This window comes from Humulus lupulus, chromosome 8 (assembly GCF_963169125.1).
Source record: "Humulus lupulus chromosome 8, drHumLupu1.1, whole genome shotgun sequence".
NCBI lineage: Eukaryota > Viridiplantae > Streptophyta > Magnoliopsida > Rosales > Cannabaceae > Humulus > Humulus lupulus.
In genome coordinates this window covers 60837962-60910050 of record NC_084800.1, presented here as the reverse complement: position 1 = coordinate 60910050, position 72089 = coordinate 60837962, and the positions used below count along the sequence as shown (strand labels likewise).

General features: G+C 35.7%; 1 long non-coding RNA gene and 1 other non-coding gene across 2 annotated transcripts; one reads left to right on the top strand and one right to left on the bottom strand.

Moving 5' to 3' along the window:
* Positions 1-12494: 12494 nt before the first annotated feature.
* LOC133798904 (small nucleolar RNA R71) lies at positions 12495-12601 on the bottom strand. Its single transcript, XR_009876120.1, has one exon. It is a non-coding gene; the product is annotated as a small nucleolar RNA R71 (small nucleolar RNA).
* Positions 12602-49932: 37331 nt separating this feature from the next.
* On the top strand, positions 49933-52468 carry LOC133797442 (uncharacterized). The gene is made up of 2 exons (XR_009875649.1): positions 49933-50523; positions 51039-52468. It is a non-coding gene; the product is annotated as an uncharacterized LOC133797442 (long non-coding RNA).
* Positions 52469-72089: the final 19621 nt, after the last annotated feature.

The following is a 72089-nucleotide window of genomic DNA, read 5'->3' as shown; positions in this document are numbered from 1 at the left end:
ATTGGCTTATCCCTTCCCTTTAAAAGGAGTGAGATTTTTTATACAAACTTTGGCGAGACCATAGTAGAGGGTCCAACTTTTAAAAGATATTCTATATTCACACTCGAGATAGTATAGATGTAATGAAATGACGATGTAGGAAACAAAGATAAAGTTGTGTAATATATGTTATTGGAGTAATATTTACAATAAACTACTTAGATAATTCAATCCTAACTAATAATTCAATTTAGTATACCAAACAAGCCCTAAGATATCCTAATAGGCCAAAACATAATAGGTTAACTAAGTGTCTTGGCTAAAGAGAATATGATCATTACTTTTACTTTTATTTGGTATGAATGCTAATCAGAATTAGACTAGTTAATTTTTATATAATTAAAGCAATGAAAAAGAATAATGATGATTGTTTTATTCTAACGTTGATTCTATGCTTTACAAAATTTATCTACTCATTCACATTGAAACTTTTTCAACTAGAAGAAATATATAAAGTTGGGACAAAGTGATTTAAATTTTAAAAACAAAGATTACAAAGTTTAAATATGCTTTACAATATCCGGGCACCGCCGGGTTTGGGTTTTGCTCCGAACTATCAATGAGGATTTTTCATTTGTTTCATCAACTTATTTAAATATCGTTTGTAAAAAATATTTTTGTCAAAATTTAGAATTATAGAATAGAACGAAATCATATCTACGATTAATTATTAAGTCATAAACAAATTGTGTTTCCTTCTATCCATCTCACGCACGTGTAAACTTCAAATTTTGAACATCTTACATAATGTTGTGTTGCTTTAATTTGAGACTGTCAACAAGTGTTTATGTACACATACTATTCAGTTCAAAATTATTCAATCAATTTAACTTAAGAAGTTAGAAAAACAAGTTATGCTTGATACATGGATTTAAAATAATGATATTTTTTATATATATTTCACTGTTCATTTACCACCATTGGCGCACGCTTAATTTTCGTGTTCTTCTTGCAACTGTGAGCCTAATTCCTCATATCTCACTTATCATAACCTCGCCGTGGTTGCTGGTGGAGCTTTTCTCTTTCGATCAAGTTGCTTCATCTAATCATTGACGACCATGATGTCTCTTGCAAAAACTAAGCACATAGATGAGTTCCTACAATCGACAAGAGTATGATCCATTATTGGATCAACTTTGAAGGCTATCGAAGAGAAAAGAGATGGAAACGGGTAGGGTATGGGTAGGGTGTGCCTATTCCACAACCCTACTATAAAAATAAAAAATAAAAAAAACTATCTACTCATATCCTATCATTTTACCCTATTATTTTTTGCGGTTAGGGTACGGGTGTTACCGTAACAGATATAGGGTACCCATAGGTGACGCTACCTTATTTATTTATTTTTTAAAAAATACAACATAAATATAATTCTCAAAATCTAAACCTCTATTGTTAAAAATCAAAATTTATGCTTAAATACATAATTATCAAAGTATTTTTTTATGGAAATTAGAACATCAATTTTGTAAATTTAAATATCAAGATTGAAAGTCATATCCAATAACACAATTATGAAAGTCTTAAATCCAAACTAAAAGAAGCAGTTTGTAACAAAAAATAAATAAATATCAAAAGAATGATCACTTTAGTTCATCAATGATTCTTTCCATTTCTTCAATCATCTATTAACGTATACCTGATTCAATTTAGACACTGCTGAAATCTCCACATTTTAATAAACACATAACAACGCCTTATTTATCCAATTATAAAGAAAAACTATAAATTGAAGTTGGAATTATACATTTCATTTTTATAAGTTTATATTTAACATTTAGTATAAAAGTTATAATTTAAAAAAATATATTAATATTTTTTTTTTATCAAACATATATTAGTATTTTGTTAAATATATGTTGTATGGCATGTATAACACCCAACATTTTCATAATACATTTTATCATAAATAAGAGTTTTAATACATAAAATGTACAAGGTTATAAAAAATAAGAAATAGTAATGAAAAAAAAGTGTTTAAAACATGATTTTATGTTATTAACGAGATTAAAGAGAGAGAGAAACTTGAGTAGTCAAGTAGTGGACCCAAATGTCATATAATTTTAATTGAGGATTTTTATAAAATTAAGAAAGTTTGTTAAAGGGTTTATTTGAACAGAATTTTAATATTTTGTGGTCCAAATGTAATTTTGAAAAAAAAAAAGGGAAAAGGTCCCAGCCTTAATTTCGCAGATCTCCTCGGATGCGTAGATCTCCTCGGATGCGCGCCTGCTGCAGCTCCTCGAATGCGCCAGCCTTCAGACGCGCTGCACAGCCGCTCGTGAACATGCCGCATCCGCTCAGGTAGACAGCATGGCCACTCGGACATGCCCTAATTCGCTCGGAAGCACGCCAACACCCGCTCGGACACCAGAGTCTAACCGCTTGGTTTCACATACTCTTAAGTCCTCGGTCAATGGTTCATGCATTTTAAGCACCAAAAATTTCTGATTATTATTGGTGCTCTCATACATTTTTATCTGGGTAGTAAAATATGTTTACTGCTCAAAGAAAATATTTTACTGGGTAGTATACATTTTTTCTTTGCATTCATTTACTCGTGTTTGTTTGGTTCACTCCAGGGACTCATCACTGTTTGTCATGCTCAACATCGAGCAGTAGACTATCAGAAGCTGGTCAAGGTTTTGAATGTCAACGATGGGGTTAACCAGTCAGGGACTAATTTACCCGACCAGTAGACACTCTTAGCCGACCTGAGAGCTTCCTATCCATCAACAGAGTTTCCTACTCAACCAGTGAAACATGCTCAGCCGATCAGGGAAGTTGTATCTGCTCTCCTGACCAGGAAAACTTTGCACCTGACTAGTTGAACTTTTTACCTGACAGTAGTTTACTCTTTTTTCTTATACTTTTGTGAAGGCAATTGTTGCTTAGCAGCTTTGATATTTTTCTCGTACAGCCGAGCAGTTGACATTTATACTTTACTTTTCTTTGCTAACATGAAACATTCTAAGTCTTTTTAGACTTAAAACATTATATGTTTTTTGTGAATAGTAAAGTCACTCGGATGTATGCCTTATATTTTCGCATGAGTACTTAGTTTTCTAACTTAGAAATTCTAGACATTTCATAAGTCCATACTAAGTATACTTTCTCACACTCTTATTGCCCTAAAATTTTATGAGCATAATGTTTATTGTCACACGAATATCTGCTTCTAACTTGAAATTTTAAAAAATTCCAAGTTACTTAAGCTTTGTCAAACAAGTTAGCTTAATGACTTCGAAAATTTACAAGTCAGCCTAAAAACAGATATCTAAACTCGTGCTCTTATTGCCTGTGTTAAATTATATACCAGTGTAATGCCCCAAATTTCCTAATAAGGTTTAGGACCTTGATTAGGAGGCCGGGAGGGCCATAATTGATTTATTATGATATTTAATGATTATATGCATGTTTATGTGAATTATATTATAATATGATGTTATATGCATGCATGTGGGTCCACATTTGATTATTAGGGTGTTTTGGTAATTTGGCCCATTGAGAGCATATTTGTATATTTGGGTGCATATTGTAATTTGTGAATGATATTCCATTATTATGGAGATATATTCGAGCTATTCGACATGAGACGATCTTATATTATGAGTTAGCGGTTTTGTCATAACGAGGTTAATTATTGGGTAATAAGAATGTTTATTTGATGATAAATTGGGAGTATTTGAGGTTAGGAGGAAATTCTTGAAGTTTTGACTATAATGCCCTCGGGGGTGTTTTCGGGACTCCGAGCACTAGGTTTTATTTGAGGTTACTTAAGCTTGAAGTAGCTTGTCAGATAAAACGTACGTTAGAAAACATTTCATCTCTCCTTTGTAAGCTCATTTTACCGTTCGAAGCCTTTTTGAAGAAATCTCGAGTTCTAGGAGTCGGAATCAAGGTAGGATCGAGGCATATCGATCATAGGAAAGATTAGAAGCTTCTTAACCGAAGGATTTGTCGGAAAACAACTCAATCGAAGGTAATCTAAGTTTAAGTTTTGAGTTTTTTAGAGTTTCTAAGCTTTGAATTGGATTTTGTGAATCGTTGAGTTTTTGGTTCGATTAAGCCTTGGGTTTTGAAGGTTTTGGACCATTGGGAAGCTTAGGAACTTTAATTTGATGATTTGGAAGTGTTTAGGTATGTTTTTGGAGGGTTTGACATGAAGAAAAACGAGTTTCGGCATGTTCTGGGTTGGGGGTCGCGGCCCTGTTCTTGGAGTGCCGCGGGCCGCGGCCCTAGCTCGAAGAAGTAGGTGGCTGAGATTGTGCTTGCTAGGCGCCGTGGCCCTTGCTTCAGGAATGGCTGGGGGCCGCGGCCCTTAGGCATGTTTGAGCCCGTTTGTGTGTTTTGACCCCGGGAACATAGTTTTAGGCCTCGGGATTGTTCTTACTACTTGGTTTAGTTTGGATTGATATCTCGGAGGCTAGATATTGGTTTGGAAACCTATGTTGATCATTTTTATTGATGATGTCCCATATTTGTTTATGACTAGGTGACCGCTAAAGGACTAAAAGTTGATCGTTATCAAGGGTCGTTCTTTTATTCATTCTAGCTCGAATCTGAGGTAAGAAAACTGCACCCTGTGTATATGTGACATGCATGGTTATTCTTGATGCATGTTGGATGCTTAAATGTGACATGCATGGTTATTGTTGAGGCATGTCAAGTGATTAAATGTGATGCATGTGTTGCACGAGAAACATGTGACTAGGGCATGCTTTGAGTATGGAATATGAGATTGTTCAGAGCTTGAGCCTCTGTATTTATGCATGGCCCTAATTATGCTGGTAGTTGTTAAGTAAGCATGCTGAATACCCTATATTTGGATATTTGATATATGATATATGTTTGGTGGCATCGCTTGCTTGTGTGTGGCACCAGCTGTTCAAAATCGGTACTGGCCGCGTATCACTGACCTGAGAGTCAGAAATGGCATAAGCGTCAAGGACGCAGGGCCGAATGAAGATTAGATCTAATCAATATCAGCGTTGAATGACTCATATGGGGTATTAATGCTGGACCGACCCGAAGGTCGATGAAAATTATAAGCGCTTGGCTAGTCTAGGACTAGTTACTCAGAGCCAGGGCCTAAGGCCTAGGTGACTGCTTGTCACATGGCTAGGGAACAGTGTTCCATAGTTATGACTCTAGGGTCATGAGGAAGGTTATGTTGGTGACTAATCATCATGCACCTATCATGTTTAAGCTAGTGAAAGAATCACTTATTTATAAAGGGAACGGAATCCACCTTAGTGACTTATACTACTGTCACTCTTTTATTCAGGACTATCAGCCCTGTATGGTTACCGGAACCACCAGTGATAAATCACTTATCTGATTGAGATTGACTTAATAGTCATCCACTAAGGAGGGCTGGATTCTTTATCCTGGATACCCATCATTACATGAATTCATTTGCCTGCTTGACTAAGGCTATATTTGCTAGGTGTGTGCCTTATGATTTGATGACATGTTATTACTGTTCATGAGCATATTGAGTTTTCTTGCTGGGCTTCGGCTCACGGGTGCTATGTGGTGCAGGTAAAGGCAAAAGAAAGTTGGACCATCCTTGAGTTAGAGAGCTTAGATGATGATGTGTACATATGTAGCTGCTCGACCACCACGGCTGAGGTTTGAAGAGGAACTAGGGTTAAACCCTGTTTTTCCGCCTAGATCGGTTGGTTGTAAATATTTTCTTGTAATAGACCTTTAAATTATATTTTTGGGATCTCAATGTATATAATAAACATTCTAATGAAACGTTATATCTTAACCAAAATTTTAATCCCTAAACCGCTAATCATACTTAGTACATAATTTTGGCCAAATGACTCGATTAGCGAGTTTAGCACTGTTTACTAGGTACACTGTAACGGTCCCTAGAGTTTAGGGCGTTACAACCAGTATACCCCATGTGCCCCCCAAGTGATCGAGGGTTGAAAATCCTTGGTCACTTGCTACTTGACCAAATCTGTTCGAGCAGTTAATTGCTCGTGAAACACATAGAATATATTGAAAATATTCGAGCAGTTGAACACTGCTTGAATGTATCAGCCAGTTGAACACTGTCCGATTTTACCGACCAGTTGAACACTGTTCGGATAATTAACACACATGCACATCTATAGCAAGAATCGACCACGCTGCGTGTAATCTCTTTTATTACTCGTAAATTAAAAAAAGACAAAACGTGTCTAATAACGAGTCTTAAACAACAAAAATTGTTCAAAAATAGATGACTGGTCAGCAAATAACCAGCTCATAAACCTAATTCAAATAACAAATTAAACAACTTGAAATTAAAGTACCACTCTGAAAGTGGTATTTAGTGAGAATATATCCTCTGATGCTCGCCATTCCAGTGGTTCTTAATCAAGCTTCGTTCACCCAATCTGATCCTAGCACTCCAGCTCATGTCAAAGTATCTGGGCATACCTCTCCCTTGCTTTGTTATTATCCTCAGCCAAGCAGTGTGGACCTCCACATATGGTGTCTAAGGTAAAGTCCACAGGTCCAGGTTGTAAGGGTGGAAATCTCTGTCGTTTGAACCCAGAATTGTTGCTGCCTCCTTCTCCTTGGGGTGTCTCTGCTCGGTACTTTCTCAACTTGCCCGACCGGAGAAGAAATTCTCTCTTGTCTTTGAGGTGATTGCATTCATTCATGTCGTGACCATAATCTCCATGGAAACGACAAAACTTATTCATGTCTTTCTTACTCATCTCTTTCTTGATGGGTGGAGGTTTCTTATAGGGAACCTCTTCATGACTAGCAAGATATATTTCCGCTCGGCTAGTCGAGAGAGTGGTGTAATTGGTGAACTGAGGCTCATACTTGGTGGGCTTTTCGTTTGAACTCGACTTAGCCTTCTTTTCTTCATGGTGATCAGACCCGTTATTCCCACGTTTCTTTCGACCATTCTTAGGAGGGTTAGTTGATCCGCCTGGATTGTTTATGTCATTCTCCTCTTTCTTGATTGCATCATCCATTTTCATATACTTGTCTGCTCGGTCAAGAAATTGTTGAAGTATTGAAATTGGATTTCTACGTATACTATTCCACAAAGGGCTCCGATAAGTGATTCCAGAGGATATGGCAACCATCTTCCCCTCGTCTCCTACAGCAGTTGCTCTATTAGCTTCTCTCATGAATCTCTGTATATAATTCTTTAGAGACTCATCCTTTCCTTGTTTGATATCTGCCAAGTGGTTGGCATAAACTGGCGGAGTCCGAGCAACACTAAATTGTCTACAAAACTCCTTCCTGAATGCTTCCCAAGAGGTAATGGAGTTCGGCTTAAACTTCCAATACCTTTCTTGGGCAACATCCGATAATGTAGTCGGAAATACCCTACACCGGTAATCGTCACTTACTCCAAGCAGCTCCATTTGGTCTTCAAATTTCCCAACATGTCTAATGGGATCTACCTTTTCTATATATACTGGCAGCACCGGTGCTTTATATTTTGCCGGCGGTTGGGTTGCTCTAATCCAAGCACAAAATGGGCTGCCACTCCGGTGGTCTATCGCATCCATCCCGGAAGGTCGTTTTGACGAACCTTGCACTGCAGCCGTTAGCACGTCAAGCTGGGCTTGGATGGCTGGTGCAACTGATGAAGTTCTAAGGTCTTGACCGCCTGGTCGGGCATTACCATCTGGTGCACTGTTGTCAAGTATTTCTACTTGACTGGCAGGGCGGTTCAGATTTTGCCCTTCGACCGAGACGGTCCTCCTCTTGTTGGTGATAACGTTCCATAGATCCTTCCGGGAAGCATGTTCTCCTACCCGATCAAACATCGTACTTTTCGATTTTTCAAAGGGCTTACTACGCGGAACCTGCTCTCTCCCACTACGCTGCTGCCCGGGAAGTAGTTGTTGTTTTTCGGTACGTCTCGAGCAGTCTTTTCCTCCTTGTTGGTCGTTGCCCTCTTTATCCTTTGACTGGTCGGTGTGATGACTATCAGCCTCATCACGACCATGCCCATCTTTGAATTGTGAAGTCCTCCTATCTCGAGGAGTACTGGTCTGATCTTGTCTGGGTGGAGTCTTTTTACTGCCCGATCAGTGACTCTCTGATATAGAAGTTTCTGATCGGTGTCTCCTAGAGGGGGTTCTAGAGTTCTCCCTTTGCGTCGAGGCAGTTTCAGATCGGACCCCATCATATTCCTGACCAGGGGGGTTACTAAGACTCCGGTCATGTCCCCGAGAGTCTGTCCTTCCAGAAGGGGACTTTCGACTAGTGTTGTCCTTTCGTGCTTTTTGGGCGGCTGCTTGTGCGGCAGCTTCAACATTGGCTTGGGCCAATTGGGTAGCTGCTTCTAGAGCAAGTGCTGCTTAATGATGTTTCCGGTTGACTTCCTCCTGCCGTTGTCTGATCTCTTCGCTTCTGGCCTCCATATCGCGCCTTTGCTGCTCTAACGCAGCTCTCTGCCTGGCCATCACTTCAGCGAAAGACTCCTGCCGATCATTGAATTGCACCATCTCCTCTTGGAAAACGCCTATTGCATCCTGGAGTTGTTCAACTTCTGGAGTGGTCTCCTCGAGAAAGACCCTGGGCTCAATTTCAGGGTCCTGAGGTTCAGGACCTTCTGATCTAGTAGGCTCCTTGGACGTGCCTGACTTTTTGGATGCCACATTGGTATTCTTGGGCACCATCTTGATATGATAGTCGTGTGTTTCTTCTCTTCAGGCTCTGAATAAAAGCACCAAAATGTTGACCACGATTTTGGCCAACAACGAGTAGACGTCAAAACTACAATAAAACTTCAAGAGAAAATACGACACTGATAATTTTATAGTGGTTCAGCCCCAAATGATTGGTAATAGCCTATTCCACTTGGAGTTGTGATATATAGATTCTACACTTAAGATCAGATGAACTTGAGCCAACTGAGTTTCTTAAGTGTAAGTAGAAAAATACAGAGTTTCTCTCTCTAGATAATACAAGCTTTCTCTCTCTAAGCTCTCTCAGAAAATGCCCCCAGAATGCCCCAAGTAAAAGTCCCAAAGTCTAAAAACTAGAGAGTTCTTTCAGTCTCCCAAAAAAATCAGATCCCCTTAAATGATGCCATGAGCCATTTATTTATAGGCTTATGGATCGTACATTAGAAATATCCCTTTGACCGGGTCCTTGGTTCTTCCAACCAACTTTAATTAACTAAAATATAAATAATCTCAAATTACAATAATATAGCTATTATTTCGGGATATCTGAGAGATTCTCGCGGCAGTTGCAAATGATTCGGGTTGAAGCCGTTACTGAAGCTCTTACTAGACGGTAACTTCTGAGATTCTGATCTGTGGACCGACCAAATCCATCCCCGAAGTCACTGGTCGGCCAAGACAACTCACCGATCTGCATAGGCAAAGCACTCCTCTAGCACACCTTTGGTTTAACATGATACATCTCTGGTCTAGCATGACACATTTCTGGTCTAGCAAAACACATGACTGGTCGGCCAAAACACATTCCTGGTCGGCCATAATTTTTTACTGGTCGGTCAAGAATCTTACTGGTCGGACAGAAACCTTACCTGGTCGGTCAAATTACTTCCCGACCAGATAAATCAATTTCGTGACCAGTAATATCACAACTCCGAAGATTAATTTCAAACCTTTGCACTTCTTGGTCAACCCATTTATTGACTATTAATGTGTCATTCACTACCATGCATGGCCACTTGTCACTTTTGATTGCCACGTCTTCGAACTGAAATTTTGGGGATAACAAGGTGTTTATTCATCCTTGTCTTTTATTTATATGATAAGGATTACAAGCCAAGAATAAGTTACATTTTCCGGGATGAAAGTAAGTGTTGTGTATAAAACCTTGTGCAGTATGATGTTGTTGTGCTTATTAGAAATCGTAGTTTTTCTTCTCCGACTATCCAATTTATTTTGAAATTTCGAGGACGAAATTATTTTTACGGGGGAAGGATTGTAACACCCAACATTTTCATGATACATTTTTATTATAAATCAGAGTTTCAATACATAAAATGTACAAGGTTATAAAAATAAGAAATACTAATGGAAAAATAGTATTTAAAACAAGATTTTATGTTATTAACGAGATTAAAGAGAGAGAGAAACTTGAGTAGTCAAGTATTGGACCAAAATGTCATATAATTTTTGTTATCCCCGTTTTCTTCCGGGCGCACGGGTCCAAGCTTCAAGCCCTCGGGCCACCCGAATGAGTTTGGGCCCGGGCCGGGCTCGTTTGGCAAAGAGTAAAATAGACGTCGGCAGCCCAATTCTAGGTGAGGCCCAAAGGGCGTCCGGGGAGGGTCGTCCGGGTTGGTCATGCGGGGAGATAATATGAGTGGCTTTCGGATAACAGTCGGGATCGAAGTGAATGATCCTGGAGCGTGGTAAATGATGAGTCTAGTTTTTATGATGTCTTGGTGATGTTTTTAGTAGTCTTTTATTTTGTTTTTCCTTGTTTTAGCGCGGGTTTACGCTTTGTTTGATTGTTTTTGTGAATATCAGGAAGAATTGAGCATGTGGAAGGAAATGCCAAAGAAAGGGAAGAAATAATCGAGTTTTTCATCATATTTTGATCAAGAATGGTTCTCAATACCATTTGGAAGTGTTGGTGAAATTTTGGGATGAAAACTTGAAGAATTGAAGAATTCCTTAAGAGCCACGGCATGATCAAAGTAGGGCCGCGGCTAGGGGGAGAAACAGAAGCATGTTTTTTTGAGGACAAATTCGGGCCGCGGCATGGCTAGATAGGGCCGCGGCATGGATGGGCACTCTGCCCAGAAAACAACGATGCGGGCCGCGGCATGGTTTCAGAGAGCCGCGGCATTGAAAGGATAGTCTGCCCAGAAATTTTGACACGGGCCGCGGCATAGTGTATGTAGAGCCGCGGCCCGCCTCTCTAAAATCTAAAAATCCTAGGTTTTAAAGGACGAAAAAGAAGAGAGAAGGACGTACGGACGAAGGGAGGAGTTCTGGTGTTGAAGGCTCAAGCTTAGAGTATTTTTACATGTTTTTCTTCCTGATGTTATTTTTAATTTCTGTTGTGATTAGCACTATGACTATGAACTAATTTTCTGTTTAGGATGTTCAATTGAATCTCTTGAATTTCTGTTATGACCTAATACAATTTTAATTTCCTCTTCTTCAATCTTCTTCAATTCCATATAATCTGTTCTTATAGAGTGATTATTGATTGGCCATCTTTAGTCATATTCATATGTTTTTAAGTCAAAATCTGAGAAGTGAGATTTAATTATGCCTTGGTTATATTGGACATAATTCTAATTTAGAACGAAAGTATCTGAATTAATTGTGTAGCTGTTATTAAGTTGTGGAATTTAATGCTACCTTTGTGGTTCAATTTACCATAGAAATATAGGAAATTGTCACCTAGGTTGAGTTTATAATTCATAGTATGATTATAGACTGTTGTTTCAACTTGTTAATTGAATTAGGTAAAAATAAGAAGAATTCATACTTTGCGTTAGGGAATAATAGGAAGGATAGTTGATGAGATTGAATATCCTAATTGTTTCTCAGTGATTGAATTAAGAGTTTTTACTATTAGTTATTATGCTATTTAATTGTCGATTATTATTTCTGCACTTTATCGGTTCTTTTGCTGTATTTTACAAAAATCAAGAAGTTTTAATTCATCAAATAGAACAAGAGATTAATTGACTGGTAATTGATAATTCAGTCCTTGAGGACGATACTTGGTTTTACCATTTTATTACAAGTTCGCGACTGTGTGCACTTGCATAGCAAAATTATCGCAACAAGTTTTTGGCGCCGTTGCCGGGGACTGAAAATTATCAATATCAGTCTAATTAATTTTTATTCTAATTTGATTTTAATTTCTCTCGTTTCTAATCTGTTTAGTTGCTTAATTTGTCTATCTCAGGTGAATTTTGGTATATGCGTGGCAGAAAAGGAAAAGCCACACTTGTTCCTCTGAATCCCGAGATCGAAAAGTCTTGCAATCAAATCAGAAAGAATAAGAGAGAGATCCAGAATTCTGTGAAGACGGCACAGAATGATGGGGATGGCAGGAATGGTCTAAATCCAGGAGTTGTCCAAGGGGTTCAGGCTCAGACCAACGCTGAGAGGAGTCTGAGAGATTATGTGCTAACCACTCTGACGGGAGTACAAAATAGTATATGCCCACCAACTGTAGAGGCCAACAACTTCGAAATAAAGCCTGCTATTTTACAAATGGTGCAGTCCTCTGTGCAATTCAATGGGTTGCCCTCTGAAGATCCTCACACCCATTTGTCCAACTTTCTGGAGTTGTGTGGAACCTTCAAATATAATGGGGTGAGTGATGACGCAATCAAGCTTAGGCTCTTCCCATTTTCTCTAAGGGACAGAGCTAAAAGTTGGCTGAATTCTCTGCAGCCAAACTCCATTGTCACTTGGCAAGATCTAGCTCAGAAGTTTTTGTCCAAATTCTTCCCTCCGTCCAAAGCTGCTAAATTAAGGGGAGAGATAAATAACTTTTGCCAGAATGACGGAGAGTCATTATATGAGGCGTGGGAACGGTTTAAGGAACTCCTTAGAAGATGTCCTCATCATGGCATTGAACAGTGGATGCTAGTACAGAACTTCTACAATGGTTTATGTCCGACAACCAGAACCATTATAGATGCTGCAGCGGGTGGCACTTTTATGAGCAAGAGCGCAACTGGCGCTTATGAGCTGCTGGAGGACATGGCTACAAACAACCATCAGTGGTCAGAGGAAAGATCATCAAGAGTTAGAAAGGTAGCTGGGGTGCATGAGCTCGATGCAATTACTGCTTTAACAGGGCAAGTAGCCTCTTTGACCAAGCAGTTGCAACAGAGTAGTGTGTCTGCTAATGCGGTTCAGATGGCAGTGAGGTGTGAAATGTGTGGTGGTGCTCATTCTTTCGATTAGTGCCCTATCTGTAATAATAACACCCCAATGGATCATGCTCAAGTTCAAGCGGTGGGAAACTTTCAAAGGCCGCTCAATAATCCATTCTCCAACAACTACAATCCTGGGTGGCGAAATCATCCAAATTTTTCGTGGAAGAATAATCAAGGCCAACAACCTCAGTTTCAGGGACAATTTCAGAATAACATGCCTCAGCCATCTATGAATCAAGCTTCTTCATCAATGCAGCCTAGGCCTCCACAATCAATGCCTCAACCTGAGAGACCTAATGAACTGCAAGCTGCCCTGTTGACTCTTACTAACACTCAGACTCAATTTATGACTGAGACAAGATCCTCCATTCGAAACCTTGAGACACAGGTTGGGCAGTTGGCCAATATGCTCAATAACAGACCCCAGGGAAACTTGCCTAGTAATACTGAAGTCAACCCCAAGGAGCAAGTTCAGGCAATTACTCTGAGGAGTGGGAAGCAAACAGAGCAGCCTAGACCTCCACAGGCAGTAGTTCAGAAAAAAGAGATGGGTGCACAGTCTAATTCAGAAAGGGTTACTGAAAACCATCAGAAGTCAGATCAGAGTCCCCCAGTTGTCATTGAGCAGCCAGTTAGAGTTCCATACCCTCAGAGGCTTAGAAAGACTACCCTTGATAAACAGTTTTCTAAGTTTCTTGAGGTGTTTAAAAAGCTGCACATAAACATTCCTTTTGCGGAGGCCTTGGAGCAGATGCCCAGTTATGTTAAGTTCATGAAGGAGATTCTGTCAAAGAAAAGGAGAATGGAGGACTATGAGACTGTAGCACTCACTGAAGAGTGCAGCGCTATTTTACAAAGGAAGTTACCCCAAAAGCTGAGAGATCCGGGGAGTTTCACCATACCTTGCACCATTGGCAAGTTTGAATGCAAGCACGCCTTATGTGATCTGGGGGCAAGTATCAATCTGATGCCCTTATCTGTGTTTAAAAGACTTGGTTTGGGGGAGGCAAAACCAACAACTGTCACTTTACAGCTCGCAGACCGATCGTTAACACATCCACGAGGAATTATTGAGGATGTTCTTGTGAAAGTGGATAAGTTCATATTTCCCGCTGACTTTATCGTTCTGGACATGGAGGAGGACACAGATGTCCCTATTATTCTTGGTAGGCCATTTCTAGCCACAGGCCAAGCTCTTATTGATGTTCAAAAAGGAGAGCTTAAGCTTAGAGTTCAAGGAGATGAGGTGGTCTTTAATGTCTTCAAGTCTATGAAGTATCCAGTGGCTAGTGACAGTTGCTTTAGTGTGGATGTGATAGAAAAGGCAGTCTCCAAGAGAAGGATGAGCAGTGATGCCTTAGAGGCAGTATTATTGGGTGATGAGGGCGATGATGATGAGGACGCTGAGATCAGAGAATGTGTCAACTGGATCAATTCTTTCTTACCATATTGGAAAAAGTTCCAAGAATTAGCGGATGCGACTGAAAAACCGCTAACTTCCATTCAGCAGCCACCACCGTTGGAATTAAAGGTTCTCCCAGATCACTTGCAATATGCTTATTTGGGAGAGAATGAAACTTTACCGGTCATTGTGTCAGCTGACCTGTCAAAGGTAGAATTGGAGAAACTTTTGAGGGTTCTAAGGGAGCATAAATTGGCCATTGGGTGGACCTTGGCAGATATTAGAGGAATAAGCCCAGCGACAGTGATGCATAAAATCTTATTGGAGGAGAATAGCAAGCCGTCCATAGAGGCCCAGAGAAGACTCAATCCAGCCATGAAGGATGTAGTATTGGACCAGATTCTTAAATGGTTGGATGTTGGGGTGATCTACCCAATTTCTGACAGTGCATGGGTGAGTCCTGTGCAAGTGGTACCTAAGAAGGGTGGAATGACTGTAGTGAAAAATGAGAACAATGAACTCATTCCAACAAGAACTGTAACGGGGTGGCGGATTTGTATAGATTACCGCAAGCTCAATAAGGCAACAAGGAAGGATCATTTCCCTTTGCCTTTCCTTGATCAGATGCTTGACAGATTGGCAGGCCACAGCTACTACTGTTTCTTAGATGGTTATTCTGGGTATCATCAAATCGCTATTGCACCAGAGGATCAAGAGAAAACAACCTTCACATGTCCTTATGGCACATTTGCTTTCAGGAGAATGCCATTTGGACTATGCAATGCCCCTGCAACATTTCAACGGTGCATGATGGCCATATTTTCAGACATGGTAGATCGGTGTATTGAGATTTTCATGGATGATTTCTCTGTTTTTGGCTCATCATTCGACCTCTGTTTGGGTAATTTGAAGAACGTGCTGCGTCGTTGTGAGATGGCTAATCTGGTGTTGAATTGGGAGAAATGCCATTTTATGGTGAAAGAGGGGATTGTTCTTGGCCATAAAATTTCAAGTGAGGGAATTGAGGTAGATAGAGCGAAAATTTCTACCATTGAAAGGCTGCCTCCACCAGTTTCAGTCAAAGGAGTTAGAAGTTTTCTTGGTCACGCTGGGTTCTATCGAAGATTCATCAAAGATTTCTCAAAGGTGTCTAAGCCTCTTTCGAATCTGCTTATGAATGGAGTTGTCTTTGATTTTAATGACGAATGTTTGAGGGCGTTCAATTTCTTGAAAGAAAAGCTTATTTCTGCTCCAATTGTGATAGCTCCGAGATGGGAATTGCCTTTTGAGTTGATGTGTGATGCCAGTGATTACGCAGTGGGGGCAGTTCTGGGACAGCGGATTGATAAGGTATTCAGGTCTATTTACTATGCTAGTCGGACTCTAAATGATGCTCAGCTTAATTATGCCACTACAGAAAAAGAGTTGCTAGCTATTGTGTTTGCTTGCGATAAATTCAGACCATATCTGATTGGTAACAAGGTGATTGTCTACACTGATCACTCTGCCATTAAATACTTGATGTCAAAGAAAGATGCCAAGCCCCGCTTGATTAGATGGATTCTGTTGCTTCAAGAATTTGACATGGAGATTCGTGACAAGAAGGGCAGCGAGAATGTGGTAGCTGATCATCTCTCTAGACTTGAGGTGGAGGAGACTGAAAATAAGAAAGCAGTGCAAATCAATGATCATTTTCCTGATGAGCAGTTGTTTGGGGTAAGTGAGACTTTAGCTGTCCCGTGGTTTGCAGACATAGTGAACTTTTTGGTTGCAAAAATTGTGCCTTCTGAAATGTCAAAGCAGCAATTAAAGAAATTCTTTTCTGAGGTGAAACACTACTATTGGGAGGAACCTATTCTCTATAGGCACTGTGTTGATCAGATTATCAGAAGGTGCGTTCCTGAAGAAGAGACGCAGTCCATTCTTAATCACTGTCATACTCAACAATGCGGAGGGCATTTTGGTGCATCAAGAACGGCGGCTAAGGTATTACAAAGCGGTTTCTATTGGCCTTCATTATTCAAGGATGCCAATGTGTTTGTCAAGGCCTGTGATAGATGTCAGAGAACTGGCAATATCTCGAGGAGAAACGAAATGCCTCTACAAGGGATTCTTGAGGTGGAAATGTTTGACGTATGGGGCATCGATTTCATGGGGCCTTTTCCACCGTCTTACAACAATGAATATATTCTCTTGGCAGTGGATTATGTATCCAAATGGGTGGAGGCTGCAGCAACTAGAGCCAATGACGGTAAAACTGTGCTTAATTTTCTGCATAAACATATTTTTACTAGATTTGGCACTCCCCGAGCTCTGATTAGTGATGAAGGGAAACACTTTGTGAATAAGCAACTGGATGCACTGCTGGCTCGTTATGGAGTTTATCACCGAAAAGCTTTGCCTTATCATCCTCAATCAAATGGGCAAGCTGAAGTTTCGAACAGAGAAATCAAGAGCATCCTGGAGAAGACCGTTGACAGTTCGAGGAAGAATTGGTCGAAAAAGTTAGATGATGCGATTTGGGCGTACAGAACTGCATTCAAAACACCAATAGGCATGTCTCCTTATAGGTTGGTGTTTGGTAAAGCGTGTCATCTACCAGTCGAATTGGAGCATAGGGCATTTTGGGCTATGAAAAAGTTAAATTATGATTGGAGTGCCGCTAGTGAAAGAAGACTGTTGCAACTGAATGAACTTGACGAGTTCAGAAATGAGGCTTATGAGAATGCCAAGATTTATAAAGAAAGAACAAAGGCTTGGCATGACAAGAACTTAATCAGAAGGGAGTTCCAACCAGGGCAGCAGGTACTTCTGTTCAATTCAAGACTTCGACTGTTTCCTGGCAAATTGAAGTCAAGATGGTCCGGACCATTCACTGTAGTTCAAGTTTTTCCTTATGGTTCTGTAGAAGTTCGGGGCAACTCAGGTGATTCATTTAAAGTCAATGGCCAGAGATTGAAGCCCTACTTGGGTGGTAGTTTTGATCAAGCGAAGTCTATCCTCCTTCTGAAGCCTCTCTGAAGAGGGTTCCGCGTCCGGCTAAATGACGTTAACGACAGCGCTTGTAGGAGGCACCCTATATTTTACTTGTTATTTTTTTACTTTTGTATTTGTAAACAATGGATATTTGGTTTATTTATTGTACTTTTAGAACCGTGAAAAACGTGAAAAATGAAAAAAAATTTAAAAAAATCAAAAAAATCAAAAAAATAAAAATTCCTTAAGGGCCGCGGCATAGCCCTATGATGCCGCGGCATTGGGGGGTTCCAGAGGCTCACGGATTTGGCAGAAAAGGGGCGGGCCGCGGCATAGATGAGGAGGGCCGCGGCATTGAACCCAAGATTTCCCAGAATCACAAGGCGGGCCGCGGCATATGTTTTAGAGGGCCGCGGCATTCCAACCTGGAAATTTGATGCGGGCCGCGGCATAGTCAAGGTAATGCCGCGGTCCTAGTCCGAAAATTGGGATAAAAAGCCCTAAATCAGCCATTGTCTCATTCATTCATTCTCACAATACAAATCACATTCCAAACATCTTTCTCTCTAATTTTTTTTTAGACTTCCATCAGTCAAGGAGACCACAAGAAGGATTGTTTAGCCATTCAAGTAAGTGTATCTTCTCTAGTCTTATGCTTTTGATTGGAGATTAGATTGCATTGTGGTGTTGTGGATTGTTCTTTGTTGTTCTTGTGAGAAGATTTAGGGTTTTGCCAACTATTGATTGTGGGAATTATTGTTTGAGACTATTGATTGTGGGAATTATTGTTTGGGGTTGTTGATTGTGGTAATTAGTAAATTTGGGGGAGTGACACCAAAAAGGAAATTATACTCAAGTTCTTGAGAGCATATTTGGGGGTTTAGTCGGTTCATTTTGAAAGATATTATGGGTCCTATGCGAAATCCCCTTAGAGGTACCTCCTCCAAGAAAGCATCCTCATCACGCACTCAACCACCACCAACACCACCTGCCCCAGCTGAGTATGACCCTAATATTTTTGTTAGTAAGGATGCTGCCGAGTTGTTTAAAAAGATTTATAAAAGATCGGTGGTAAGGGAAAGGGGGTTTGACTTTGATGAGGCCCCTGCTGTACAGCACCCTGGTTATGAACTTATAAAAGCTGAAATAGTGCGTCGAAGATGGAATTTGTTTTGTGACTCGAACCATGTGGATTCAGCCAACTGCTCTATTATATATGAATTTTTCGCCAATTTCTCCTATCAAGATGCAGAGCAGAATAATTTTGTCAGAGGCAAATTGGTGCCTACATCAGCCTATGCATTCAACCAATTACTGGGTCTTCCCTCTTTTTCTGCACAAGAGGAGAATACTGGCAGTTAGCCCATTTCGAGGAGCCAGACTATGATGCGGTGGCTGCGGTCTTGAGTATGGAAGGGGCACGTTTCAGTTATCATAATGGGAGGCCCAAAGAGTTGTTCAGGTGGCAGCTAAACCCAGTGGCGAAGGCGTGGTTTTATTTTGTGTGTGCACGTTTACTGCCGACGTCTCACCTGTCTTCTGTTGATCGAGAGCGTTGTTTGTTAGTGTACGCTATCATGACTCAAAAGAAGGTCGATGTGGGCCGCATTATTCGATATAGCATACGCAACATCAGTCGATTCAACACTACCGCTGGTGTCGCCCATGGTACCTTCCTTTCGACTTTATGTAGCACTTATGAGGTACCAACCTTTTCCAGCGATCTAGTCCGGAGGCCAATGGGGGCCATCAATCAGACCTTGTTTACGGCCTTCCCTCCAGCCTGTCTTACGCAGCCTGACTCTACTCAGCCAAATAAGCGCAGCCGGGCTGATGAAACAGGGGGCCCTGATCACGCTGAGGAGGAGGAAGTAGAAGAAGCGGGTCCCAGCAACCCACATGAAAATTTGGCAATTGGAGGATCGATTGACGAGCACACGCAGAGTACGCATGCTCGATTGGATTACATTATTCAACAAAATCAATATTTAATCCAATCGCAGCAGGCGCAAAATCAGCACTATAATGACTTTATGGTGCAACAAAATGAATATGGCCGGGCTCATATTGAGGAGTTGAATACTTTGGTCACGAGGTGGACTATGAGTTCAGCCGATGAGAATTATTTCACTCCACCGCCACAGTACACTCCATATCAGTGGCCACCTCCACCACCTCCACCGCCATACTGATGTGGCGTCAGGTAAGTTCTCTTCCCTTGTTCTTTTTCTTTATCACATTGGGGACAATGTGCGTCTTAAGTTTGGGGGGGAGCTTATTTTGTTTTATTTTTGTTTTCTGCGTTGTTTAGTTTAGTTTAGTTTTCTGTAGTGTAAAAGTTAAACCATCATTCTTGTCTGTACTTGCTTTGTCTTTGCTCGTGAAAAGGAAATTGAATTCAACTGTGTGCTTGGTTCAATTGTTTTAGAGTTGAATTTAAAAAGTTCTGTGGGAAATTTTTAATATGTTTTGAAAAGACAACATTTTGGATTGTATTATATGTGTTTGACTAGGGTTGGTGGAATGGCAATTTGAATCTAATAGAACTTGCATTATTTGGCTTTTGAGGCGAAATTCTTGATGACATGTGTTTAGAAAAGTGATTTAGGCAATTTTTTTGGATCGATTGTGCCTTTCAAGCCGACCTTGAGTTAATTATCCTTAGTTACCATTTTGAGCCTTGAATTTGGTTTTTGTTCTTGATCATACTATTTGAGCCTAAATTTCTTAACTTCTTTATTGTTGTTTTCCTTTCCTTTTGTTATCATAAGCATATAATCTGTGGGAAAGAAGAAGGAAAAATAGTAAGAGGCTGTTATGATTGGAATACAGTATGATTGTACAAAAAGAAGAGAGAGAGAAGTCTTTGAGAAAAAAAAAAAGAATAATATCACTTTGTCACACTCCTTGATCATATATATATATAGAAAATAATAAGTTTGGGGGAGTGTGATTTGAAAAAAAAAAAAAAAAAAAAGTGATAAGTCTAGAAAAAGAAAAGAAGAAAATAATGAAAAGTGTTGTCATATCTCTCTCTAATTGTATAAAAGGGTGATTTTTGGTGTGGTAAAGAAAAATTTGGTTGGTTTTAAGGTTTTATGCTTATGGTAACGATTGAGCTTAAATGAGAATTTCATCTACCCTTACCTAAGCCTAACACTATAACCTGTGAAAGTCCTGTTGATTTCAAAACATGTGTTGTTGACATTAGTGGAGAAGGTCGAGTAATGCAAGCATATTGTAGATTTGGTTTGTGGAATTGTCTGGAATGAGTTGAGCATATATGATAGAATGCAAGTGTTGTAGTCATTTTCATGATATATTATTGATTTCCCTAATTGAACTGTATAAGTTGGACTTTAAGGCAATTGAGCTGAAATTCTGGTTATAAATATTGCAATTGAGGTTTCATGAGTGTTGGAAAAGCAGTGTAGATGGTAATGATGGTTTAGCTTGTTCGTTTTTGTGTTTGTTTCTTTTTGTTAGTTTAACTTGGTCTTTACTCGAGGGCGAGTAAAGGTTAAGTTTGGGGGAGTTTGATGAGTCTAGTTTTTATGATGTCTTGGTGATGTTTTTAGTAGTCTTTTATTTTGTTTTTCCTTGTTTTAGCGCGGGTTTACGCTTTGTTTGGTTGTTTTTGTGAATATCAGGAAGAATTGAGCATGTGGAAGGAAATGCCAAAGAAAGGGAAGAAATAATCGAGTTTTTCATCATATTTTGATCAAGAATGGTTCTCAATACCATTTGGAAGTGTTGGTGAAATTTTGGGATGAAAACTTGAAGAATTGAAGAATTCCTTAAGAGCCACGGCATGATCAAAGTAGGGCCGCGGCTAGGGGGAGAAACAGAAGCATGTTTTTTTGAGGACATCTTCGGGCCGCGGCAGTAAACGGTCCAGGCTCCTGGTAAATGATCCGGGCCCATGGTAAACGGTACGAGACCTTGGCGAATGGAGAGGGACGTGGGTAAACGAACCCGAGTCGGTTCTCCGAGGTTGGCAAGATAAAGCATTCATGACCCTGACTTCGTCCACGAAGCGTGGGGGTTGTCCCCACGTTTCGCCTGCAGAAAAGGCTACCTTGGGATTGTACGCCTTTAGTTCAGACCTGCGCCGCCACTACTCTGACCGATCTTGTCCCTTGAATATGCCTCGTAACTCGAGATGCCTAGACCAAAGCTCCAGTTTGTCGCATGACCGATCTGGTTTGGGCTGGCTCAATGGCTCAGATTAGTGTATTTTTTCTTATGTTTTAATCATTTGTATTGGGCTTCAAATAGAGAGGCCGACAGTATTTATACCTTTATTGGGCCCAGGTCAGCCCGGCCCAAGTCCAGTGCACCTGTGAACCTATACAGTTAGTTTGCTGAAACTTTTGGAAAACTCTATTGTTATATATGCTCTAAGCTCTAATACAACTGTCTCGTGGACTTAGGCTCATTAACGCCTTAACCACGTAAAAATCGTGCTTACAACTTCTAGACCCTGTCTCCTTAATCTCTCCTATCTTTTATTATTGTAGTTTCCGAAAAACTTGATAAACAATTTTAATTGGGGATTTTTATAAAATTAAGAAAGTTTGCTAAATGGCTTATTTGAAAATAATTTTAATATTTTGTGGTCCAAATGTAATTTTGAAAAAAAAGGGAAAATGTCTCAAACCTTAATTTCCTGTTGCTCCTCTCTCTCCTCATAGTTTCTTCCTTTCTTTCTCTTTCTTTTCCTTCCCTTTCTCTCTCTTATTTTCTCTCACGTGCGTGCGTCTTCTCGACCACCGAAGATCCACCGGCAGTCTCCACATATAGCCATGCGCCAAACTGTTAGATTCAGAGGCCTCCGAACTATCGACCACGCACGAATTTCAATGGCAGTCGCTGATTAAACACCTCAACCGGTCGATTTAAGTTCGGTCATCGCGCGACTTCAAAGTTGCGATTCGGCCACCTCAGGCATCTGTTTGCCAATCTGTCACCACCATCGTGTTCCTCGTGTTGTGGACTTCAAAACCCAATACATTGTTCCTACATCTACCATAGTTGGGTGGTGGGCCCACCATGAGCCACCGCGATCCACCGTAGATCGACGATCGAAACTTAGTGTTCGAGGTTCTGGAGTTCGTTTTGAGTTTCAGAAAATCATCGTTTGAATTGTTGCGGAACCCAATCTTTGTGGTATAATTTCTTTGACCTATTGTAACGACCCACTAATCTAGACTATTTGGACCATTAACGAATCTATACATAACACTTACATTTTTGCGGAAATACCATAATTTTATTGAAACTTGTGGAAACAAAGGTTACTTTCATAAAATAAGTAGGATATGGGTACCCATTGTCTTTAAAACAAAAACAACTTAAAAACTAAAAAGAGTTACATAGAAAATGCGGAAAATACATTTGAAACCATAAAAACATAAAGAAGACTACATCCTCGAATCGAATAACGCTCGGCCCCTTGACTCCATTCACCATCGATACACATCCTCTAAGCGTCACGAATCTTTCCACCTCTAAAGCTTATTTCCTGCACATAAACAGAAAGGAATGAGCCTAATGCCCAGCAAGGAAAAATCTAACACATAGTCATAAACATAAACATAATTTCATAATAACGTAAAGACATATCATAACACATAATTCACTTATTATAATGGCCATTATTACTTGGGGTCCCATAGACTAAACAAGCATATGCCCATGGGATTAGTGGGGTCCTACTAGCTAAGTAGGTCATATGCCCATAACCCATTTGGGGTCTTGTTAGTCATATGGGTCATATGCCCAAGCCTACAAACATACACATATACATATCATAACACTTTTAATAACATAAATCATATAGATAACATAAGCACATAACATGTTGATTCTAGCCTATTTTCCTTACCAAAGTTACCGGGATTATGGACTGAGTTGGGACTTTTGGAACACTCCTAAAACCATAAGAAAGAGTGAGTCTAAAGAAAGGAGATGAAATAAAAGAGATGGAAAGACTAAACCATAAAAACATACTTACCAACTTATATGCTTAAGAGCTTGGATTCCCTAACCAAAATAAGAATAAGGTTAGGGGACTGAGTAGAAGGTTTTGAGAAAGGAAATAACATAAAATATAGAAAGGAACTAGAGTTTTGGGTTTACCTCAAAGATTGCAAGATCAATCTAACCTTCACCGAAATACTATAGAACTCACTTCCCAAAGTGTTTGATAAGCTTATGATGTTTAAGCTTATAGTTTTTTTTCCCAAACCAAGTGTTTACACTCTCACACTCACTTAACACTAGCAGCTTCTGAACTTAGAGCAAATGGTGAATAATGGCTGGGTACTAGGTCCTATTTATAGAGTTTGGGAATGAAAATATCTTGATTTTACTTGAATAAAAATAATGGCTTTTTAGGTGAAAATCATTTGAATAATCGTTCAGCAGAGGCTGAAGACTCGTTCACAAGATGCTGGACTGTTGAAGGAGTTTGAATGGCTGAAAGGAAATGAATTCAAAAGAGTTTGAATCCATGCTGAAGGAGGCGATATATCGCCCCCTGTAGGCGATATATCGCCTGGGTCAGTATGCCCGAGGCGACCGTGCATCGTTTCGTGTTTTCCGTATCTACGTGCTGCGACATATCGCCCCCTATAGCTGCGATATATCGGCACACGCTGAATATTTAAACACAAAATTACACATTTTTAGCTAAATTTGAATGGAGTAAACAGCCTTGACTAAGCCCTCAACGTACTCAAAGCTGCTGACTGACCCTATAACATTCAAACTTTACTCCTTATTATATTTAATCCTAAAAAATACTTAATCCTTAATTACCATTCATAACATGTGCTTCAAATCCTATTGGTTGATGTCTAAACCTTATAATATAATAAATATGATCCTTAATATCAGTCACTTTAATCAAACCTTAGGTTATACTTAATATTCTTAAACTATAGATGAAACTTAGAAAATCTATAAGTACTACTATGAGTGTCCAAATAACTCCCGGTCTGAACCAAAAATCCAAAGTAACAAAGATAATGCTATAAATACTATCATACTACTATCTATCTTAGCTAAGTAAAGTTCTTGGACTCTACACCTATATTGTGATTAATTATAATAACTGTTATTATGTGTATTTGTAGTATATATTTATATATTCTTGATGTATTGAATATTTTCTATAATTATACTGGTTGTCTGGGATTATATGTAGTTTTTTATACATGTTTTGATTTTGGATTTGCCCATTTTATAGCCGTTGTGCTGCCCAATTTTATAGAAAATAATAGACAATTAATAAATTTTAAAAAGACATATTTTATTGATTTTCTGTTAATATGGAAATTATTACTGTTACACTCGGATTTCGAGCTATGTTAATTATGACCTCGAAAGTTGGATTCACAAATCAGTGGACTCATAAGGTTGGAATCATGCTCCAGGATTATATGTCGAGCTTGCAGGATATAGACGACCTCGAGTATGGTGACCTCGAAGTATTCATGATCTCAAAAGATAGCTCCGGGAACACACTCATTGTCAGGGACGACTTCGGATCAGGAGTCCCGAGCTCGACGCGCGTACGATCTCAAAAGCCATGTGGCCTCGGGAGATGTTTCTAGCTCGATAGGTGATGGGAAACCTGGGAGGCTAAAGCCTTAGAGATACGCGATAGCTGCCTTGAATACCTACAAGTGTTATAAATATGAGATGTAATCCTCATTTATTATTGTAAATCCCCTAGAATCGTGGGATATTATTTGGTAATCATACGTCTCCTGGTCTTCAGGGGACGTTTCCTTTTATATCTGATTATAGGCATTTAAAGCCATTTATTTTATTTATACAAAAAGATTAACTACCCAAAATATGTGGGATAGTATTTTGCAGTCTTCCCTATAAATAGAGGGGTCATGCACCATTGTAAAGGACCGAAATTCTGATCCTTGAGAGAAAACTCTGGAGAATTCATTCTTGAAGAATTCCTAGAGATAATCTTGAGTTTAATAATAAAGACTCGTGGACTAGGCAGATTTAACTGCTGAACCACGTAAAAATCGCGTGTTTACATTGTTTATTCTAATTGGTCATTTTCAGTTATCGTTTTACGTGCTCTTCTTTCACTGTTTGACGAAAAACGGCGTCAACAATTACGATTAATTAATTTTAAATATTATTGTTATTATTTTGTTAAGTAAATCAAGAACATAGTTTCATGTATATATATATATTTTGATTTATAGTAAACCTATTATTTAACAATTATTATTGTATATTAATATTTTCGTTAATATTTGAATATTAAAATAATATCAAAATATTAGTTTCTTACAGTTATTAATATTTGTAAGACCAATGAATTTTTAGAGAAAATATATATATTATATCACTATGATTGATATTATGACTAATTAATAATAATACAAATATTTATATTTATATTATTATCATTATATCGATTATTACAATTTTATGTTAAAAATATGCTTTCTTTTATAAAATGACTATTTGAATATATACATTCACATACGTATTGTTATTGATGTATTTTATTACTAATATTGAAATAAGTTTATTTATAAACGAAAATTATTATTATTATTATTAATGTATCATAAAATTACATTATATTATGAGTAAGGCCTAATGCAATGTTTTGTAAAGAGGATTATGATGCATGAAGTGTATTATCATTATGATGATAATAATTATTATTATCATTTATGTGGTTTCTGGTATTATTAATATACACCATCAATAGTGTATATATACGATTTTTATAGAATTTAATAAATGATGTACCTTAAATAGGATCTGTATGGATTGGATTGGTTAATTCTTGGTGAGCAGTTTTAAAATAACTTAAGGACCTAAGGTAAGTAAATTTAACATTTTGTGCTTAAGTGTGATATGCATGACTACATTGATTGTGTGTGTTAGTTGTGTTAAGTATGATGAGTATGTGATGAATGGTTATATTAGTCATGGGTGGTATGTATATCATAATGGATTGTGTGATATATTATAGATGAATTTCTTGATATGTGAATGTTGTTTTAATTGGTTAAGTTTGATATGAGTTATGTGCAAGTATGTGTTCTCATGTGGATGAATATGTGGACTACCTTCTATGTTCATGATTTTGTTACATGTTATGATATAGGAAGCCTTTAAGTTTTTAGGCTGGAAACCTTAGACCTGAGCCATGACTCTACGTTAAGGTATAACAACGCCACCAACCCAAATCTTCTTATATTATGACTAAAGATGTTTTAAGTTGTATGAGATGTGATATAGTGCCTTGACTAAATGTCATCACACATGAATCATGAACATGAACATTGGCATTTCAGCATCAGCATGTATGCATGGCATGTTCAGTTATATGGTACATTATTATGTGATATAAGACCATGCATAAAAATATGAGAAAAGTTTTGAAATGCCTTGAAAAGTATGTAAAGTTAAATATTTTAATGACAACAAGGCTTAAGCAATGTGATAATAAGATGTTGAAAAGGGTGCCACTGTTTCGAGGAAGCAATTAAGTAATTTCAGTAAAGAAGACAGAGGTCTATAAGACTTATAGTGGCTACCCACTAATGTGGGCTAGGTCAAAGTTGACCATTCAGATATGTTTTCCATGTTCCAGTCTTTCTCCTCCATTTATATGTGTAATAAGTATGGCAGATATGTCAACGATGAAATGAGTAATACGATGAGCCCAGCTGCGATGATGGCTAGCCGGAGGAGAACCCATGTGATTTTATATTATATGTGTAACAAGCCCTGCATGCATTGGCTAAATCGAACAGTGTGCACATAAGATAACGGGCCCATAATAATGTGAAAGTAAAAAGAGAAAATCACAAAAGTAAAGTTTGAAAGTGCATGAGAAATAAATGAAATGCTGTTGACTCTCGAATTGGTCAACTGACACGGAGTCAAATGCTTGATGTGATGTAAGGTGTTGAAATGGATCTAATGGAAAAAACAATAAACGACACACAGAGTTATAGTGGTTCGGCCCCAGGAACTGGTAATGACCTACGTCCACTTAAGCTATTATTGATATTAGTTCTCAAAGGAGTGATCAAAGAACTAGGGTTCTCCGAATTTCAAAAACCTGAGAGAGACGAATAATACACTCGTAAGATAATCGCTCTAATTCTCTTCTAAAGCGTAAACTTAAATCAGCCAAAAAGAAGAACCCCCCTTACTTGAGCTATTTCCCTTTATTTATAGGCTCAAGGAAGATTACATAAATTTGTTACAGATATTCTTTCCTAATTAATCAGATACTCAGGAATCATGGGAGATAATCTCGGATATGATCATAATTGCACAAGATATTCTCAAAATATACGGAGTATACGACCAGGCTGGTCGTATATAAAGTTCAAATGTTACGCCACGGGAATCCCCCTGGTCGATAGTCGAACAGAACCTCTGCCAGGTGTCAGCCACGTGTTAAAAATGTCCGCCACTCATCCACGCCTGTTCTTTGGATAACAAATGCATAAGTATATAAGTCAGCATATTAGTATATGCGCACTTCAAACTCACGACATTCATGTGTATGTGTATGTATGAGATTTACTTATTGAGCGTTAGCTCATTATGTTATTTTCCAACATTTTTTCAGGTGTGGCTTTAGATATTGAGCAACTTGTGGAGCACGAACTCAGTGGCAATGCAATAGTGGTTTAGGGTTTTTCATATTGCTACATTAAACTTAAAGTATTCATACGTGTAATAATTTCTATTAATAAGTTTTTATAAAATTTATAAATTTTTATGTATTTCTTAGTATCATTTTATTTAATTCATTTGGTCAAGTGCCTAACATACTGGGAAACCCTGGAATTACAAGTTAGTGGCAGAAGTATCCTACCTTAGAGATGTCTCAGCATGTGTTTATATTCAAAAAAATATTTATATATATATCTTTTAATTTATTCATAAACTATTTTTATTTCAAATATATTTATATTATATAAATATAATAATTAATTTTAAATATTATATTATTTTTATTATACATTTTAAAATTTTAAATTAAACCTAATATCTTCAAATATTTAAATATGTATATATACAATAATTATAAATATATATGTAATCACGTAGGGTAATAAGGCAGGATACACCAATACCCGTACCCTACCCTATACTTGCATCGGGTACATATTTTTGTACCCTCATTCTACCCTAAACCCTAACTCATCGGATAATACCCTACCCATTAGGGTAGGGTACCCACGGGTAAATGGGTTATCGGGTGAAATTTCCATCCCTAGGAGAGAACGAGACGTGGTCACTAAAATTATCACGATCTGAAACTTCTTCGCCTTGTTAAAGCTATTCAAGCCAATAGTGAATCATACTGCTACCACCTTGGGACTTTCAACAGCATGAGCTCTAAAACCCAATGCTTCACTTCCATAATTATCAAAGTTGGGTTGTGTTGTTGTCGTACATCACTAAGGAGTTCTGGCTAGACGTGCACATAAGGCTCAAACTCGGCTTTACATGGGCTTGTGCCCAAGAAAGCCTTAACTCGACCATACCCAAATCATTTCAATCTTAGCTTTCCAAATCCAAAACATTTTGGGTTAGGCGTATATTTGAATACTTTGATTTTCACCCTAAACCCAAAAATCATAATGTTACACCCGAAAATTCGAGCTCGGTTGATGTCTCATCAAGACTAGCTCAGGCGGATTCTTTTCGATTAGTAGCATTAACCATCAAATGATAAAGAATGAAAGGATAGGTCAAGGTCGAATGATAGGAAGTTTGCTAATAGGACTCCAAAATCGCTACAGAGACAATTCAACTCGACGAACTGACAAAGACCGAGGAAAACTACAAAGATGAGTACCTAGCTATATGAGTCCTTCAACCAAAAAACAGTGAAATTGTCCAGGCAAAGTACTTTTTAGGAAATAATAGCTCACTGACTCCAACTAGAGCTCAGGGTGAATCTCATGTGAATTAAATATAGTATTTGTCAAATTATTTTATTAAAGGGAAGACAACTAGTCAACACTTGAAATCATGTCACTGAAGTTGTCGTCCAGTCAACTCAATCATGTTAATCAAGGGATTGACCATCTCAAATTTTTAGGGAGCTTAAAACACTCACTTTACACTATAAATAAGGGAGGATTTCCCATTGTAAGGGAGACTGAAAAAATTATTTTTCTTTCCATGAGGGAATCGATTGTTTAACATTACATTGGAGAGTAATAATAAGGAAAATCTATGTTGATGTATTTCACAACTTCGGCCAAACCACTATAAAATTCTTGTGTCTACATTTCAACCACTTATTCGCTCTCTCAAACACATAAAACATTCATCTAATCGATATATTTTCTAATTTCTTTATTGTTTACAAAACTTTAAGTCAACAACTCTCATTTAAGTTTGAAATGGAAGTTACTGAATTTGAAATTAAATAAACTATATTAAACTAACAAAAGAAATGGGTATTAATAAAATAGAAAATTAGCATATATGTAAAATAACTTCGTTGTCTTGAATCCATAAATCTTTCACAAAAGTTGTATCATAGTGTAAATTGTAATTTCTGTTAACTAGCGAAGTTCAAGCCTAAATGAATTTTACATGTATATTTTCTTCTTCTTTTCTTTAAAAAGATGTATGTTTTCATTCGTTAGGAAATATAAAACAATTTGATTTTGTGGAGCATTGTCTTATTCTTACAACTTCTTGATGATCAATAAGAATCTTCACTTATTTGTTATATTATTGTCTTTTTCAATCTTAATAATGATATAGCAATTCTTACCAAAAAAAAGGAGAAAGAAAAAAGAATGATGGTGAAAAGGTTACACTAAAAAAAATATTGATTAAAAATAAAGTTGCTACTCGTATTTTTTCGAATAAATAAACACGTGTTCTTTCTCAAGGAACACATGACCTCCTAAGACACGGGTCAAACCATAACACTTAGTGAAGAGCTAATCTCCAAGGATCGTCAAGGGTCACAAGGCCAGATCTTCTTGGAAGTCTAATGGACGGTGTCCGAGCAACAACTTCTCTTTTCGTGGACCATCCTCAGCCAACAAGATGTACTTATCCACGTGTCTGCTCATGAGAGGCGGGGACCACTCCGACACATGTGCCCACTCTACACATTAGTGGTAGGTTCCTAGGAATGTGGGTGTCCCTCCGCTCAACCGACAACGAGGATGCCAGAAGATCATAATCACCCTCTAAAATAAGTGATGCGTCGCTAGACACTAACACCACTACCCTATTCGTAGCTGTACACACATGGACATAGAAGTCTTCGAGGAGCTTCTCCCAAGGCAAAGTTTACTTGGTAGACAAGTTTGGGCCTCCTCGAGTACCACCTTAAACACACTTGTATTTTCCATGCACTAAACTCTCATTTAAGGGTATTAATCTTCCCAAGCCGCCTTCAAGTAGGGCTGGGAATTCATTGGCCAAAACACTGCCAAATTGCAAACCCTAAGAAGACTAGAACCTATTGTAGAGTCCAAGAACTTTACTTAGCTAATTGTTTAGTAGTATTATAGTATGTTTAGTATTATCTTTGTTACTGTGGATTTTTTGTTCAGACCGGAAATTATTTGGACACTCATAGTAGTACTTATAGATTTTCTAAGTTTAACCTATAGTTTAAGAATATTAACTTTAACCTAAGGTTGATTAATATGACTGATATTAAGGATTATATTTATTGTACTATAAGGTTTAGATACCAACCAATAGGATTTTAAGCACATGTTATGAATGGTGATTAAGGATTAAGTATTTTTTAGGATTAAATTTAATAAGGAGTAAAGTTTGAATGTTATAGGGTCAGTCAGCAGCTTTGAATACGTTGAAGGCTTAGTCAAGGCTGTTTACTCCATTCAAACTTAGCTAAAAATGTGTAATTTCGTGTTTAAATATTCAGCGTGTGCCGATATATCGCAGCACGTAGATATGGAAAACACGAGACGATGCACGGTCGCCTCGGGCATACTGCCCAGGCGATATATCGCCTACAGGGGGCGATATATCGCCTCCTCCAGCATATGTTCAAACGTTTTTGAATTATTTTCCTTTCAGCCATTCAAACTCCTTCATAAGTCCAGCATCTTTTGAACGAGTCTTCAGCCTCTGCTGAACGATTATTCAAATTATTTTCACCTAAAAAGCCATTATTTTTGTTCAAGTAAAATCAAGATACTTTCATTCCCAAACTCTATAAATAGGACCTAGTACCTAGCCATTATTCACCTTTTGCTCTAAGTTCAGAAGCTGCTAGTGTTAAGTGAGTGTGAGAGTGTAAACACCTGGTTTGGGAAAATCATAAGCTTAAACATCATAAGCTTATCAAACACTTTGGGAAGTGAGGTTTGTTAGTATTTCGGTTGTGGTTAGATTGGTCTTGCAAGTCGTTGAGGTAAACCCGAAACTCTATTTCATTTGCTTCATGTTGTTTTCTTTCTCAAAGCCTTCTACTCAGTCCCCTAACCTCATTCTTATTTTGGTTAGGGAATCCAAGTTCTTAAGTACATAAGTTGTGGTAAGCATATTTCTCAATGGTTTAGTCTTCCTATCCATTTTCATTTCTTCTTCTTCATAAAACTCACTCTTTCTCATATGGTTTAGGAGTGTTCCAAAAGTCCCAACTCAGTCCATCATATCCCGGTAACTTTGGTAAGGAAAATAGGATAGAATCTATATGTGTATTGCTTATGTGTTATGTTATGAAATATGATATGTTATGAATATGTTATGAATGTGTATGTTTGTAGGCTTGGGCTTATGCCCTATTTGACTAACAAGACCCCAAAAAGATTATGGGCATATGCCTACTTAGCTAGTAGGACCCCACTAATCTCATGGGCATAAGCTTGTTTAGTCTATGGGACCCCAAGTAATAATGGCCATTATAATAAGTGTATGTATTAAGTGTTATGATATGTCTCTACGTTTATTATGAAATTTATGTGTATGACTATGTGTTAGATTTTCCTTGCTGGGCATTAGGCTCATTCCTTTTTGTTTTATGTGCAGGAAAATAGCTTTAGAGGCGGTAAGATTCGTGACGCTTAGGGGATGTGTATCGATGGTGAATGGAGTCAAGGGGCCGAGCGTTATTCGATTCGAGGATGTAGTCTCATTTTACCTTTTTATGGTTTTATATGTATTTTCCGCATTTCTTATGTAATTCTTTTCATTTAAATCATGCTTTGTTTTTAAAGACAATGGGATCCCATATCCTTCTTAGTATTTTATTTTGTAAGTAACTCTTATTTCTTTTACAAGTTACTTAATAAAATTATGGTATTTTCGTAAAAATGTAAGTTTATGTATAGTTTCGTTAATGGTCCAAAAATTCTAGATTAGTGGGTCATTACACCTATACAAGTTCTTTATCAATACCATAGTCTTGTGGACTAGGCTTAATTAATAATATGAACCATGTAAAATTATGTCGTTTATTTCTTGTTCTTTAGTAGTTTCTTGTTGTTGACGAAATCTAGCATAAACAAAAGTGTATGATTAATTTTGGTAAGTTTTATGAAATAAAAAATTATTATTAAAATTTTAAAATAAATATTTTATATGATATTTAGTTAAAATAAATAAAAAATGACTAGAAATAGTATTTTGCTAAAATTTGTTTATGAATGTCTTTTTAAATTTATTGCAAATGAGTGAATAGAGATTTTTTCATATTTATGGCTTTTTCTCGGTTGTTTTACAACAATATGTTAGAGAATATATTTTATTGCTCAATAGAAATGGTAAAACCAAAATACAACTCTATGCAAAAAATACAATGGACAAGATAATAGATAAATAAGTTTAAACCTCAATGACCAACAATACAAGTAAATGTAGAAATAAGAGAAAGAAGAGAATTATAAGAACTAAAACTCTAAAACAAAGGATACAAATAAATATGTAAATAGAAAATAGAAGAAGAGGATTACAAACTCAAAACAATAATAATACAAGTACATGTAGAAATAAGAGAAATAAGAGAATTATAAGAACTAAATCTCTAAAACAAAGGATACAAATAAATATGTAAATAGAAAATAGAAGAAGAGGATTACAAACTTAAAACAATAATAATACAAGTAAATAAGAACAAAAGAATGAAAAATCAATGAAAAACACAAACTCTCACACAACCAATTGTTGGGAAACTTATACAGGATCTTTATTTATTTTCATGTAGATCTAATATTAAACAAATTAATATGAGATAACCTAGAACATGCTTCTAAAACTGAATTCAAAGAGAAACAATGATAATAATACTTACATTATACGCAGCGGAATGAATGAGTCATTTCAGTTTTTCTAACCCTGGTATCCTTTCTGTCGCAGGGTATTACCAAGAAACTAAACCGATTTTCAATTTTCTTCACAGTCTTCCAAAGTATCTCTAACCCTTGTATCCTTTTCATGTAGATCTAATATTAAACAAATTAATATGAGATAACCTAGAACATGCTTCTAAAACTGAATTCAAAGAGAAATAATGATAAGAATACTTACATTATACGTAGCGGAATGAATGAGTCCTTTCAGTTTCTCTAACCCTTGTATCCTTTCTGTCGCGAGGTATTACTAAGAAACTAAACCGATTTTCAATTTTCTTCACAGTCTTCCAAAGTATCCTTAGAATCACCTAGACTAGGGTAGGCAATTCTCAACACATGAGATAGATACAGAGAGAAGAGGAGAGAAGAACAATAAGGCTTAGAAAAATGACTTATGTTTAGAGAGAATCTAAAACCTATCAAAAACTTGTGTTTCAGAAATCTGAACTTATGTTTTGACTTCTCTCTTAGCATTCCTTTTATAGACTTAATTAAGTTATTTATTTAATTAAAAAATAAATAAAATAATATTCAATTAACAACCCTAGGTCGAAATTATCACGGGCTTTAGGCCCGTGAAATTTCCTATTTGATTATAAGCCTATTGGACTTAAAATCAAGGCCTGTATTATTTTCTATTGATTTAATTAATTAAATAATTATTTAAACCCTTTATCAAATTAATAATTTATAATTTGAACCTTGATTTAAACTTATTTATTAATTTAGATACCAATTTATCATAATTAATAAATCTGTCATAATTTCTCTTTTCTTCTCAAAATTACATAACTCTGTAAAACTATCCAAAATTGACCTGGTCAACTTTGATAATTCTAATTGATAATTAAATCAATTAATTGAGACTATCTAGATTATTTTATCCAAGGTACAGCGGAGACTATGGGCCTATGAAATCAAGCTCCAATAAGTTATCATAAATCTAACAAATAAATTTACTAACTTATTTATTCCTCGTGACTCCATTAAAGACTCGAAATTGCACTATTGAATTCATAGAACGCTCTATAATAAATATAGATACGCTATTAATTATCCATTGTTATAGTCATAATTGTTACTCAATCCTCTATAGACGGTCAACAATGAGATGGGACTAAAATACCGTTTTCCCCTCATTGTATTTTACCTTAAAATACTTAGTTCATTGTAAATGATATTTCAGTAAACTAATTTAATTACTGAAATGATATCTCTATCATTTAGCACCTTGAACCAAACTAAAAGGAAACCATCGTTTCACTTCTTCATCTGAAGCTATAGATGTTTATATCTATGATTAACACTCCCAGTGAATTATACTACTGAGTTCCCAAGATGTAAGTATGGGCTAGTCCATAGGTAAGTTAGTAATGAACAAGTCAAAGAACTCAAATAATACAATTAGTTAGAATACTAACCACTCATAATTGAGATTGAATTTACCTATGGTCAACTATATGATATGACTAGAATAGATAATAACAGTATGTTTACTTATCCTATCAATTGTTAATATCGATCATATCCGATGTAACAAATACATCTGATCTTATCTACTTTGCTAATGTTTTGGAAAGAACATAACACCACAATGTGTAATTAGATCATATCGTAGATTGGCAAATTAGTGTAAATCCTGTGCACTGACTGTAGTGTCCCAAATTTTGCTAATAAGGCTTAGGGGCTTGATTAGCGTGTCGGGAGGGCAATAATTGATTTAATTATGTAATATGTGAAATTAATGATTATGTGATTAGAAATGCATGTTTAGGTTAATTAAATATGCATGTGGGCCTCGTTTGGCTATTAGGGGCATTTTTGTAATTTGAACCCATTATGGGTGTAATTTTACGCTTTGTGCGGTGTTTTCGGCATGAGGATATCCTGTCCAACGGTGTAAGCACAGAGTCACGAAATTGGTGTTTGGTTGTGAGATTGGTAACTACTAGTGACCTGGGAATTGGTGTTGTTATTGAAATAATAAGTTAAAGGTGGCATTTTTGCAAAAGTGAGAAAGGACTATGTTGCCCTTGAGATTTAGTATAGAAGTGAGTTAGAGGGAGGGGTAGAGTGGTCTTTGGGCATTAGTTAGATAACTCTTGGCTGAAGGAAAAATCATACACGTTCAAACAATTTCTCCATCATATTCACTTAGCTTCTCATTAGTTCTAGAGGGAAAAGGGCAAGAACAAGCTTAAGGATTTTGATGGTTTGAGGAATTGGGAATAGATTCAAACTGTGGAGGAGGATTAATAGCTACCAAGCCTTAGGAAATTTGAAATCCAAGAAGAGGTAAGAGTTTCATTTTATGGTTTTGTGTATTGCTTGATTTTCTTGAGAGTTTGGACTTTTGATTTTTGAATTTGGGTTTCGGGATGAAGTTTTCAGGAACTTAATCTTGGGAACTTGAGGACTGAAACTTGGAGTGGCATTGAAGGCAACTTAGGGTCGAATTCCTCCTTAAGGTAATGATTCCTTTGAATTCATAAAAGAGTTTCTGGTGTGGTTTAAGTTTTTAAGGAATTATAAACCATTAGGTGATTTGGAGTTAGGATGTGTGTTTGAGTTTGATTCTGGTGCATATGTGTTGTGTATATTGTTTATTTGGAGTTTCGGGTCAATTGGAACTTGGACATACTTGGGGAATGGTTTGGGTAAGTTTTGGCTCGGGGAAAATGGTGGAAAGAACTAAGTTTTCTTGGTTCGTGTAGGAGCGCCGCGACCCTGTTCTTCTGAGCCGTGACACTGGGATGATTCAGGACAGGGAGCCCCTACTGGGGCCGCAGCGCCTATAAGGTTGTGCTGTGGCGCTAGGCCATTTTCAAGGCCTTGAATTTTATGTTTTTAGGGCTTAGACCCAGGGGGCTCGGGGGACGATTTCTGTAACGCCCCAACTCCTGGGACCGTTACGGTGTGTCTTGTAAATAGTGCTAAACTCGCTAATCGAGTCATTTGGCCAAAATCGTGATCTAAGTATGATTAGCGATTTAAGGATTAAACATTTTGGTTAAGATATAACGTTTCACTAGAACGTTTAACATATACATTAGGATCCCGAAAATACAATTCAGAGTTTATTACAGAAAATATTTACAACAGGCCGTTCTAAGCGGCAAAACAGGGTTCAACCCTAGTTCCACTTTAAACCTCGACCGTGGCGGTCGAGCAGCTGCATAAGTACACGTCATCACCTAAGCCCTCCAACCCAAGGATGGTCTAGCTTCCTCTTGCCTTTACCTGCACCACATAGCACCCGTGAGCCGAAGCCCAGCAAGAAAACATAATGCTTTTCATAAATATTATCAAATGATTATCATTATAACCACACTGAACATAAAGCTTTCAAACCAATGGGTGCACATCACATGATTCTAGCGGGAGAGTGGCTGTTAAGTAAGCCACCAGCCTCCAAGCTCTGTTTTGTAGCGGGAGAGTGGCTGTTAAGTAAGCCACCAGCCTCCAAGCTCTGTCTTTTAGCGGGAGAGTGGCTGTTAAGTAAGCCACTAGCCTCCAAGCTCTGTCTTTTAGCGGGAGAGTGGCTGTTAAGGAAGCCACTAGCCTCCAAGCTCTGTTTTCTAGCAAGAGAGTGGCTGATAGGTAAGCCACTGGCCTTCAAGCTCTGTTTATTCATCGACCCTCAGGGTCGGTCAGACATTAATGCTCCTTGAGTCATTCAATGCTAGTAATCGATTAGATCTAATCTCTGTTGGCTTGCGTGATTCACGCTAAGGCCGTTCTGACAAGTAAGTCAGCGCTTCCTGACCTGTGTCCAGTAACACTGCCGAGCCTGACAAATAAGTCACAGCCTCACAGCTGATACTAACACTTTCGTCGATTTTGTGTTCAGTCCATACACAAGTAAGCAATGCTATCAATATGTATCATATGCCAGTTATCCAAGAATAGGGCATTCAGCATGCTTACTAAACAGTTTCTAGCACAGTCATGATCATGCACAAACTCAGAGACTCAAGCTCTGACCAATCTCATATTCATCGTTCATGGCATGCCCTATCACATGTTTCTCGTGCATTTCATGCATCACACCTAATCATCCAGCACGCCTCAATAATAATCATATGCAAATGGACAAGATTTGCCAAGCATTCATTATGCTAACAATGTTTACATTTAATCACCCAACATGCATCAATCATAGCCATGCATGTCATATTCAGTAGCCAATCAACATGCATCATAATAGCCATGCACGTCATGCTCAATAATCAATCAACATGCATCCATAATAACCATGCATGTCACATATACACAGGGTGCAATTTTCTTACCTCAGATTCGAGCTAGTACCAATATAAGAACGATCCTTGAGAACGATCAACCTTTAAGTCCTTAGCGGTCACCTAATCATAACCATATATGGAATACCATTAATAACATGATAATCAAAGGTTCCACACCAATATCTAGCCCCCAAGAGATCAAACCAAACTAATCCAAGTAGTAGGGACACTCCCGAGGCCCATAGCTAAGTTTCTGGGGTCAAAACGAGCAAACGGGGTGAAAACAGGGCAAGGGCTGCGGCCCTAGCACCTTGGGCCGCGGCCCCCAGGGTTCTCTGAGGCAAGGGCCACGGCGCCCAGCAAGCACAAATTCCTGACACCTGCTTCATCGAACTAGGGCCGCGGCGCACAAGAACAGGGCCGCGGCCCCCAACCCTGGGCCATTCCCAAACGCGTTTCAAGCACTCCAAATCTTCCAAAAACATATCCAAACATTCCCCAATCATCAAATCAAAGTTCCCAAGCTTCCCAATACTCCAAAACCCTCAAAACCCAAAGCTCAAACTGACCAAAAACTCAACAATTAACAAAGTCCAATTCTAAGCTTTAAAACTTTAAAGACTCAAAACTTCAAACTTAGATTACCTTCGATTGGGTTGTTTCTCGTCAAATCCTTCGGTTAAGAAGCTTTTAATCTTTCCTAGGATCGCTACGCCTCGACCCTCGCTTGATTCCGACTCCTGAAACTCAAGATTTCCTCAAAAAGTTTCAAACGGTAAAACGGACTGTTTTGAGAGAGAACGAGAAGTTTCTAACGTATGTTCTTATCTATCAAGCTACTTCAAGCTTAAGTAACCTTAAATAAAACCTAGTGCTCGGGGTCCCGAAAACACCCCCGGGGACACTATAGTCAAAACTTCCAGAATTTCACCCTGATCTCAAATATTCCCAATCTATCACCAAATAAACATTTCTATTACCCCAAAATTAACCCCGTTATGACAAAACCGCTAACTCATAATCTAAGATCGTCTCATGCCACATAGCTCGAATATATCTCCAAAATAATGAAATCTCATTCACATATTACAATACGCACCCAATAGGCCAAATTACCAAAATGCCCTTATCATTTTAAATTCTCCCATACGCATGCATTTATCATCATATAATAATATAGTTCACATTAACATGCATATATTCATTTTATAACATATTAATTCAATTATGGCCCTCCCGGCCTCCTAATCAAGGTCCTAAACCTTATTAGGAAATTTGGGGCATTACAATTTCCCCACCCCATATGGGGAACGGGAGGTCTCGAGAGCACGGGATTGGTTCCGGGGATTAATTATTAAATCGAGTAGTAACGAGAACTTTACTTGTGGTTTGTGACTAGGTTACTGCTTGGACACGGGAGAGGATCGTTATGGGAGGTCGCGTTTGCTTGCGTGACAGTTAGCACGTGGTGTGGTGTGGTGTGTTTTTTGTGTTGCGTATAACAGTTATGCCAAACATGTGGATGTGACTGATTGGTAAGAGCCGGGAGTGGCAAAAGTCGCAAGAGGCAAGAGGCAAGAGCCGAGAGCGGCAAAAGCCGGGAGCAGCAAGAGCCGGAAACGGTAAGGGGTCGGGATCGACATTAAGCATGTTGAATGCTGGCCGTTAGGGCAAGACCCTCAAGGGTACTGTACACACCCGTTCGGCTGGGACCGCAGACTTGGTGCCTAGTAATGCACTCCGATCAGCGAAGGCCACTGTTGTAGTATTGAGCTGATGTGTTAATATAATGTTGTATGATTTTGTTAACGTGCTATCTTATTGTATTGAGTTATTGTACTGTCGTGTTATGGTACTGATGTGTTATTGTACGGTTGTACCTTTAGGTTGTTATGTCATTGTGCTTTTAAGCTGTTCTACTACTATCATTGTGCATTCTAATAGGATCTGGTATCTGTTTGTTGGTCTGGTTAAGTATGTTTCACGAAGATATATTGTTATTGTAAGTTGTTGCTTGAAGTTCCCTTGCTGGGCCTCGGTTCACGGGTGCTCGGTGGTGCAAGTAGGAGCAAGGAAATTGGGTCGAACAATCATGAGTTGGAGGGCATGGAGCAGTGTGTACATGTTTAGCCTACCTGGCCACCTCGTCTGGGGTTATTTTAAGGAACATGTGGTAGACGTTCGGTTTTGTCGCTTAGGTCAACTATACTGTACCTTTGGATTGTAAATGTATTTCAAAACTATGTTTTTGGATCCCAATGTAATATTTTTATGAATTTCAATGAAAGACCAACTCTTTGCACTTAATGTTTATTAAATGAGTCTTTATTTTTATCCAAACACACTTTTTAACCTAAAACATCGATTAGCGAGCTAATGATACATTTATAAATCATTTGGTAACGACTCTGAGGAAGTAGGGCGTTACACTGACTAATCTTAGGACTAACTTATTTTGAACATATAATCATACTTGTATTCAACTGTGATTATGTCACTATATATACGATTAGCTATATGCTCAGGATTTAATAGAAGTTTATATTAAACAAATAATCATGAAAATAAAACATGTGAGCAAAGTAATTGACCAATTCAAAAAATGATTTCTATTCTTTTATTGATAATAAATGAGATTACACAGAAATTAGGTTTTAATTAGGGCATAAAACCCTAACACCAATGTATAGAGTAAAGGGGATCACCAACTTGAACAAAGTTAAAAACCTTTATCCAAAAGCTTATTTCCCCCTATTCTCTAAGCAATAATGGATCTCTCTAGGACATAACTCTTTGGAATTATCAAGTTTATATGGTGTATTTTCCAGCCAAGTGCTATGTGCATGGAAAATTAGTATCTTACAAGTGAGCAATAGACTCCAATTTATAGAGTTTGAGATACTATTTGAATTTCAAATTCCACCAACCCCCATGGTTGTTAGAAATGATTAATTGGATATTTATGGAATTAAAAATGAGATTTTGGAATTATTTGTGTTTTTGGAGCCATTAAAAAAGGTTGGAAAAAACTGAAATTTGGTCAGTCAGACACTGTGGCTGCGGCCACGGGCATTGCTCACTGCGGTTGTGGCTCTCTGTCTCCCAGACCGCAACCACTACCCAATTTCAGCACACCAAATTGTGCTGTTTTTCCAAACGGTTTCAAATCACTCCCAATTGATTTCGTAACCCCCAAAACACATTATTGTGGTTAAAATCATATCTCTAACAACCATTTCACATATGACTTTAGGAAATTTATCTCAATATTGTATAACAACAAATCTACACAATAATAGGTAATATTTAGAAGTTACAAATTTGTAACACCAAATATGTTACATATATGGATATTCACACATATTTAAATATTGTAACTCTCTATTATATGTTACAATATGTGACACTCATTGTAAAATAATACAATTTTACACTATATTATAAAATAATATAATATTCCTCCGCTAGATTAAATAATTATCTATTGTAACATTTATTTAAACAATCAAAACATTATATTAAAATATAATACAATATGGACATTTAAAATTTACACTTTTTTTATGACTTTTTGATTTGGATTGGATGTTCATATTTATGGGATTTTCTTTCCCATAAATTTGAAAAAATATATATGTCACATTTCTAATGATAATTATGTTTTCTTTAATTTTGAGGGTAATTTTTTTATTTTATTTATTTTTTCCTTCAATTTTTTTACAATTTTCCCACTTTTTCTTAACAATTTTTTCCTTCAATCTTTTTTTTTTTCTTTCTTTCCATTTTTTCATTATTATTTTTTTTCATTTTGTATTCCTTCATCTATTTTTTTTCCTTTATTTTCCTTCATCATTTGTTTTTTTTCTTCATATTTTTTCATTTTTCTCTCTCTCTTTTTTTTTTTCGTTCTTTTTCTTCCACTTTTCTTCTATTTTGTACTTGTTCTTATATCCTTCTGTTGACGCGGTTCTTCGGCAACAGGTAATTAAGAGAAGAAGAGAAAGATATTAGCACTCAAGATAGAACTGTCACAGATATGAAATCTTATATATTGAACTAGGTGACTCAAGACACGTTTTTAAGTGGTTCAAAGGTTAAAATCCTTCTACTCCACTAGTCAATATTATTCATCCTCTCTGGGTATTTGATTTACAAAGTATATAGTCCTTCAAAGACTATTTTTTCCAACCCCTATCAACTCCCAGGGTCTCCATATTTATAGGAGAAGGCACCTGGAAGTTGGTAGGGAGGTCATCCCGTGACCTTACCATTTGTCATATCCACTCTGTGGCATTCATGATTAATTCCTAAACCTGACACATAAGTGTGGTCTAATCAGCATGGAAGGATATAATGGGCCACACGGCCCAACCCATCCGTGGGTGTCTGACACGCACGTTCCTACTGCGTGTCCGAGAAGTCAAGGGGATATCAGACACGTGATGTCAGATATATGCACGTTTATCTTGCGTGCGTTGATTTCATAAAGTCTCAGAGCTTCCTGGGCTCCTCGCGACACGAACAGCTCGTATTCCGAGCTGTTCTCCTAGCGTGGCCTTCAGATGCCCCTCTCGAGCTGAGAAGATCTGCCCTGGAAATAGGATCTTCGTCCGGTGGGCACCTCGGACTAAACCTGATTAGTCCGAGGCTCGTCCTGCTAAGCAGCCCATGGGAAAATCAGGGCGTACACCTTCCATTTTCTTTTTTCTTTTTTCTTTTTTTCCTTTTTTCTTTTCTTCCTTTTTTCACATATAATTTAACATTACATTATTATTTTACTATTTTATTATTTATTATAGTAATTATTTTTTACAATTTTTTTACTATATGTATTAAAATTCAAGTCAATTTTTTCAGTATTTTATTTTACTGGTAACCCTGATAGGAACATCCAAATTTAGAAAGAAAAATAATAAAAATATGAAAACGTCAATAAGTAACCAGTTACCCTAATGGGAACATTCAAATATAGAAAAAAACAATTATATGAAATTGTGAATGGGTAACCAGTTATCCTAGTAGGAACATCCAAATCTGGAAATAAAATAGATATGAAATCATGAATGGGTAACTAGTATCCCTAATAGGAACATTCAAATTCGGAAAGAAAAAAAATAGATATGAAAAGTGAATGTATAACTAGTTACCCTCATGAGAATATTAAAATCTCTTGGAAAAAAAATGATGAAAATGTGAATGGGTAATTGGGAACATCAAAATTCGAAAAAAAAAATTGATATGAAAACTTGAATGGGCAACAAGTAACCCTAATAAGAAAATCCAAATTCGGAAAAAAAAAATAGATATAAAACGTGAATGGGTAACCAGTTACCATGATAGGAACATTCAAAAAAAAAAAAAAATCTGATATGAAAACGCGAATGCGCAACAAATAACCCTAATAAGAAAGTCCAAATTCAGAAAGAAAAAAATAGATATAAAATGTGAATGGGTAACCAGTTACCATGATGGGAACATTAAAAAAAAAAATCTGACATGAAAATGCGAATGGGTATCTGGTTACCTTGATGGAACATCCAAATCTGGAAAAAAAATACATTTATGAAAATGTGATTATAATTAGTTACTTAACCCAAACAAGGAAAAAAAATAGTCACGATCTTTAAAAAATGTAAAAAAAACAATCTTGACAAAATTATTTTGATTTTTTTTATGTATAGTAAATAAAATAATTAAGTACAAAAAAATAATAAAACATTTTGAGTTGAAGGGGAGGCGACTGAATAAAAAGTTTTCTCCAATAATGTTTGACAATGAGGGAGGAGAAATAAGAAGTCACAGATAAGAGAAGTTGAAGATATGAAAGAGTAAATTGAAAATGTATTTGTGATATTAAATTGTAACATTAAATTATGAAAAATAAACATTAAACAATATAAAAATAATAAAATAGACTAAGTTTCCTTTTTACAATACTAAGCTAATATTTTATAATGAAACTAATATAAAAATAATTAAATGAAAAACACTTAAATGACTAAAATAATCTCATAATTTAAATAAACTTAATTAAGAGTAAAACTATGACATAAACAAATTTTTATACAAAAATATGGGGAACTAAATCCATAAAGTTGAAAATTCATTAGAAAAAGAGAAATTGGTGAAAATAGCCTATTTTTAGGTGATTTTTGCACTCTGGCATTCTTTTGATAATTTTTTGCAAAATGACATCTGTTTAAAATCGACGAGTTGTTTAAATTTTTTCGATTAGTTATCTAAAATTTTCGACCAGCCGTTTGAATATTTCGACCACCAGTCTAAATTTTTTACTAGCTGTCTACAATATGATAGATAATTTTGCAAATAATTATTAAAACTAGACTAGAGTGCAAAATGACTTTAAAAAATAGGTCATTTTGCCAGGAGGCCCTTAAAAAAAGCTATAAAAAAATGTTTTATGAAAATTACCATATTTTTGTAAACTTGTTAAAAATACCCACAAAACATGTAATTTCCTAAAAAATTAATGATATTTGTTAAATATTTTCTAAACTACCACAAAATGTAAGTTATTTATGAAAAATACTATATAAGTAAAGTGTGGTTTGAAATTTGTCATATCATATCAAACAATGTTTCAAAAAAATAGTATTTTGTATTTATGTTTTCAAATTCCACAAGATTCATGTGTTTTAAAAATAAATGCTATTTTTTTCCTTTAAAAAATTGTTTAATTTTGGTAGTTTTTTCCCATTAAAACTTAAGAAAATAATATGTATATATATATATATATTTGTTTGAGGAGTAATTTTCCCATAATTCTGTTAGGTTCCTAACTTTAGTATACTAGCGAAGCTCAAGCCTTAGATACAGTTGGGCCTTCTTTTCGCTGAGTGGGTTGAGCCCAATAAGAATCGTAGAGAATCGTGTCCACGGTATTTGTTTGTTTGTTTTTTTTTTCAATAAAAGAAAGTCTTCTGCATTAGTCTTCTGCATTCTTTGAAGGTTTCAAGAAAAAACATGTTGTTCCTTAAGAAGCTTGGATTAAATATAATTCCTTGCCAAACAAGGTGAAACTTAAATTAAGTTGATTTTAGAAGCTGACTGTGTTTTACTTGCTTTCATTCTATAACTATTAACTTAGCTATAGTTGTTTGGTAATAATATTTATAGTTTTGGGCTATGTATAAGCTAGATATGTAATTGTTTTTAAATCACATTCATGAACCTTGTACATGGTTTTTGACTCTCACCAGATTGTCCGAAAATCCTCATTCATTCATTTTTATTTTTTAAAGAAAATCCTCAAAAGTGTTTTTCACACTTATTTGCAGCGTGTATAATTAGTTATTCAATTAAATTAATTAGTGGACAAGCATGTGTGAAAGATTATCTTAGCAGAAGAAGCCTTATTAATTTGGTTTAATATAATATGATTCCCCTAACTTAATTTATTATTTTCTTTATTATTTGCAACACATTCATTTAGGGTTTTGGAATATCTATATTCCTTGCACATATATTTCTTTAAGGTTAAAGTTTATTCTTTTAGAGAAGAAAAGAATGATCTCAACAAATTTACTATAATATATATATAAAGTAATTTCATTTCAAAATTAATGAACAACAAATGTGTTTGTTTTTTAAAATGTAAAAGAATATGTATAGTGAAAAATATATGCTTCTCCTTGATGAGTATGGGTAATATAAGGTAAGTATGGATGGAGTTGGAGAATATAATGGAGAGAAGGTCATATACCTAATTTTTATAAATTAATAAGTCCAAATATAACAAGTCAAAATTATAATAGGTTTATTAGGTGTGTTGTCTGGGGCTAGTTGCTGAGTAATATATGACTTAGTTTTCACAAGTTTCTAAAAAGTGGGAACATAAATATCATCATTCACACTAGTACTTATATAAAAACATATCTAAATGGATTGTTTTGTATTGGCACTTTTGTACTTAATTTCTTGTGGCATTTAAGATTCCAAAACGATTCTCACATGGATAACAAAAAAAACTAAACAACCAACTCTCTAAATATATATCTTTATTTTCCAAATTAAGTGATTATCAACATATATATCACACTCACATATGATTGTCGTTTTAATTAACTTCGTGGATGGTAATTAAATAAGGTCGTTGAGTTGAGTCTCCATCGTATCTATCTACGTACACACCAATTTGACCATGAAAGCGTTTTACTTTTTTGTAAAGGAAAAAAAAATAAAAAAAGATGAAGAAAAAATTGACTTGAGAGAGCCGAAAAGCTTTGAGCAAAAAGTTAGGTTTAGCTTTACATAAAAATTTCAACTACTACTACTATGCCTTCCCACAACTTTTTCCTCAAATTCCACACACCCAAACAGAAACAGAGAGAGAGAGAGAGAGAGAGAGCACGTGATGAGTGAGAGTGCGCCATGGAAATAATATTGGTAAATACTAACAAAATTAATAATAATGATTTTCCAAAGCCCAAGAACCAGTGTACTATTACTCCTATTACTGTGTGTGTGAAGTAGTGTAGGTCTAGTTTTTCTTAACCTTACTTAAAATAAACACTTGATAATAAGATAACAACACCTTAACTTAGATTATACTCCGGTAATAGTGTGTTTTTTTTTCAACTACAATATTATTAATAATTGAGTTATTATTATTTAACAATTGAAATTGCAGACAACCTGGCTGGGTTTGAATATGCAGGGATTTGACATTTTACGTGTTGTTTCTTTCCTTATTTCTCAAAAACAAAAACAAATGCACAATTTTCAAGACTGTAATTTTTTTTTTTAAAATAGCGTTGAAATTCGTAGCCAGTATCGTCCTCTCCGTTTGTCACTCTGATGTATAACATTTAGAGAGAGAGAGAGAGAAAAAGAGAAAGAGAGAGAGAAATTATATAATTAATTTGTGGGTGGAACTAAGTGAATGAGAAGTAGTAATAGATAGATATAGATATAGACCATGGCAGCACATCTTACGGGCACCTCTTTTTGAATAAAAACAACCCCATTTTGGAACTTAATCAATCAATTCTAGACTCTAGTAGTGTACCATATTATCACACTCAAACAAAAATTAACCTAATCAAAAGTCACACTGAAATCCCATATCCACATAGATAGATCATTATTAGATTTCAACGTTGATTTATATACATACGTACGTAACGTATGTTGTGAAGTAAAACAAGAAAAGAAAATTAGTAAAAGCTGTCACAAATTCATTCTCTGCTTTTGTATGTTATTTTGTTGAAGACAAAAAAAAAAGATGGAAGAATAATATATATAGTTGACCCATAATAAATTGTTGGATCATAATCGATCCCACTTTACTTTACTTTACTTACAGCAGAAGACAGTTCACGAGCCAACTATGCGACTTTCTAAGTGGTTGACAACAAAGTAAAAAATAAAAATAACCCATTCATTTCATACTTGTTTTTTCTTTTCACTACTTCTCTTTCGCACTTTTCTTTTATCATTCTAAAGATTTATCAACAAATTATTCTTAAGAATGATTTTAAGGAGTCAAAATTTTACATATTTTATTGTTTATTCTTCTACTAATAATTTAAATTATATTGAAGTCAAATTTTTTTTGGCTGCAATATCATTTATATTTATTTTTTGTACAAAGAGAATCAAAACTATATTGTATAATTATGTTTTTTTTTTTTTTGTAAAACTTTTACTCCTTTAATTGTCAAGAAATGTTATAGGCTTCCATTTGATGATTTTTTAAAAATTATTAAAAAAAATTTACCATTGAAAACTATTGTATTCATTGTTTCATATTCAAGTATATAAATAGAAATTGAATTATTCTATTGCCAATTTTTTCCTCTTCTCATCCCCTTTAATATGTCATAAAATTTTAAAATTTCCTTTTACACATGTTGTAAATTTTTTTAAGCAAAATTACTCATTAATAAAAATAATTGAAAAACTTTTTTCCATCCTTTTATTTTATTATTCATTAAATGTGTGTGTGGAAAGCCACCATGTAATTGGAATTTAGTATAATTCAGAATAATTACTTAATTTGGCATATTTGTTGGACCATGTAATTACACAGTAACTAAGTAATTAGAGAAAATTGAGAGATCTCAATTATATTCTTCAATTCTCATCGTATCTGAGAATTGGGTGTAATTACTAATAATTATCAATTTTAAATAGTATTTATTACATAATATAATATTTATGTTTAATTATTAACTGTTGTGTCAAACATAATAATATAAATTTATAAATAATTACCATTTCACATTTAAACACACATTGTATTTTAAAATACACAATTATTTTCAAATAGGCTCTAAATCTCGTATATAATATTAAATATTTTATATATAAGAAGGACACACACTTCATTTATTTTGTACAATTTTATGGGTGATATAGTAATATAATAGTAGGTAAGAAATACACTGTATTGTAAAAAAAAAAATGCCAATATCAATTTGCATAAGAATATATTATTTATATAAAGAAAATTAATTAAGTAGTAAAAAGAGATAAAGATATGATGCCAATTGAAACCACCCAAAATTTTAGAGAGAATATATTAAGAAAGGAGAAAAAAAAGTTTGAATGTAGTCACCTTTTCTCAATTGTATTGTTATGATTTATGTTATGCATTTATGTCACGCAAATAGGCTGGCATTTAATACCAAAATAATAGCGTTTAAGTTTTTATTTTTTTTCTTAGTTCGTACAGACAAAGAATTCAATCGTAAATTAATGTGAGGTAGTAAGACAAAAAAAAAAAAAAGATGCCAAAATGAACATTAAAGAAGAATGTGCTTTAATGCTTTTTTTTTTACAACACTTAAATTTCCGAAACCTCTCATAAAGAAAACCTGGTACCACAATACCTACATTACTTCAAGACCATAATTTTCCCCCAAAATTTAATCTAATTAAACGACAGAAATTAAGACCTCTCAAATTTTCAATATCACAGCTAATACAAATGAATACATCACATCCATTTAAAAGAAAAGATTCGTTTTTTATAATAGTAATAATAATAATAATGTGATAGTGTGTTATTGTTCATACTAAATCAAAAAATTATTTGGTGATTAAGTAAATGGAATCAATTTGACCAAAGTCCAATCCAATCTCATGAGTTTCACAAGCAACGTTGTTTGTTGGACCCAAATAAATAATGAAAATTTAAATTTGAAAAAAAAAGAAGAGAACTGAGAAGAGAAGAAAAGGGGTAAAAAGCCCGAAAGGCAGAGTGAAAACGAGAGAATGGACCCCTGAGCCCCCATCTGTCGGTCAATCGCCTCGAACTCTTCGCCTCTGCTCAAAAGTGACACGCCAGACGAGGGTCCCTTTTTTTATTTATTTAATAAATAAACATATAAATTTCCATAAAATAAAATAAAAAACTTTGAAAAATAGTATAGTATATTGTTGGGGTTTCAAATTAATAAATGAGTTTAAATCCAGAGAGAGAGACACACAAACACAAAAAAGTGCCAAAAATATTAAATGAGCTTTTCCATTATCGGGCAGCTCAATAACTCAACCACTCCTCTGACTCCCTTACTGGCTCTGCATTACTCGGATTCCTTTTCTATTAACTCTTTTTTATTTTATTTTTCAAAATTATTATAAATTTATGACCATTCCTTGATTTTGATCGCACGGTCTAGGTCACACCATATGGTCAGTACTTTATTACTAATGACATAATCAAACATCATAATTACACTCACATTTAGATTTGTCACTGTACACTCACTCTAATTGTTTGTTGCAGCCAAACCTAAAACCTCTCTCTCTCTCTCTCTCTCTCTCTCTCTACCGTACGAGGTGTTAAACTTTTGCCAAATCCAACGGTCGATATGATAGGATATGATGTTGTTACGATGATTTTATTTTTTAATAAATGACAAAAATAATTTACAGTGAATATACAAATAATTATGTGATTATTATTAAAGAGAGAGAGAGAGAGGGGTGCATGGGGTCGTGGTCATTTCTGGAAATGAGAAGCTAAAGGGGGTGTGGTGGTGGGGTCACGTTTGCAGCTATGTTTTGTCTTTTGTAACGTTGGCTTTCCAATCTCTTTAAGTTGTTATAAACCCAAGTCCCAAACCCCCCATTTCCCATATCATTCTCATTCATATCATCATCATCATCATTGTTATCATTATCATCTTCATATTTCTCTCTCTCTCTCTCCCTCTTTTCTTTCTTATCCCCCTTGAAGCTAGCCGAGACTCCTGGGGGACATAAGAGATAAGAGACACCAAAAGAAAAACAAAACAACAAAATCTTAATTTCAAATCCCTTTTGTTTTTCTTTATTTATTTCTTTTAAGATTTAGGGATGTGGCTAGATATAGCTTAATCATAAGCGGATTTGGCTATAGAAGAGAAGAAGAAGATGACGATGATGATGAAGAAGTGGAGCTTTTGTGTTTGCGGGGAACGTTGTCTGGCTCGAGGATACACTTTTGATTATTTGATCTGTATTTTTGCAGTCGATTTGAGTAGTGGGTCGTCGGACCAGGCTTCATTCCCCCCAATTAAAAGCTTCCAAAACAAACTCTTTCTCTTTTCCTAGTCGTGCGCTTTAGGTCATCGCTTATGTTTTGCATGTTTATGTGAAAAGGTTTGCCTTTTCTCTTTCTCCATATCTCATTATATCTATCTTTGCTATTTTGGGTTGGTTTTGCGTGATGGGTTTTTGTTTTTTTTGGGAGTAATTAATTAAAAAGGATATTGTATACTGTATATATATAGATATATAGATATAGCCTGTTTACCAGATCATTGGTATAATGATGGTGTATTTTGACTGTTTTTAAATTGTATTGTGTCTCTCTGCTATAGAAGGTTTCTTTGTTTTTTTTCATCATTGCTCTCTCTGATCTTTTTTCCATCTTCCTTTTTTCTTCTGATGATCATGTTATCATGATGGCTATCTTTTTGCTCTATCATTGGCCAGATTTTTTATCATGATGGCTTCTAGCATGTGATCTGTCTGTTTCTGCCAATTTCAGATCTGGTTTTCAACTTTGCTAAACATTCTCTTTATGTAATTATTTCTCACGTTTATCAAATATTTCTCTCTCTTAGGGTTTAGTGAGCGTAATTTTTGTTTTTTTATGTGCTTTTTAATTATAGAAGAAGGGTTACACACTATTGATGGGATCTACTTGTGACAAGCCCTGTCAAACATTAACTGGGATAATGACCCTTTTGGCTAGCTTAACAAAAGAATCGATGAATAGGCACCAAGATCCCATCTTTATTTCAGGTCAAGTTATATAATTTTTAGGCTTTATAGCGTTATATATAGAGATCTAATATTGTTATTAGCTGCCTATTTGGCTGTCTTCAACTAGCTTCTTATCTCCCAATGATGTTTTGACACATCTTTTTCTTTCTTGTTTTGTAAAATTGATAACTATACATATGCCTCAGCAGATGACAAATCTTTTTGTATATATGTACTTTGTTTTACCTGTAGCATCATAATATAGATTGTTTTAAGTAAGCATATTGTATATTTATTCACTCAAAACCCTACTTTTGTTCGTCATTGTGTTAGTAGATTCGTTTCGTGATTCAAAACCCTTCAATATATGACAATGCTTTCTTTTGTAACAAAATTTCTTTTCCCAAAACTTGGTCTTACCCTTCATATAGTTTTCTTTCTTATTTTAGTTAATTATTAGGTGAAAACATACTGGGTTCGGATAATTACCAGGTCAAGGTAACCTTTATCACTTTGTTCCCCAGATTCTATGTGGATGAAATACTATGAAGAATGAGGTTTCAAATTATAAATGCATGGTAGTTTAATTAAGATAATGAGAGACTTCTGACAACTACTGAGTATATATATGTTATCCATACTCTCTTTTGGCTTGGACTCTAATCCATAGATTTGAAGTTGTAAGATTCAACAAATTGTATGTCACATTCATGTATACTCAAAGTGAAGTTGTTTAACACATATATCGTATCATAAAACCCAGATAAATATATTTTTGAGAATCAAGGAAAACTGTTTTAGTTTTGAGAATCAAGAAAAACTGTTTTGTCATTATCATGACACGAGGCCAATGTTAACATTGGCTTTCATTTTACAACGTTGGTTCTCCTTTCAATGCTTTCTTGCTGTCCTTTTTTTTTATTTGGTACGCAGGTATAGTACAAGAGGAGCCTCGAACCCACTTAAATATATATATATATAGCACAGACAGGACTGTTATGCATGACGAGGAAGGCAAGATCGAGAGTGTTACATACATCTTAGGCCTCTAAGACGATAGGCGATATTGCGTCAGTTAATATAGTATTATTCATTCTTTTACAACATTCATAAAAAGAAGAAAGAAAAAAAAAGAGAGGTTAATGATTTTAATATTCTTATTTTCTGAGTTTAAGAATCAGTGCAAGTAAAAGTCTATACATATTTCCGTTCCGTATATATATATATATATATCAGAAAGAACCTGTTTTGGAATAATTTTTCAGCTTTACTATGATCTGTATTCACTACGATCTGTTGAATTAAGAGAACAAACAAGAGCATTTCTTCTGTTTAATGAGCTTATTTGGTACTACTGATCGTTTACTTTTCATCATCGCTTAACTCTTTCTACCCTATTTTAAGGGTATTCAAAAGTTTTTTGTCTGAATTATGCCATCTCATAATAGAAGTGCTTTTTGGGAAATTGAATCTTTTTGACCTTTATAAAATAAAAGTAAAAGTCTTTCTTTATTGCTTTTCTTGGCTCTTTTTATTATTTTATTTTTTTTGGTGGGGTGGAGGGTTTGAAATTTGTTACTTAGCCATGAGAACTTAGTCGAGCTTGGTCTGTCTTTCTCTCTCACTGTGACGCACATGGAGGTAGAAAGTGTTGAGCCCTTGCTAATGAATTGAATGGTACTGATCAAAAGCCTCTTTTATGGCCACAACTTTCAATGAAATAATTGGAGTTTTGTACAACTTTTCCTTGACCGAGACCCCAAAAAAAACAAAAGACTTTTTCGAAGACTTTGAATTACCTTGTTCCTTTTAGATAGGAAGTTTAGGGACCTCGTTTTAGAGATTATCGTAGGGCATAGATATATATGTAGGTTGTTGCGAAGCTTTTTGACTGGTTACTCATATTTGGGGTTACGTATTAGCTCCCTATATATATAGGCTTTGACACCTATTTTTGGTAATTATATATAATATAAGACAGCCCTGTTGAGAGGTCTTGCTCGTAACTTGTTCTGTACCCCCTGCATGCCAAATTTAATGACTATTCAAACTCATTTATATATATATATAATTATGAGTATGAATAGCCCATTCAGTGTACGTACGTGGGCGTACGTGTACTAGTTTCTATCTAGTTAAACACCATTAAAAATCAAATCCTTTGTTAAAGGTGTAAGTGGGTTATGTAAAAAGTTAATCTAATAACTAATGATGTTGTTTGAAAATTAATTAGCTGATCAAGGCTACGTACGTACTACGTACACGTTGGTCTTAAATTATGACAGTGGATTACGTAGTTTTGTTTATAGTACGAGTAGGCAGGCATAGTAATTTTTCTGGGATTATTGTATTCCAGACTCACGGGCTCAATATATTAAAATTTAAAAATGAAACAACCTGTTATTATATATGTTTCAATAAATATATATCATGTTAGTTATGTCACATATCCTACAATACAAATCAAATTAATAACGCCAGAACAATGTGCCTACTGTCAAAGGAAAATTGCCCTATTCAATCTTGTTTGTTTATTTTAGTTTAATCTATTGTGGCAATAGTAGTAAGTTATTTTTTTTTTTAAAAAAAAAATCAGGGAAGAAAGAAAGGTTGTGATCTGAGGCCAGACAGAGAAAGTAGGCCCAGTGGTGGTCAACAACACAGCCTCTCACGTTGGATTAAGACGTATGACAAGCCCAGTCGTAGCTTATCCCTTCTTATAAAAATTGATTTATCCAATGAGATATACTATAGGGCCATAAGGCCAAAATTTAGACCAGTGAGCCCATAATCTAGAGAAGACCTAAGATTTCCTTGTCTTTTGTCACTTTCCTCTATATTTGAGAAATTTGAATTGAAACTCAACAAACTCATCCACTTGATGTGCTACAAAATCATACATTTTCCCCCTTAAATAGACCATGTCTTTGTTTGTTTCTCATAACCTAGTTCATAGGTACTTCTTTTTGTTCATGTTCAACTGTGTGTCTTGAGTTAAGGTGGCAATAGGTTAATACTTTTTAGAATAAAATAATGCTGGAGATTTTAAAACAACTTGATGTAGTGTACAAGTTGTTAGCATTTAATAGGGTGAATAGTTTTTAAATTTGGTTGTGGTAAGTTTTAGTTGACTAATTAAAGTTGGGAGATGAGTTGTAACATTTGTTATATGGGATAATTAAGAAAAGTAAAATTATACTTAATTGATCATTTCCATTAACATATATAAACAAGTTTTTTGAATAATTTGAGTGTCGTAGTCCTAATTACCCTTCATAACAATGTTGGGCCTTCTTAAAATATTAGAGGCGTAAGAAGAATATGATATTTTTCTAAAATATGAGGTCTTTTTGCATAAGTAAAATTGATAAAGATTTTTAATTTGTGGCCATTTTAGTTAATCTCCTTTGATTAGAGTTGATGGAAAAGGGAATGAATTAAAATAGGACTTGAAATAGATAGCCAACCACCCAAATTAATGAAATAGATATTCCATTCAAGAGTGCATGGAATTCTAATTCTATTCCATGGTTTCTCACTCATGGCCCTTCTTACTTAGATCCGGAGATTCCAACTTAAATCAATTAGTAATTAGTGTACTAACCCATGGTTTTATATGTAAATATTTTTATATTTATTTGATGTGTGGCACTCTTACGTGCCACTTGAAGGTGTTGGTTCTTTTTCACTTCAAATCTTGAACTAGATTTTTTGTAACTATTTTTGGTATTCTATTATTTTTAATAGATTTTTACATAAAATACTTAATTTTACTAAAAAAATTGAATTTTTACGGTCAATTTTTTTTTCTTTCAATTTTACAGTTTTAAGAAATTTTTTATATTTTTACGTTTTGTCTTTTTTCTTTCTTTCGTGTTTTGTTAGGATTTTTTTTTTTTTGATGTTCAGTTGTTCTGATATATTGTTTTTTTGTATTTTTTTAAAAATTTATTTAGGATTGATGAAGTGAGTTGTTTTCAAGTTATTTTTTTATTGTTTTTTGAGATTGTATTTTTTAAAACTAGAGTACCTATTTTTTTTTTTTTTTAAAAGTTAAGAATTGTAAAAAAAAGTACAAAAGTAAAAAACTGGAAAAACTGTATTGAAGAAAAAAAACCGTATTTTTTATTGGATGCTGTTTTGAGCTATTGGGCTTAAAGACACTATGTTAAGGTCCATGATATTCCAACTCAAAACTAATAAAATAACTCATATTCTTATTCTTATATGTGTGTCACACTCTTATACTTCTCACCCACATATATCCTCAAAGACAATGTTTTATTGACGCCATGATTTCCTTCACTCTATCAACGTGTCTTGATCTTGTCAGTTTCAATCTTCTCTTTCTTTCCATGGATGTTATCAACTATAGCAATCCTAATCTATGGCATTTCCTCAGTCATGAATATCGAGTATGATTACTCATATTTACATGCCTAACTTTATTAAGGAATGATAATGAATTATGTGGGTCCTACGTAAATTTGAGATTAAGAAATAAGATTAGCAATTCCATAAAGTTGGGAAGAGTGTCATTCGCATTCATTCTTAAGTAATGCATTGACAAATTTGTCCTTATTTTGAATTTTGAATTTATCTTTTGTATTAATTTTATAACTTTAAATATATTTATTCATATTCTAAAGTGAAGTATACACGTCAATCTGAAAACTGGTGAATCTCATTCCACTCATTTTGATGATTGATTGAAGAAAATGAGAAAAAGTTAAATGTAACTTATGAAAAGCCTTGTAAAGCACTTAAGGAGTTATCTTATATTATTGCAGGAATTATTATTAATAAAGCTTTAATTCACTTGAGTAATATTAATGGTGAAGATATGAATGAAAAATATATACAACTTAGAAAAGGAGTTAGGAATGGAGTTTCACAAGGTAGCTCGTATGATTATACAAGACAATGACATGGTTTTTCCTTTTTAGTGTTTCAAAACGAATGGGTGTAAGCTCTCCTTAATAGCACTATCTAAATTCACATCTAAATGCATCAATAATGTTTTGGAATGCACCTAATATATTATCTTTGGCATAACTAACTAAAATATTTTGGTTAATATAATATGTATCACAACAGTTTACGAATTGAAAGTCATATAGAAAATATTTTGAATGTTTAAAATATTTATATATGTCAATATGATAATTTATATTAGTATACTTTTATTAGTACTTGGTGTAATGTGTAATGCACATTTATTTAGTTTTATTTTAAAAATAATTATTAATTATAATTATTAATTTTTTTATGATTATCATATAAATTTTAAATGAACACTGGGAGAGCACAGTATAAGGAGAGTTGTATGTTGCGTTCAAGAATGATGAATCTATATATAAAAGAATGATATAAACATATTAAAAGAAAAATTAAACCTAAACAATTTTTTAACAAAAAATATATGATAATATTTTAGAACATAAACTACATTATTTAATGTATAATACAAAAATAAATTTTAACTATTATGTTTTTGGTAAAAAAAACATTATATAATTTTTACACATTCTTTATATACTTTTTTTTCATATATACATTTAGGGAGTGGTTACGATACCACACATTTTCTATACGATACCATACCGCACGTTCCAATTTACATACGTGCAGAAGTTATAATCTCAGTTTTTTTACATAACGTTCAAGAAGCTTGTTGTAACTACTAAGACCATCATCATGGAAAAAACTGGGATTACAATTTTCGCATTGTGTAAATAGAAATATGCGACATTGTACCGCATAAAAAACGTGTGGTATTGTAGTTGCTCTCATATATTTATATCATTCAATTATTAGAAATATTTTTACTAAACATGACTTTTGAAATTTAATACAATAATTTAAATGGTCGTCCATGGCACTACAAGAAAGTAGGTTTTTGTCGACGCTTTTCGGAATTGTGCTGGCAAAAGCGACATTTCCTGATGCGATTCGCGAATGGCGCGGGCAAAAACTCATTCTTTTGCTGGCGTTAATTTGCGCCGGCATAGGATGTTTTTGTTGGCGCTATTCCGAATGGAGCTGGGAAATGTTGCTTTTGCCGAAGAGTAGGGCATTTTTGCTTCGGTAAATGTCATTTTTCCCGAATAAAGTTTGGAGGGGTCTACTTTTGCCAGCACATTATGCAATTGCGCCGATAAAAGTCATAAACTAGTTGGCAAAGTATACAATTGCGCCAGTAAAAATATTACATAATAGAAAAACACAAATTTTTAAGATTTTTGGAAGTGATTAAAGTTTTATGTAGTATTATTAATTAATTAATGGTATTTATCATTTTAGCAATGGTAGAATGTCCTTAGAATATTGTTCTAAGATTAACAAATACTAATCAACTTTGTAATTACCAACAATTAGGTTTGTGATCATTGTCGATTATATTTATCTAACCATATGATTATCATTTTTTTTTAAATTATTTAATATCATCATTAGTCTAATAAACAAGTTTATTTCACACGGAGTTTGTGAATATCTACAATCTTGCTCTCAGTTACGCATTATTAATATTACGTACTCATATGTATTGTTATTATGATATATATAGATATGTTTCAATGTTGATATATAAAATTGTATTTATTGTTTGTGTCGAACGTTAAATAATGATTCATTTTTTTGACCAATATAGGATTAGTCGATCGTAGCTCTATTGTTTTATAATAATTGTCAATAATTAGTAATGATCAGTGAGTAGATAAACTCTTGTGATTTATAATTAATTGTTGTATTTCATCCAAAAATTCACAAAATTTTAAGAAAGATTTAGTATTTATAAGTGCTTATGGACATTATAAATAATTTGATTAAATAGTAAGTGTTACAATATTCAAAATGTTAAGGAGTTCAAAAAATTACCCTAGTTCATTGATAGTGTTTGTACTATTGCCGATCGATATAACATCCTGAAAGTATTAGTACGTTAAGCATTTTAACTATTATTTTTTATTTATAAATAATAAATGTGTTAAATATTGTCCTCGGCACCCGGTTACTAGTATTTTTTTTTTTAAAAAAAAGAAAAAACTTATTTATTAGCAAAATTGACTACTTTTGTCGGTGCAAGTAATATTTTCCCAGCGCATTTTGGCACTGGTGTAAACTTTTTTCCTTGCGCGATACATACTTGCACCGACAAAAGTGGAAGTGGGAAAATTCCCGCCAATGCCATTTTTTAATAGGGCCTTGTTAGGCACTTTTGTCGGCATGTTTATCATAATGCGCCGGCAAAAGTCCACGTTTTTATTACCGTTTGGACTTTTTCCGACGTGTTAGATGAAAAGCGCCATCAAAAGTCCACGTTGTAAATATGGTTGGTGGGTAGACTTTTGTCGACACATTTCGTTGCGCCGACAAATATCTAACTTACACGGGCAAAAGTCTTATTTATTTAAACAACGTCGTTTTGGATTAGGGATTCAGGGCTTGAATTTTGTCGATGCAGTATAAACTTTTGCCGGTACAACGAAACACACCATCAAAAGTCATAGCGATGTGAAGCAGCCGCCTGTACCCTTCTTCCCCATTTAAGTTTTTTCTCAAAACTTATATATATCTCTATTTCTCCGCCTGAGCCTCCTATCGCCTCCACCACCACCATCACCTCTTCCCCATCGCTGCCTCCCATCGCCTCCACCCTCACCATCATCATCCAACTCTCTCTCTCTGTCTAAATTTGAGCACCTCCGAGGACTTCACCTCCGAACCGCTGTCACACCAAATTCGAGCACCTCCAGCCAAATCTAAGCCCTAACAGTATGAATTTTTTTTGTATTTTCATTTTTCTTTCATTTTTTTTTAATTTTGTTAATGATTAAGTTGTTTTGGTTATATAATTTCCACAGTCACGCCTCCTTCAGCCCATAGCTGCGCCTCCTTCAGCCAAGGCCACTTCCCATCCGAGCCCCTGTGCACTATAATGTGTTTTTAAAAAAATATTTTGATTATATATGTTTTATTTGTTCAAAAATTATGTTTATGCTATTATAAATAAATTAAAAAAACAGTTATAAAGAAAGACATAATATGTATTAAACTAATATTAAAAAAACTGATTTTAAGGGCTTCTTGGCAAAATGGCCTATTTTTTTAAGTCATTTTGCATTCTAGCCTAGTTTTAATAATTCTTTGCAAAATGATCTCTCATAATTTAGACAGGTAGTCGAAAATTTAGACAGGTGGTCGAAAAATTTAGACAGGTGGTCGAAAATTTTGACAGCTGGTCGAAAAATTTAGACAACTGGTCGAAATTTTTTGACAACTAGTCAAATTTTAGACAGATGCCATTTTGCAAAAAATTATCAAACGTAGGCCAAAGTACAAAATCACTTAAAAAAAGAGGCTATTTTCACCAATTTCCCTTTTAAATATAATGTTTATAATGTGTATGTTTTTGTGTTATATGATGTATATGGTGTTTGCAGGCTTTTAGTGTTTTTGGTTAGTCTAATTTTAAATGGTGTCCTGCCGAAATTTTTAAAAAATTAAATATAATTTTATTAGTATTAAAAGATTATTAAGAAAAAAATATAAGCTTGAATAAGTTTTTTTAATAAAAAATATGGTGGAAAATGGATAAAGGAATAACAATTAAGCAATAAAGTTATTAAAATTTTGACCTAATGATAATAGATAATTAATTTAAGTGTGAATGATTTACTTAATAAAAATTACATATAAATTCAATATTCTAGTAGCTGAATAAATAAATAAAAATTTATTTATAATTTAAAAATAAAACTAATAAAAAATTAAATAATTTAAAATATATTGTAATTAATTAATAAATAACTAAATAAATAAATTAGTAAAATTGTTATTATAAGTGACAATTAAGGAAATAATATGTAACTCCCACTTCTTTCTACAAATGCATTATAACAATTATGAAAAATAAGACAAGATATTATTATTCATATTTTTGAGTGAATTACAATGTTAATCGAATGCTAGAGCTATTAAATAAAGTGGAAGAATAACTAATGAATATGCAACTATAATATTCATGGGTATTTCATTAGTATAATGCCCATAGAATAATGTTAAATACAAGCAAACAATCACTAAAATTATGAACAATAAAGAGAATTCATGTTTTGATGATGAATTTTATATAGAAGGTTAAGAGATGAAGAAGTTGTGCAAGTAAATGGTTGAAGGAACAAGTATTTATAGGACAAAAAAAAAAAACTAGCCGTTATGACGTTGGTGAATAGTGACTTGACCGTTGGGGATATAGGTGTATTATATTGTAGGATTTTAACAATTCTAAGTTGTTAAAGTAACTAACACATGAGAATAATTAATTTATGGATGTTAGATAAACTTTTTCAGAAAAGTTTGTGAGTAAAAAATGTTGGACTATGTAATATAAGAAGATTAAGAAATTTTCATTTTTTTACTATTCATAGTGGGTCCCACAATGGGGTCTGCATGTGTCCCACAGCGAGGTCTACCCCATGGTTCCCACATGATGATGCAGTAGTGACACAGTGATGACTTCAGCTAGTTACTATGCTTGATATTTTGAATATTTTATTATTTTACTATGCTTGATATTTTAAATATTTTATTAGCATAGTAACCCAAAATTTTCCTATAAATAACCCTTCCAAAAACTCATCTTGAATCACAAAACCTCATTTTCTTTCTCTTACTCTACCCAAAAATCTTCTTAACACCCTTCTAAAGTTCTATACCTCGAAGATCTAGGCGAAGTTCTGTCCGTAACGCTAGCCTACAAAAACCTTTTAGGTAAGCTCTTTCCCGAGCCTTTCATTTCAGTTATTTAGCTATTATATATGCACAGATTATTTTACTATGTCGTTATAATGCCAAAATTTATATATAGATTAATTTACTATGTCGTTATAATGCCAAAAGTTATATATAGATTATTTTACTACGCCGTTATAATGCCAAAATTTATACATAGATTAATTTACTATGCCGTTATAATGCCAAAAGTTATATTTAGATTATTTTACTATAATGCCAAAATTTATATATGGATTATTTTACCATGTCGACATATTTTACAATGCCAAAAATTGAAATATAAACTATTTTTTTTATGTATCGTTATAATATTAAACTTATATAGGCAATGGTCACACTTTGGACTATTTTGACTTTTATTATATGACCTTATTCCCTATTATTATGGACTGATACTATGACCTGGACATTTCCGTATGACCATGACCATGACCACGATTTTTAGACCGGGATCTTCCCATGGACAATTATAGTATGACCATATGCCTGGACATAAAATAAACAATAAAAAAAATAGAATAACAACTATAAACTAAAATTACATCATGTAGATTTTATGTAAGTTAATAGTTTGTGTTTTTATCAAGAAGCTAACAATTTCGGTTGTTTTATCAAGACACAAGGTAAGTAGAATCATCATCTACAATACAAGTCTTTTATGTGTCTTATGTGCATTTATATGCTTTATATGTTATTCTGTCATGTTGTTATGCATAAATTATTTTTAAGAATGTTATATTTCTTATGCATAAGCACGCTTAATGTTCACAAACAAGTTATTGAAAGCGTTAAAGTAGAGGTGCTGCTTGGGAGACCTACGTCCCAAAAACGTCCAAAAAATGTAAGGAGGGAGATGTATTTCCCGATATAATGAATGTTTATGAGGGATAAATTCCATATTATCATGTTTATGTTCAGGTGGGAATGTGATTCCCTATGTAATGCCGGCAGCAGCATCCTCTAGGGCCCAAAAGAAAGGAAAGTGAAAGAAAGAAAGAAAATACATAGCATGTTGCACGTTTATTTTAATGCATATGATGTAGTTATACTGCTTACTGAGCCTTAGCTCATCAGATAATGTTTTGTATTGTAGGTAAGAGGCCTCAAATATAAATTGTTGATGAGCATACGTGGAGCCAACATGACTGTACATATAGGGCTGACCTGAAGGGAGTGGAGTTCTACTATGCTATTTTATAAATAAACGAGAAACTTGATTTTATATTTATATTTCATAAAAAAGTATTTAGTGAACTTTATAATTTACATAAAGCTTTAAAAATATTTCATGAACTTTGTAATTTACATAAAGCTTTTCAATTTATCTATTGGATACATTTCTAATTCTACATTAAGGTGTAGTAATGCCACATAAATTATTTATAAAAGTATTAAGATTTGTATGTAAGATAAAGTTTTTATTTAGTTTATGTATTGTTTAATAAAGTTTTTGTAATTTCAGTATTGTCGTATTCAGGTTAGAATTTGTTTTTACACTATATATGTATGTTAAGAAAGGAGGTCGTTACATAATAAGTGACAATTTTACAAAATAAAACTAATGATTTTTTTTGTAATTTATTAATAATTAATTAAATAATTACAAAATAAAATTATTAAATATTTACTTAGATGACCGAGCATCGAGCATTGCAGAGTTCGGTCGCTGTATCATCTGCTGCTTCTTGTGTCGGTGATAATATCGAAGGCCAGTTCCCGCCTGATATGGACATTGTCACTCATATCCTTGGGCCTCGCTCGCGCTATAGGAAATGATTTTCGACGTTGCCTAGGCTAAAAGAAATTGGTGGAAAGAAGGCAGGATCTTCATCATCTTCTCAAATGTCCAGGAAATTGCCACATAAAGTGGACACCATTATTCAACAAAATCAGCACCTAAAGAAGTATACGACTAAACTTGAGAGTCGTCAATGACGTTCAGATTTTTTGCTCAGTGCTTTGTTAATGAAAGTTGGTGTATTATTTCCTGGCTTTATTGTGGACTTGCCAAAAGAGGACCTGAAGATGCCGATGACGAGGACGATGGTGCAGTTGACAGGGGTGGGGATGCTGACGCGGGCGGGGATGATGATGACAGTACCCACTTGTAGATACAAAGTTTGTGTTAATTTACTAAACTACTTTTATATTTTCATGTTTAGTGAAGATAATTAACATTAATAGTTCTAAATTAATTTAATTTTATTTCTAATTAAATTAAATAATATTACTAAATAGATTAAATCAAATAATTAATATTAATATATATTAAAATTAAAATTATTAAATATAATTTTGTTTTAATAATTTATTAATTTAAAAAAAATAGTTTTACTGGTGCAAAATTGCGTTGGCAAAAATAATTGTCTCAAAAAATAAATGACCTTTTACTAGTGCAATTGCACTCCATTAAAAGTCTAGCTTTTACCAGCGTAAAATCAATTCGCCAAAGGTCTTTACCTTTGTCGGCGCAAAAAAGTCAAACTTTTGGTGGTGTAATTTAGTGTTGGGGGAGAGTGAGATAACACCACCTCAAAAAATAGAATCTACACAAAATTTGGATTGACAAAGACTTAAAAAAGATTGAAAAAGAACTCGTAAACCCAAGTAGATCAATGGTGTTCTTCAACTTTGATGAAGCATCAAAACCCTAGGAAAGACCACCACTTTAAGCAAATCCCTTTAGCAAACCAAAACACAAACCAAGGCTTATACGCGTTGCAAAACATTGTCCTAATACTATATTTCCTAGCCTCCATTAATACTCTTTTTAGGAAATGAGGATTGAGATTGAACAAGCCTTCAACTCTCAAAGTCAAGCACTTTCTTGGAGACTTATTGGGGGAATACAAGAGAAAGAGAGAGAGGGCAGAGAGAGATTTAAGAGAGTGATCAAGTCTTCCAAAACACTATTTTGACCATTGTATAGAGTGGGCACCATTATTAGGTCTAACTAATAGGATTAGACTTGAAAAACACGTCATTATGAGCATTTTACGTAATTTCATATTTTACAGTAGGCGACGCGGCATGCAGGCGATGCGTCGTTTGTTAGGGTTTCTTGAAACCCTAGGCTTTAGGCAATGTCTCGCCACTTGGGTGGCGACGTATCACCATCTTCTTTGACTTTGGACACCTTCAAATGTCCTAAAAATTCTCTAAATGCTGCCAAACTTTTTGTGAACTCTTAGATACTCTCATGTATCACTTTGGACCCAAAATTGCATTTTATAAGTGCCTATAATTGAAGCTCAAATTTCACATCTTCATTATGTGAATTTTACTAAGTGTTTATATATTGTTTGTATTTTAACTCTTATCATTTGTATTTAAGCAAACATAACATTTAGCGCCTGCAAACGGTAACACTTTTACCAGCACAATTTGGTGCCGCCAAAAGTGTTTTTCACAATTTCGTGGGAAAATTTTTCATCGGTGCGTCCATATTTTTGTCGGCGCATTTTTATGTTGATAAAAGTGACTTTTGCCAGCGTAGTTCATTTTGCAACGCTAAAAGTCTTATCATCGACAGACTTTGGCCATTACCATTTTCCGATGCAAACATGCGTTGGTAAAGCCCTTCTAGCTTTTGCCAACACAAAAACGCGCCGACAAAAGTCGCGTTTTTTGTAGTGTGGTGAAAAAAAGTATTGATGATAAAAAAATATGTTTTCTTTATAAATATAAATGATAAAAAATTTAATATTTGAATAATATTGATATTTTTTAGTATTTTAATTTATATTAATATAAGGGAAAATACCAGTTTGGCTTCTGTCTTTTACTCGAATACTCGATTGGCCCTATGTTTTGTTAAATGAAAAAACGAATCCTGTGTTTTGTAAAATGGAACAAAATGATACATTGAGCTCGATTTTTGTCAAACAATTTTTCAATATGACCAAAATACCTACATATTTATTAATAAAAGAATTAAATTATATATAATAAAATTTAAAAAAATATATTAAATTGAAAATTACTAATTTACTAATTAAAAGCAATAAAAAACGAATCTCTAATATAAACAAAATCAACCAAAATTAAATCTATCCTAAACTAGAAGTTAACAACAAAACCCAAACAAAGTTCTTCTTCTTCAACCTTCAATCCGCCCAGTTGCAGCTGCCCATCCATCCATCATCGTCATCATCATCATCATCATCTATCTAACCCAATACACAAAATTAGTAAACCAATATCACTGTCAATAATGCATATGTACAAAATCATTCAGAAAATATCATCATAGAAAGATCAAACCCAGATTTACTGCCTTAACGTCAAAGTTCTCGTCAGAGATCTACCTCCACTCAACCTAGGCTAAGTTAGATCGGACCTCGTACCAAGCCCGTCGACATGCCCTTTCCAAAAACATCTGAGCCTAAGTCAGATCAGACCTCGCTACAACCCATACCCTCCATGTGATCATGTTTAACGTAGCCCATGCTCAAAAATTTTCTTGTTGACGCCAGTCCAGATCTGCCTCTGCAATCTACCCCTACCCAAATCCATCACACACCCCAGTCGTCTCTAGCTTTAGATCTCGTGGCAAGGCACCTGCAAAACCAAGATGGAAGAAAAAGAACGCAGATCTATCACCTACCCGTGTCCTTATGCCTTCATCACACCCTAAGCTTCAAATTTGTGCCTCTTCCACCAAATGAAGTTGCCGCCAGCCACCTGTCAGGGTAAGAATAAGAAGAAGTAGATGATGATAAATTTAGGGTTTTGGTTTTAATTTAGCTTTTCGTCATTGTCTCTGTTATCCCTGTTTCCTCCTCACACTCGTGGCTCTATACATTGAGTCCATGGGCCATCCTGAAGGGACTTAAGGCCCTGACCAAGCCCAATAGATGGGGAAGGAGTGAGTCTTGGTGGCCAAAATATCTGTAAGCCCAATATTGTCCCGAAATGTAAGTCGAGGCCATGAATCTGACACATTTCATCGTCCCGGACCCCTTGTAAGGTGTCGTCCGGGGTGCGATAAGGATGATGTCTCCTCCAAGTCTAAAATTGGACTGAGACGATAGTGGCTGAACCTGGGCTCTGGTAAACGAACCAGGGTCTTGGTAAATGAATCAGGATGTTAGTAAACGAACCCGGGCTAGGCAACTTGGTTGGGCATGACAAACTGTTTTTGACACTGACATCACCCTGAAAAACACAGTTTTTTATCTCCACAACTAACCTATTAAAGAGGTTACATATGGAATGTACACCGACCAATTTATATGGTCCACGAAGAACCTCTGGAGGAGAAAAATGTCAATCTAGTCCCGCCTTTTCCCCCGGCACGAAGGATGGTTCAGGAAGAAGACGAACTAGATCTGCGGATAGGGGCGGACCGCGCACTAGAGCCCATGGAAGAAATCGAATAGGTGTGCATCAGCGACACTGACCTGACCAATGTAATCCAAGTCGGGAAAAACCTGAATGCAGAGGTCTAAGTTGCCGTCATCACCCGAGTGAAAGAGAACCAGGACGTCATGGCCTGTTCACACTTGGATATGACCGAGATAGACCGTAACATCATCTGCCACGCCCTGAACATCGACGAGGGCACGACTCCGTTCCGGCAGAAACGGAGACCTCTGGGGGCGGAGAGGGCAGATGCCCTCAAGTTAGAAGTTGAGAAGTTATCTTCGATCAACTTCATTCGGGAAGCCTTATATCCCGTTTGGCTGGCCAGTTCGGTGTTGGTGCCCAAGCCAAACGGGACATGGAGAACCTGCATCGACTACACGGACCTCAACAAGGCCTTTCTCAAAGACTGTCTCTCTCTACCCGAGATCGACCAAATGGTTGTTGCAACGTCCGGGTATGAGATATTGAGCTTCATGGACACCTCATCCGGCTATAATCAGATCTCAATGCATGTAGCAGACCAGGAACACACCAGCTTCTAGACAGACAAGGGGGTATATTGCTACATTGTCATGCCCTTCGAGCTTAAGAACGCTGAAGCCACGTATCAAAGGCTCGTTAACAGAATGTTCTAAGCCCAATTCAGAAGGAATATGGAAGTCTACATAGATGACATGCTAGTCAAGTCCAAGACCCCCGGAGGACACACTGATGATCTGGCATAAGTGTTCATCATAAATCGAAAGTATGGGATGAAGCTGAACCCCAAGAAGTGCAGTTTTGGTGTGGCATCCGGGAAGTTCCCAGGCTTCATAGTAAGCTTCCGGGGGATAGAGGCCAACCCGAAAAATATCAAAGCACTGATCGATATGCCAGTGGAAACAACTGTCCCTTCTCACTAACGGGACACGTATGATCCTGCCCAAAACCACGCCTTAATCCAAGAATCTTTGGACCTTATTGAAGAAATTCGGGAAGAATCCCAGGTTCAGCAGAAGATGTATTGAGGAAAGATCTCCAGGCACTTTAACTCTAAAGTTAAGAGCCGAAGGTTTGAAACTGGTGATCTGGTCCTAAGAAGAGTCTTCCCTGCAACCTAAGATCTGAGAGTGGGGGTTCTGGGCCCGAACTTGGAAGGACCGTACAAAATCAACATGAATTAAGTCCAGTAACGTATCACTTAAGCCGATTTGACGGAACAGAGGCCCCAAGGGCCTGGAACGCAGAACACCTAGGTAAGTACTATCAATAGTCAGGATGACGTGTTTTTGTTTTTAATTTTTCTTTTATCCAATGTACGCCCTTGGCTGGTTTCTTATTTAATGAAAATGATGTGTACAAAACAGCATAAAGAAATTTTGTAAAGAAATGAAGTGACCCGAGACTATAGTCTTCCCTCACTTAGGGGGTTATAACCATCCGTACGAACAAGTCCGGCAACTTCTTTGGCCAGGGCCCCTGCCCGGGAGACCTCCTTGGTCAGAGCTTCCCTAGCGGCTTCCTGTTGGTTCATATCCCCCTCCAACTCCAGCTGGCCCATCTCAAGCTTCATCGCCATCTCTGCCACTAAGTCAACATTCCGATGGGCTAGCAAGGCATCCTGGAACAAATCAAAGTTAAAAAACATACAAGTTAATAATATGAAAATCAGAGGAAGATATGGACATATAACTTACAGTGGTGGCCTGGTGACGGATAGCCTGTGAGATGAATAGGTGTCCCGACTGGCCAAGGTGGCATACCGTTTCAGTTTAAGGTTGGACATGGTAGTCCCAACCTAATCCAACAGATCTGCGGCAAGCGGGGCCGTGTCCTGCCCCAGTTTGGGGAAAAATTCGGTCTCAGCAACGAGTTGGTCCACGATCGGCTGAGGGGCACTAAAAGCAGCTTGGCGCTTGGCGAACTCCACCTTGCACCGAATCGTTAAGGCCCGGTAGTCCTCTTCCCTTCTGTCCTAGCCATCTTCCCAGGTGTAGCGTCCCGGTAGTACTGCTGCTGCTGCTACTGCTACTACTACTACTACTTATAGGAGTAGCGGATATTGGTTCAAGGCGGGATTTAGTTAGATACTCATAGCAATAGCTTATAGTATGTTAGTTTTAACGGATATTGGTTCAAGGCGGGATTTAGTTAGATACTCATAGCAATAGTTATGGATTTTATAAGTTTAACCTATAGTTTAGAAATATTAATTATAACATAAGGTTTAATTTTTTTTAGTAGTTATGATTATTATAGCATAGTATAGGTTTATGATATTAGTAGCCTTGTTTGTGGAAAATGGGGTGATTACATAAGAATAAATTAATCATGATATTATTAAAAAGTGTTATGCATCGAGCCTACATAAAGCCCAAATGCCCAATAATATTTTGGGCTTAGTAAATTCGAAATCAGCCTAGGGAATTAAAGTTTATTATTTTATGGTTACTCAATATATTTGTGGATTAAGTTGTTATTTAGATAATTAAATAGATTTTTTTATAACTTTAGAGTACTGTAACTTCCGACTTATTTTTTACCTAGTTATATTATAAATTTTGAAAACAGTATTTCTAAAAAGTTGTAGATAATTGAATTATCTTTGTAACGGTATAAAGATGGTTTAAATCGAAATCCTACAACTCCAGTTATATTGATTTTACTACATATGAGTTTAGAGTTACGAGATTTAGGAAGTTGTAGGTTGGGATATTTTTTTATGTTAGATTATTCCTCAATTATTTAATAAAAATATTAATAAGATAATTTAGAGATATTCTCTACAGAAGTTAGGATTTTATTTTATTTAAATTTAAATTTGGATTTTAGTTAGAATGAAATTAATTAAGTTTAAATAAAAGAAAGATCTAGAAACTCTAGAACCTTCCAGAACCATTAAGAGCATGACACTTGTCATAATTATGTTTATTTAAGGATTAAAGTATTTTTTTTAATAGGATAGTTTCACTCCTTAAACTCGATAAATAGGACCCTTCACTCAACCATTTTATTTATTCTTCAAGCACAGTTCAGAGCCTCCAAGCTGCTTAGATTATTCTTGAGAGAAACACTAGGGTTTTGGGATAAAAGATTTACCATCTAAAGCTTTATAAACACTTGGGTAGTGAGATATAGTGTGATTTTGGTATCAAGGTGTAGAACGGTTCTAGTTTATCCAAGGTGTTTAAGTTCTTAATTTAAGGTTCTTCTCAGAGTTCCAATCCCGCTCTTGTCTCCAATATTCCAGTTGTTGGTAAGGAAAATTAGGTAGTTTAGTATTAGGATCTAGTTATGATATTGTTTATATTTGTATGATCTAACATTTCAGGTACAATAAAGGGGTAAGTGTGTCTGGACCTAAGATGTCTAATGATATATGACGAACTATGTCTGGTAGGCTCGGTTGCCAAAACTTTATGACGGACTTATGTCCGGTGTATGATGGACCTATGTCCGATGTATGACGGACTTTTGTCCGGGGCTTAATTGCCACCCCTGTATAAACACTTATCTTTTTATTATATCTAACTTGTTATTTTAGTTATGATTATGATATATGACCTATAGTTATGATCTCTTATGACTTATGACTTAGAGCATGATTTATGATTTATGATTTATGATTTAGAATTATGACTTAAGTTATGTATGATCTAGAGGTTTGTGCTGGTATGACTTTTGTGAATTTATGTGATGTTTGATTATATGACTAACCCTTGTTTGTATTTTCCTTACTGGGCTTAGAAGTTCACTCTTTATGATGTTGTTATTTCAGAAAATTAAGGATAGAAAGGCCGGTGGCGAGTGGGACCTAAGAGCTTCGTGATGTATTCGTTGAGGACCATATAGTCAAGGAAGATTAAGCGGGACTATTTTTTTTATTTTATTAAACATGTTATTTTAAAAAGTTTTATTTAAATATTGCTCATTTTTATGTTAAAAAAATTTATGATATTTTTTTTTAAAAAAAAACCATGGCCATGTATTTATTTTTTAAGTTTTTATTCAATAGAAGAGCAATATTTACGATTACGACCCAACGCTGTGTTCTCGGTAATCTATGAGAAATTAGGACATTACACCCGAGATACCATTCTCGATCTCTCCTCCCAGAGGACCATGTCCCGCTCTTCGGGGAGAGCCGGATTGACGAGGAGCATGGGAGTCTACGAGAGTTCCCGGGTGACGAGCTGGCTTTCCCCGGAAGAGTTCTCCTAAGCCAAGGAAAGGTCCTTGGTCTTAGACCTCTTGGCCCGATTCGAAGACCTATCAGCAGCCGAGTCCACAACCCTTTTCTCCGACCCCCGGCTCTCCAGGGGCTCCTACTCCAAGTCAATGACCGGAAGATGAATAGGCGGAGATGGGACGGCTTCAATACGAACCGCGAGAGAGGGATCGCGACTGGAGCCCCTTCAACAGCATCCAACTCTTGCCTCGAGTCCCCGAGTACAACCTCCAGTATTTTATTCTTTGGCACACCTTTGGCAGCCTTCTTCGTTGACACCCTGGCTTTGGCCGCCAGGGCCTCCATGGCCTTTTTCATCTTGGCCAAGGGGTTGGACATGTGAGAATCGTATAAAAAAAGACAAACAAAAAGAAAGTCAGCAAAATATACAAGTGAGGATAATTAGTCATTAAAAGCTAGTCTAAGGTCCTCCGGGACGAATCCTTATCTAGAACTCGGGCTCGACTCAACTCTCTTAAAGTGAAGGAATGGATTCGGTCCCCCATATCATCCAGGTCCAAGAAGTTATCATATTGGAGGAACCCAGACGAGTACATGAGGGTCTCCAGGTCTAAGATAATGGGAGGTGAATGTCCGATTTCTCTGACGGCCCCGAACAAGTAGCCTCGGTAAACTTGCCTATCCCTAACTTAGTCCCCAGAATGGGGAGCATAAGTCAATAGAAAAGGCGAATTTCCGTGCCCCTATGTACTAGCCCCAGGAGCCCCCGTGTTCGGATGGGCCTCGTCAAAAAGGGCCTCCAGCTCCTTAGAGGCGGCCCTCTCCGTCTGTCGGGCTTGCTCATTCTTCTTCCTCGCCGCGTTCGCCCGGGCCGCAGCCTCTACGGCCTCGATGTGAATGAGGGCCAATTTATCCCTCAAAGCGGGGTCCCTCTCACATTAAATTCCCTGGAGGCTAGGGGTCGTGATCGTCTGATTGGTCGCCAACATCCTGATCGTCCGCAAATTTGTGGTGTTTACGTAATATCCCACATTCAGATCCTCCGCGCTCAAAGCGGCGTAATAGTTTTTCCGATCCAGGATTGATTGAGTGAGAGGAGTCTGGGCATATTGTCCTGTTATCCAAAAACGTAAGTCGAAAGCGGATAACAAAAAGAACGAAAAGGATTAAAATGGAAGACCACTTACCGACGCGCTGGAAGTCCAGCACTAACGTGGGGTTCCGATCCAAAAGGAACCCGGATGTCATGAACCAGTAGTGTCTGACATCTGGGGGGTGCTTCCAGGAGCTGGTAGGGGTGGGATAATTGTCGCGAGGCTTGAGTCTGTGGGAGCCTTCCCGAGTCTTATCCTTGGCGTGGAGCTACGACTCCAGCTTGTAGAAGTACAACACTTCTGTTGAGGTAGGCTTCGGGATCTCCTTCGCCACGTAGAAAATGCGCCATCCTGCATGAAGTTTGTAAGCTTGGGGCAAGAGCTGGAAGGGAGCGATCAGCACTAATACGACCTATGCTCCAGGCCCCGAATTCACCCACACTGGTGTGGGCCTTTTCCTCCTTCCTGGCCAGACGATTGTAAACGAGCCCGGGAGTCGATTCCCCTCCCAAATGCCTCTCCAAAACTTC